The sequence below is a fragment of the Microchirus variegatus genome (genome assembly GCF_963457635.1).
Source record: "Microchirus variegatus genome assembly, chromosome: 1".
Lineage (NCBI taxonomy): Eukaryota > Metazoa > Chordata > Actinopteri > Pleuronectiformes > Soleidae > Microchirus > Microchirus variegatus.
Genome location: NC_139802.1, coordinates 9977597 through 10049685, shown reverse-complemented (window position 1 = coordinate 10049685; position 72089 = coordinate 9977597). Strand labels below are relative to the sequence as shown.

General features: G+C 43.8%; 2 protein-coding genes across 3 annotated transcripts; one reads left to right on the top strand and one right to left on the bottom strand.

Moving 5' to 3' along the window:
• Positions 1-18276: 18276 nt before the first annotated feature.
• On the bottom strand, positions 18277-22060 carry LOC310930745 (prostaglandin reductase 3-like). Its single transcript, XM_083893786.1, has 2 exons — positions 21504-22060; positions 18277-19378 (listed from the first exon to the last, which is right to left on the bottom strand). Exons 1-2 carry the CDS (start codon positions 21779-21781, stop codon positions 18448-18450), a joined length of 1209 nt encoding a protein of 402 aa, XP_083749912.1. The 5' UTR covers positions 21782-22060; the 3' UTR covers positions 18277-18447.
• A 2037-nt stretch (positions 22061-24097) lies between these two features.
• LOC310935927 (teashirt homolog 1-like) lies at positions 24098-57240 on the top strand (the record flags this gene model as incomplete). 2 transcript variants are annotated; one of them, XM_083899933.1, is made up of 3 exons in its annotated part: positions 24098-24137; positions 52372-52794; positions 52969-57240. In XM_083899933.1, the coding sequence occupies 3 exons, from the start codon at positions 24098-24100 to the stop codon at positions 55905-55907; spliced, it is 3402 nt and encodes a 1133-aa protein (XP_083756059.1). In that variant the 3' UTR covers positions 55908-57240. The 2 variants fall into 2 exon arrangements, with proteins under 2 accessions (XP_083756059.1, XP_083756058.1); XM_083899932.1 differs by having other exon boundaries at positions 52372-57240.
• Between the last annotated feature and the right edge of the window lie 14849 nt (positions 57241-72089).

Here is a 72089-nt window from a genome sequence, read left to right as displayed (position 1 = left end):
TATTGAAAACAAGCGTTTTACCCCATGGTAAAATGTCAGCAAAATCTCTCTCATATTAATTAGTTGTTCATTCTCAGGTCAAGTTTGGACAGAAGAATTCAACATGAACCAGGTTCCTGTTGGAAACACACTTTTCTTTCTGAGACAAAATAAGTTGCCCTGTGCTCATCATTTCCGGAGTTGCACCTTTCCCTGTGTGTGTGTGTGTGTGTGTGTGTGTGTATTTTTATTACAGCTCCGTGCTACGTTAACTTTATCTCAGTGTGTACACTGTGTACGTTCACTTCATCTCAGCGGGGAAACGCACATAATTAAAATCTTGGTTTTCGGTGACATTTCAATATGAGTTTAAAATGTTCCCTGACAGTTGGATGGAAACTGGTTCCGTCTCTGTCTGTGTGCGTGTCGCCTCTGTCCCTCTGAGGTGTTCGACTCACTGTCTTGTGTTAATTTAAAGCGTTGGATTTCTTTAAAGATGTATTATCTTTAATTAACTGGCTTAGATAGATACGCACTCTATTTGCCTCTTATCTCCGCCTTGTACTCTTTCAGGTTATTTTCTCAGCTTATCACTAACTGCAGTGGAATAACATGAACACTCTGATGAACATTAAGGGACAAGTTGAATTGTAATATTGTTTTCCAATATATATATATATATATATACAGTAACTCATACACATCTCATTGTTGGTCATTTGGAGATATTTGGCAGACTGTGGGCATAATGTGGACACTATAGAGCAGGGGTTCTCAAAGTTTTGATACCTGAGAGCCAATTTAGGCCGCCAAAAAAAAGGAAAAAAAACAGAAATAAATCCCATTTGTAATCATTTTAATGATCAGATTGCAGTTCTACAGTTTACACTTATTGGTCTGTATCCAGTCATTTCCAATAAACATTTAACAAGCTTAGTACCTCCTGTATTAAAACTATCAACTGTAATTCATCCAGAAATGTTTCTGTGGGCCGCCATTGGCCCCTGGGCCACACTTTGAGAACCAATGCTATAGAGCAAAGGTGTCAAACTGGCGGCCAGCAGACCACACACGGTCCCCCAATCTATTAAATGCGGCCCACAACTAAATATCAAACATAGCATATGTGGCCAAAGCTTATATGGATTTTTAATTACATTTGTCCATATTAGAATTGAATTAATTTAAGTTTTACTTGTGTTCATATAAAAGTACTACGTTTATTTTGCGTCATTAATGTATTTATTGTGACGTATATATCATTCCGCATGAACACAAATACTTTAACATATACTTTCGCTGTGATATCGTGGTGAATATCTTAATTGTGGAATATTGTCTATGTTCTTCTCTAGAAAGGCCCCCTCTTGACCAGGCTTCAAGGTCATTTGAGTTTGAGTGGTTAGCACTAAGTGACTCACATCAAGAGGGTTTTGTCCATGTGGGTCTCCTCCAGGTTTTCCAGCTTTCCTACCAGAGTTCAAAGACACTGAGACGAGGGTTAATTGGAGACTCTTATTTGACTGAAGCTGTTATATATTTATATATTTATTTATCCAGTGCTTGCCCTTCCTCTCATACCATTTCAACTGAGCTTGGCCAACATGCTTTATGGCATTAGGTCTGGGTCCAGATCCAGACCTGGAGTCTGCCATTTAGTGACCTTTAGTGCCTCCCAGAGCAGTGGCTTCCAGCCAAGCAGTCAGGTTTCATGGGATAAGAAGAAAGACACCCTTCAAACATCATTCTACTCTACATAAACATACACAGTAAAAGTACTGTGACATGTGTAGTCATGAAGTAAAAATTTTTTTACCCAAGAAAATACAGTAACCCAGTATAATAACTTGTTGTATAATCTATTTAAAGACATACAACCCTGTCATGATCAACAGATGTTGTTACTGTAATTCCTGTGAATTACATCATGGATGAAGTGGTGAACGCGTGCCGTTTCTGATGTTCACACACACGGACGCACTTTTGCAACAACAAGATTAATTTCAAGGGCTTCACTGTTGCATCAGCAGCCAATTATCACCTGAAGAGAGCTGGTTGTCCTCAGTCACTTGGCAGCTACCAGTCTTTCTTCTATGCATTCATCCTGAAACCAGCTACCCATCAAGCCGCCGGAAAATTGGACGAGGAGCTCGAAAATATATTACACCGCGAATAAACAGTGACAACAATGTTTTTAGGATTGCGGTAATGAACTCTTATCTATCAAGAAGACAGAGGAATGGAAGTTGAAGCCCAGTCATAGAGCTGCATCACACTGAGAAGAGAGTGGAGAGGGAACATGAGGGAAATGAGCGATGTGTTTAAACTTCAGTCATGCGGTAGAAATTCAACATCGTTTCATCGTGGTGGCTGCTGGCTAATGCCACAGGAGCGGGATCAAAGTTCTTCCTTTGCCCAAATGTGATCATTTGAACTGGATCACAACAGAAAACAGTTGTGAATGTACAAGAAAAGAAATGATGCCTGTGGAAGAAAGAATAAAGTAAAAGAGAGAGAGAGATGGCAGAGGTGATGGACAGACACACGGGGAGCGACAGACAAAAAGACAGAACAGAGGGTGAAGTGCATTTCATGTAATGTTGATTTCAGTGAATGCAGCCTTGCCTCTCAACAGCGGTCTGACCTCCTCTGACTTGGATGATCCTTGTTGCCATGGAGACTGGCAAAACAAGTGTGACACTCGTCTGCCCCCCCCCCATATCTGAGTGATGAAAATGAATGTGGCCCCAGGATCAACACGCAGCCATATTGGCAAAAAATCAATAGTTTTTCCCTCTGTCTTGCATTGGTCCAGCAAGCTGTAACATATCAATCCATATGAGCGCACACTGTACACTAATCCTTTTGTGTGTGTGTGTTTGTGTGTGTGTGTGTGCGTGTTTGTGCGTGCAGGCAAGGGAAAAGAAACGCGTTGCATTGAACAAAAGCTGCCCAGTGTGTTTGAACTGCTCCATTAAAACAATCTTTGTTTTTGATACAGAGAAGGAGAAAAAGAGCGAGCTGACTGACCACGGACTGGATGGTCATGTGATGGAGGGGTTTTGTTGTTTTGTTGTGCTTTTTCTTTAAATTCTGATTCTCATTACTGTGCCAAGCCTCAAGCAGTGAGGGGAGAAAAAAAATCGCAACCAGAGCAACTGTGCCTGAGCCCAGGGGCCTCCAGGAGCCACGGGGGGTCCCTACTTTGATGGAGGCCTGAGCATCATTAGAACAGATAGCGAGATGGGGTCAGAAACGTGCTGTTACCACTGCACCACTTCTGCAAACTCCTGGCAACACTCTCACTGACAGACACCAAAATATGTTTGCATCTAGCTTTAAAAAAAAAAAAAAAAAAAATGTGACTCGTGAAAAAAAAAAAACGCAAAATTAATTTTGAAGTTGTTTAAGGTGGAAATAAAGAATAGACGTGTAGCTACAAACACCACGCCAGGTAGACAGAGAGAGGGGCAGGCTTTTAAACAAAGACCAAAAAGAGCAAGATTTTTTTGGAATATACTGTATGATGATAGGTTAACAGAAAGCTGAAATTAATTATGTAACCCACTGCGGTTCACTCGGAAAGTTCACTGTTCATGAAAGAATTAATGTGAGCTGGCGCTTCCTTTATGGGCATAATAAAAATTATACTGTTGTACTTAAATTTTTTAATAAAGTGACTGAGAACATTTAGAGAGACTGGCATATGTTAATAAGACTTTAAGGAGCTGGCTGTCCAAACAGCATAGTCGAGGAAGACTCCTGCTCTAAACCATCGCTGGTCCTCAAAGGTCAACCATATTTTTATAATAGCAGCCCTATGGCGGACTCTAAATCTGTCTTCGGAATATGGAGGCCGACCGATGAGAAGGTGTGGGAGATAAAGTCTGGTACCTGCGTGAGGCATCGTTATGACACGCTCTTAATACGCAGCCGGAGAAGAAAGATGACACCCGTGACTGACTATGTTTCATTGGCCAGCGGTGAGTCGGTTTCCAACAAGTGGGAAAGTTTCGTCGCATTTGTCAGCTTCAGTCTTTGCACAAGCGCGAATGTGTGTGCAGCCGAAGTCCAAATTTACAATCAAATAACACCCTGCATCAAAAAGAGGCTACAGAACTTTTAGTTTGAACTAAAATAAGTCATCAGATGGATATAATAATTCTAAAATGCAGAGGATAAATGACTCGCTGATACGTGTGTTTCAGTATCTGTATTCTCCCACTGTATCTGTGATTGTACGTTGGGTTTGAATGTCCAAGCAGTAAGAATCACTGAAGGGTTGTCCGTGTTTGTGTGGGTGCGTGCGTGTGTGTGTGTGTGTGTTCCCTGGCGGTGATGAGACCCTGTCTCTGACACGATGCTGCTCAGTTAAGGTCAAGCCCTACAGAATGTCAGGGATGATGACACGCATTGAAAGGTTTCATCTAATCCCTCCATTTCCCCCTCTTCCCCTCTCCATCCCTCCGATCTCTCCAGCACCACCACCACCACCATCTCTGGTCCGCTCACTCACGAGACAAGACAAGACAGAGATATACTGGCCTTCACCTGCAGTCTGCATCAAGACTCAAACTGTGCCATCCCACTAGTAATGCCAAATCAGAACTGCCTGAGGCCACTGTCTCTGAGTCTGCGTGCTTGGCCTGGTCTTTGCAACTCACTGTCAAACATCTTTGTTTGGGTCTCAAGTGCCGGCACATTTACTCTGACTTTATATACCAAGAGACTGCAGATTATAATAAACAGGACAAGGACACTTTTTGCTCACCAAAGTCTTCCTTTTCCCAGGCCGTTGCTTTTCCCCCCTCCATCATTATGTAAAACATATTTGGTGAGGAGGAGAATTTCATCTGTGGAGTTCTGGCTTCTGATTGGATGAAGTGCTGCAGAATATGGAAAAAGTTTGTAGTCCTGTGAGACACCAAAACACTCTAGATCAGTGATATCCGTTATAATACAGAGAAGTAATTTCGCTGAAAGCAGCTGTATGTCTCGATTTTACATGGTTCAAAACTTTGACTTCTAGTATTTCCATCTAAGGAGAAGGTAAGCAACATAACACTGAGAACCATATACGAGGAATCCTTTGTGTTATATATCTGATCCATTAACATCTGTTTGAAATCCGAAAGTTTAATTCCTCTCCCGTTCACCTTCACAAAATAAAAAAAAAACAACCTCTTGACTGTGGAAGCAAATCCAATTCTGTAATTTCTAAATGGCGTCAAATGAATCCAATTAAGCTGCCATGCAAAATAATGTTATTTACACCTTATGAGATTACCTGGACTTAATTTCCCAGGGTTTTGAATAACTGACAAACAGCATGTACGCACTTAACTAAGCCTCACATTATGTGCACAGTTGAACATGTCATCAGTTAATCTTAATGCTTTTTTACTCCTACATTTTCCTCTCATTCCCCCCCCCCCCAGTTCCCTCGCTTTGCCGCGCCCGTAGTTAACACGTATTAAATCAAAACTCATCCAATGATCAAACAAAAGCCCTTTTCCGTAGAGCTGACGGAGTGACGGCAGAGGTCTCCTCAACATCTGCTCAGACTGGCGCAGATAATCACGGAAGCCTGGCTAATTGTGATATTATACAATTCCGGGGCAAATGTTCCCCGCGAACGCCGCTCGCTTAGGTTTGATATGACGATGCCTGGTGAGCGAAGAAACAATGCTATATATTCAAGATGCCTGACTTCCACTGCACCTTCTCAAACTGTCACTTATCCTCTCACCTCTGTGGATTGGGTCTGGAACAGTGGAGGAATGGTGGAGATGGAGAGAGATGAGGGAAGGGGGGGGGGGGGGGTAGGAATGAAGGATTATATAAAGAAGAAGCAGCACTTGACGGTAACTGGTTGAGATTAGCGCCTTAGGGGTACAGCAGTGGCTGTGATTTTGATACTGCGCCCCCAGCTAAACGCTGAAGGCCGCCTTGCCTAGAGGAATCTGCCTTCACCCACAGGCAGTAAAAGATTGTTTTCTTACCAGCAACTCCTCCTCCTCCTCCTCCCCCTCCTCCTCCAACCCACAGACACCTGTCATCTCCAATGTCAAAACTCTGCACAGAGAGGAAAAGACAATGCAAAGAATAAACAACAGAAACATGCTTTTTTAAAGGCACACTCTGCATACAGATCTGAGGGTGAGGCCCGGGCTTCACCTGCAGCAGCATGAGCCAAACCTCTTCAAAGTCAAACACAAACAGGCTTCGTCTGGCTCCTTTGCATGTCGTATAATAATTACACTGTTCCGTTACTGTTGCTGTGGTTATGAGTTAGTTTTAATTTCACCATAATTAATAAAAAAAACAAAAATGATGCCAGTCTTTTATAAAACATTTTTGTGTCTGAATCAGAATTTGTAATAACAGAAAGTAAGTGATTTCAATATAGAAATACCAAACTAAATTCAAAATTTGTCACCAATGTGTAGTCCCTCCAAAATGCATCCAAAAAAAAAAAATTATTCCCCTTTTTTCCTCTACATGAAGATTCTTAAACGATATGAGATGCATTTCACGCCATAAAAGTAGAAATTATACGGATGACCTTTGCTGCTCCGAGCCAAACACAGCAGCAAGATGCCGGGGATCCTGGTGTGAGGCGGGATCCTCTCGTCGCCCGCGCGTAGTAAAGCAGAAGTATGAGATGACGAGACACTGGCAGACCTGCCAGGCGGTGTTGTTGCAGCCGATGGGGGGCAGAGGACACAACAGAGTGGAATGGCTGCTCCTTGTCATCAACCTCACAGCGACAGAAGCACACCGCCGACATATTTATCCGCTCTGTTTTTTTTTTTCTCCTCTATTTTAATTCCTTCTGTTTGTTTGTTTGTTTGTTTGTTTGTGTGTTTGTCGACCTTGCCGTGTCAGCTGACCTTCCTCCATCCTGGACCCTGAAGAGCAAGGGGAAGAGGACGAGGGTGGGGGGTTGGGCGGGGGGAAAGGAAAAAAAAAATTGACATTTCTGTACAGAGAAGGAACAAACAGCACATACAAAATGCCCCCACTGCTCCCCCTCAGACAAATTTACTCAAATAAAAAAAAAAAAAAATGTGTGTCTTGAACGTCCGTGGCTGTCCGGCGCTCCGGCCGCCATTGCCAAGGAAGTGTCAGGGTGTCGTGACAACTTCAGCGACTGTGGTGCGACGGGTGACCCTCGGCTGGCAGAGGGAGGGTGTGTGTGTGTGTGTGTGGGGGGGGGGTGCTGAATCCCCCACCCACCCTGGATTCTGACAGATGTCATATACCTCCTCCATGGGCACCTTCTGTTTCCTGTTCACCTTTCTCCATCCTGCAGCGTTCGGGCTCCTGTCTCCACGTCGTCAAAGCACACACACACACACATACAAACACACACACACACACACACACATACAAACATACACACACACAGTGGAGACAGACAGAGAAAGAGAAACATGGTTTGCGACTGACTGAGACACTCGCGTTTAAACCATTCTTAGTCAAAGCTTTATATGAGTTTGATACATTCCCTTCACTCATCATCTTCCCTTTGTTGTTTTTATTTAAATACCGCGAGCTCACCCTCAAAAAGGCAAACCTGCATCCTGTGCTCCCTGGCACTGGCGTCGCCTTCACACAGGATGTTTCCTGTTATTTACCAAAGGCTTTTTTTTTTCTCTGAGAACAGTTGGTATTTTAGTCTTAGCACACCCCACTCAAAACCTATTTGCACAGATTGTATCCATCATCCTTCAGACCACAGTTTGACAGAAACACTTCAACAAAATGAGATTCTGCCTCGTTACATAGTCTTATACTGTTACATCAAAAGTGTCACCAGCCCACTCTATGAATAACAAGTCTAACAAACCAAAAAGCCTTGCAATATTAGATTTCCATAAACCTTCTGCCGGGCTGCCTTCTCTTAGGGATTGTGTATCATCCACTCAAAATGCTCTCCTAGATGGAAATGTGCAGACTAAATCTGATCATGGCGCTAGATAATGTTCACTTCTCACTCCTGAAACACAGACTTGGGTAGGAAACGCAGGGGATCCTGTGACTAACCCATCAATCATGCTGACGTTGTGCTCAAGTGATGGATATTCTAATTTCCCTTTTATATACAGGTGCACAGGATGAATGGATGACGATTAATGGATGGGCAAGGTTGTTTCCACAAAACAGAGACAGCCCGAGCTGTGCCTGTGGCGTCGCTGCGTATAGGGCAGGGAGCTACGTTACTGTGTTTTTTAAAATGATACCTCACATTTGGGACTTGTTTTCCTGTAAACACGCAGAGACAAAATATATATGCGTCCTGAGGTGACAAAGGCGTTGCTAACACAACTATTGTCTTCTGCCTCTACTGGGACCGACAACAGGTTCTGTGCAGTCACTTCTGTGACAGCCGTCGACACCCTCACCTCACCTCATTTTCACGCAACCTGTTTCTCACTTTCCGTCATTGATATCACCTCCGTAATTATTCCTTAACTTTCACCCCCACCTTCAGACTGCTTAGACTGTAATTCATTTGAAAAAGATAAAAATAAAAAAAATCCTCAGGCCAGTGCCTCTGACACGCCTTTTTCTTATCTGTCAAACTCTTCAAAGTTGAAATTGTGCCTTTGATGAAATCTTCTGACATATCGGTGCTGCGGGCTTGTATTTCTGATGTTCCACAACAATCTCTTTTCATAAGTCCTATTCTCTCGCTTTATATATATACACTATATATATACACCTTTCTCATGTTGGACCGTTTTCTTAAGCCCAATTTATACTCCTGCGTAAAATGCTCTGCATAGGTTACGCAGAGCCCTCTGCGTCGATGCAGAGCCTGTTAGAGAGCCTATGCGGCTTCTTCGACTGCACAAAATATTTTTTAAGTGTCCGTCACTCCGTCAAGGGACAACGGAGACGGCAAGAGCTGCGATTGGTCCTCAGGACAGGCCGAGCTAACGCTGTTCTGTGCCGGCTCACAGTGCCCACAGAGACAGAGCTGATCACCGCCGACAACGTCGCTGCCAAACTATAAATACGTCATATCTTGATACACACAGCACATGTTTAGACTCTAAATGGCCAATTTCTCGCCTCAAATTATCTTAAAACTGCGTTCCGTGACACAGAAAAGTGACAAACGGCCACTGTTTCAACAACAACAGTCTTTCTCTCTCAGACGCCATTGCTCACTGTAGCCAAAAGCACAACAACCTTGAGCAGCGACCCCTACTGATCGGGCGGGAAATTGCAGCACGTATCCGTCACCACGACGCAGAAGTATGAAGGCTCGAGGGGTCTCCGTGGTTACGCAGTCGGAGAAGTATAATGTGGCCTTTACACTGAACACACCATGATACGATACGATACAACTTTTGCAGTTCATAGGACGCTCCATTACAAAACAAGGCAATCAGAGATGGCAGAGACTTCCCCCCATTCACGCAAACGAGCCTCTGGCGGCCTCTGTTGGTCATATTGGCAAGTGCAAGTACGGAAGCACAGACAAACACACACACACAGAGCCACTAAAGACAATACTTCACTCCCACTCCGTGAGGTGAAGTGATAAAAATGCAACACATACAGATACAGGTTAGACATAAAGTACACAAACAAATCACAGTCAGGACAGACAGACATACGGTGTATAATAATGCTCCTTTGGTTTGATGTTATTTAACCATTCACTGATTCTGTTGATTGATTGGTGGATGAATTAATTGTTCAATTTGTTGTGTTTAAATACGGGGGATTCTGAATGGTCTGTTTGAGGGGGAGAAGTTGAGGACGTGAGAGGAGATGTAGTTCTCTGGCCTGATTATAGTCTTTCTGTGCGCTTCATCAAAATCACTTATGATTGGTTGACCGATGATCTTTGCACAGATTTCTATTTGATTTTGCAGTTTGGTTTTTGGCGAGAGGAAAACAAACAGGAGGAGGTAAACGTGACGTATCTAAGGACATTATTTCAAACAATGGCCTTTTCTCCCATTTTTAACAAAAAAAACGCTATTGAGAATACATCTTAAGCAGAGAGGTCGAAGCCACTACGTTTTTTTATTGCTTTCATTTCCTGAACATGATCTGATTTACTGTGGGCTATTTTGTCAACTCTTTACCCGGTGATTTCCAGGTTTTCGCGTCACCGCTGACATTGAACGTGGACGCCGATAAACCATCCGGGTGCTTGAGACTTTTTCCCCGAGACTGAACAATCCGGCCTGAGATCTCTGTTCCCACCTCTGTCCTTCTCCCTCTCTCCATCTCACTTTATCTCTCACTCTCCATCCCTCCCTCCCTGTCTGAAGCTGTCCTCCCCGCCATCTGTCATGTGATGTTTATGGGCCCTTTTGCTTTTGTGTCCTGATGACCACTGTCATAGAGAGCTACCCATTACCGATGCGACCTGATGAACGATGTTATCCAGACGCGTTGCTGACACCCTGGTGTCCTTGGCCGCAGAGACGCTCGCCTCACTATAGCGAGCTCAGGCCAGTAAAGAATGAGGACGGCGGGGACCTGAGGGAGCTGGACTGAGGACTTGTCTGTCATCCCTCCAACAAGATGCTCATATTTCTCCCCTCTCCCACCACCGTCTTCCCTCTCCTTTCTATCCAGCCAATGGAAACATAGGGGCCGGTAAGCATGCCGATGATGTTGTCATTAATCCTGAGGTGGTGAATAGTGCCCTTGCCTTTCACCTGAATATATATCTACATCTGAACAGACACTGTGAGGGACCCTCGCTCCCCTCCAGAGGCCACAGAAGGTGCCCTAAAGGGTTAATGTAGGTAGAAGGAGATGATGAATGCTGCTCACTCTGATTTTATCTGTCAAATAGAAATGTTAGTGCTTGTTTTGATCTTTTATTCAACGCGTCAGCAGCTCACGCAGAGAGCAGGACTAAAGTTGTGATATAGGTAGAGTTTACAGAGGTGAATAAAGGCTGATAATATACCGTATACAATTAAATCATGTTTACATGTGTTCTGTTACCGTAAAGGTGCCATATGTAAGAATGTGGCCAAAAACAGTTACTACATTCTAATTCAAAATACAGAGGTCTTTTAGGTTTAGTTTTCTGACGTAACTGGCAACCCGTGGTTGCTCGGCAGCTGAGACTCTACTGACTGCAATGATTGGTAGACGGCGGTAGGTGGCACCACATGCCAAAACATGATTTCAAAACATAAACATGATTTGCAGTCTGCAAAATATTTTTTTTTATGAAAATATTTTGGCTGTACTGTTGTTGTTGGTGAGTTCAGTTTGTTATATGAACATTATTCCTGAATCTCTGACATACTAGGAGGATTTTATGGCCAGTTGATTTAGATTTATTACATAATGCACCTTTAACCAATGAGGAAGTAAAGGATAGATTTGATACAGGTTATGACTGAAGGACACAATGGTAAGATTTTGATGGTGTTTTGGTTAAGAATCAAGATTCAAGATGTGTTTTGTACGAGACAGAGGAATGTATTGACACTGTGGGAAGCTGTGTGGCCTTGGCAGAGGTTTTTTTTGTTTTTTTTGCTTTAGCTGTTGAATTTGCAAATTGCCGTACGTGTAATAATTGTTACCACCGTTTCCTTGTCTGAATAATGATTAGTTTGTGTTACTGATAAGTGGATTTAAAGGCGGTCTGGATCTCGAGTTTGAAAATCCAACTTTATTTGTGAAGCACTTTGAAACAACGACAGGTTACAGAATGAAAAAAAAAACAAGAGATAGAATATATTAAAGGTATGAAAGCTCCCAGAATATTTTTCTAACATTAAGACGTAAAGATGAAAAAGCAGTCTTTTTCAGTTTCTATATTTATGACACATTTACAAAGACAATGCACAGAGACAGCCTGCTCAACTTTGACAGCTTGTGCTGTGTCCAGTGTCTGCTGCAGCTTCTCCTCAGACGAGAGGTTTTTAGGATGGTTTTATTTTTTTTATTTTATTTTTTTTAAATGAAATAATTGACAATGCAAACTTCTTGTGTTCGTTCACAGTTGGCGCTCCACAGGTCCGCTCGGCTTGACTGAGCGTGTGCTCAGTTCGAGTTGACTAATGTCACCTTTGAAACGAGACAGAAAACAGCGGACACGGACAGGCGCGCGTGCGCCGACGCTCTGCAGGATTAATGATGATATGGAACAAAGCAGGTGAACGGAACAAAAGAAAACAACAACAAAGATAATCCTCTCACAATAGCGTGACATAATGTGAACAATCTGCTGGACAAAATAAAAATCTCATTTACTCAGCGAGGCCTTCTCTGCCTTCTGTGTCACCCCCCTCCTTCACTCCCTCCCTCCTTCCCTCTTTCCTTCCTCCATCTCTCTGTGAACATCTTTACTGGCCGCTGAAGCCACTGATGAATTCTTAAGCAGATCAACTGATAATTGTATTTCATAACTGTCAGTTGTGCGAAGGCTGCCAGTGTGCCCAGGAGCTATTTATGTCTCAGTATGTCCTCCGCACACCTTCCCTCCCACAGACCCCCCCCCCCCCCTCCCCCCATTCGCTCTGTCCAACCCCCCCAATCACCAGGGATGTGCTTACTGTCTCTGGCCCCCGAATTACTCAATCAGGAGGACACATTTACAGATGACACCTTTATTACAATTAATCAGGGGAACTTGATTAAGAAAGTTATTCCACCCCTTTATTGAGACTTACACAAGTGGTGCTGCTGCATATTGTAATTTATGTCCCACTGAGCTCTTGCGCCGCTGATAGACAGATAAACCGACAGATTGCCAGCCGCACCGAGACACATGTCGATGCTCGAGTTTGTGAGTGTGCACGTGTGTGTGCGCGTCTACATCTACATATTGAGAAACGCGTGCACAGCCACAAACAAACCCTATCATTCTGTCACGCACAACTCGCAAGGTTTTTGCAAATAGTTTAATAAATGGCTTTAATTGGCTGTAAAGATGTGTTCACGAAAGGAGGCTTATTCCATTTCCCTTTCTTCCTGTCTCTTTCTCTCACTCTCACTCTCCTTAACACACACACACACACACACACACACACACACTCCTAAATGAAGCCATCTCTTTACCTTTACTCACAGTTCCTGGGTCTGCTGTGGCTAATTAGTTGAGTGGGGTTTTAGGTTTGGTAATTAGACGGAGGTGGGAATGACGGGGGCTCGGGGAGTTGGGGAGTTGAGGGGGTCTGACTGACTTGCCGAGAAAGAAACTGGACTGTCTGGATTCTGGCAGCACCGAGAAGCCAGCCAGTGTCCCTTAGGCACCTGGAGGTAGACTAGCATCCCACTCTATGAGGGTGATGTCTTTGTTATGTGCCACATGTTCCAGCACAGGGTAAGTGTGGAGAAAAGGTTTAGTGGAGAGAGAGAGAGCGAGAGAGCGAGAGAGCGAGAGAGGAGGTAAAAAAAAGCGAGATACCAAGACACCTTTGAGAATTTCTCTGCACTGAATGTCACTGTGCAGCACTGAAGACCAGGCACAGGTGCTGTTGTCTTGGATTTACATTTGAAGTGGGTTGGAGAACTACAAAGAAGTGCAAATGTTTGTTTAGCAGCGGACACAGTTGCCATAAGTGACAATTACGGGGGTAATGGTAGAATGCTTATAACAAAAAAACAGGTCAGACTTACAACTGATTGACTAACCTAGGTTGTGAAGCAGGCTGGGTCACACGGCAGGGTAGTGGCTGCCATTGTTGCCTTGCAGAAAAAAAGAGCTTGGTTCGCGACCTGAGGGCCTTTCTGTTTGGAGTTTGTTTCCCCCTGTGTGCATGTTTTTTTTCTTTCTCCCGCAGTCCAAAAACATGCAGAGGTTAAGTGGCCTCTCTAAACTGACCTTAGGTGTGAATGTGAGAGCGAATGGTTGTTTTGTCTCTGTGTGTTTACCTCGCTTTTCATCCTGTGTGAGCTATAGCTTCAGCTTCCCGCGACCATCACGTGGAGGTTATAAAATGAATGATTGAAAGCAAGCTGCCTAAGACCTGAGTCTTACTTTCCACATCATGTTTGCAGAGATCCACCAGATTCTGCTTCGTGGAATTCTGCTCCACGAGCACCCCTCCAGTTTGAGTTCATGTGGACTGACTGGTCCCTGTAACACAACACTTACCAGTCCAGTTGGTGTCGCGCTCTTGTTTTGGTCAAACGAGACAAAGAAAAAAAAAAAAATAACCATGGAAACTTGCTTGAGGTTATGTGAGGGAGTCTGCTGTTACCCACCCATGCAAAACTCTCGCCTTCAAAGAACACGATGACACACAAACGTAGGGTGAACTCCTGGTGAGCTCGCATTTCCAAAACCGAAACGATGTTACTAATTACAAACGTGAATACTTTTGTGACAGTGTTTTCACCGCGTGTAGTGTTATTTTGGCAGAAGCGAGGGTGATGATAACAATTTCTTGGTTTCGAATGTGGTTCGGGTTTATGCACAAATTCACTTAGAGTTTGGAAAAAAGATTATGGATTTTCACAATGCACTGTAAACACAACAGGATCATGTGCTCATAACACTGTTAAAATCAATTTGGAAAACCCACAGTGTTGCAATGTGTATACGCACCAGAATAACACCGCAATGTTTGCTTTCCAACTGTGGTCCGCTGCATGGTTAACATCTCCATCATTCCCTCCACCTCTGTTTGGGAATGTTTGCCTTCAATATTTGAGAACTACAGTACATCAGTATAAAGGTCCACTATGCATTTGTGTATCTGCTCCGTTGCCTTCCTGTCTTCCGCTCATCTAGGTCCGGGTCGTGGGGGCAGCAGCCTCGGCAAGGACGCCCAGATCGCCCTCTCCCCAGGGAGCCACCTCCACCAGCTCCTTGGGTCGGATCCCAAAGTGTTCCCAGGCCAGCCGAGAGATATAATCCCTCCAGCGTGTCCTGGGTCGGCCCAGGTCTCCTCCCAGAAGGACATCCCTGAATCACCTCACACCAGGGAGACGTCCAGGACGCATCCTAACCAGATGCCCGAGGAGCAGCGGCATCACAAGATATCAGTAACTATAAAAATCAGAGGTGGAAAAAGTACTAAAATCTTGTACTCCAAAAGTAAAAGTACCAATACTTTGATGAAATATTACTCAAGTAGAAGTGAAAGTAGTCATCTGAAAATGTACTCAAGTAGAAGTAAAAAGTAGTTCATTTGAAATGTACTTTAAGTAAAAGTTACTTAGTTACTTTGCGTGGGGTGTGAGGGTAGTAGAAATATGACAAGGGGTCAGAAATCCAAAACTATTATGGAGCTCACGCGCTCGGCACGACACAGGATATTACGTCACTTTTGGCGCGCGCCCTCTATGTTCACGCGCCGATGCTGGTGTTAATCACATCATCATTCGTCTGGTTCTGCTGTATATTTTCCCCCTGTAGATCTTCATTGTGCTGAATTTAGTAACGGATAGGATTTATAAAGTAACTAAGCACAATACTAGAGTCAATACGTACTCAGAAAAAATCCTGATTTTAAATTGTACTTAAAAAATACAAAATACACAAAAAAAAGTATTCAATATAGTAACTTGAGTAAATGTATTTCGTTACTTTCCACCTCTGATAAAAAATATACTAATTTCTTGTAAAGATAGACGTCTGTGTGTGGTTTTGAAGGCCTCTGTTTCAGTCGTATTTGAGAACCATGGGAAACACCAGATCCTTCATGTAAATTTGCTGCGTTCACATGGGGTTGTTCATGACATGTGCTCATTTGATGCCTCTTCCATCGCAGTCATGACCTGTTATCGCTTATGATTCGTGAAAGGTCAGAGTTCATGATGCTGTTTATACATACAGTATGTCGCAAATATGAGGTCAAGGGTTCCACTTGAACGCGAGTAAAATGCGTAGTGGAGGACTCTTATAATGCTCTTTATGTTCAGAGAAATTTTGTTCTTTTGCAAAAAAAACCACTTCAAAGATAAAGATAGTGTGGCATTAATGAGGTGAAGAGCTTCCCTCTCTCTCTCTCGACTTGTTAGTATGTTAGTATCTTGATGCATATGTTATGTTACGCGTCTGTTTTTAATAGCGACTGGCTAGAATAGGCACAATAGCTTAGTAGCGGTTACAGTTTTGATTTGATCCGACACTGATACTCAACTGTGACAACTAGTGGCAGTTGACTCGTATTACATATTGGACCTTTAAAAATGTCCACATGACAAAACATGAGATCCAAACTTTTATTGTTTTCCTGCACAAAATGCAACATCATGCAACAAGAGAAACAAAGGCTGTATTTTCTTCTTTGTTCTTCTTTTGTTGTCCCTGGTGATGAAAAACACTCAAATTCAAAGTTTTTTTTTAACCTGTTGTAATCTTTACTCAGTTACAAAACATCCTCATTTAAATCAGGTTTAACAGAGGAACCTCAAATTGCTTACACAAACATATACTGAAGTTTAACCGATGTGTAATTAAGCTTTTCTGAAGGTGCACTACATGATGACGTGTCACTTGTTTCCTCCGGTGTAGAATCATTCCTGGTGTTTCACCATCACGCAAGTCTGGATGATTCTCTGGGCCTCGTCTGCCTTTAATGTCTTGTTTACGCTCCGCAGTTCCAGGTTTGCTTTGCAATACATCGCCAGTTAGCTGCAACTGACTGCTACACAATCCAATTAAATAAAGAGTGTTGTCTCTCCAGGTTCCTGTGTTCACTTAATTGGGACTGTGACTGCTCAATAATCAGCGGAGGCACAGGTAGGTCCTGGAGGACACAAGATGAGGCCTCTCCTGTTAATTGAAGAGATGCTGTGAAGCCGGCCTCTCCTTCACTGTGCAACACGGCATAGACGCGCGCGGCACTCAAGCGTGATAAATGAATCTAAACATCCGCGTGCACCTCCACCTCTCACCTTTTGCGTGGCTGGCATGTGAGAGCTTGTTTTTTTTTGGAGGAAAAACAGTGGTGTTACTGAGGTTAACGCAGTTGTTTAAAAAGAAAACACCTCTTTTGGTCACATCTGTGTTTTAATCAATCAACTCATCATCATCTATTATATGATCATGAACTTCTAATACTGTAATTAAAAAAAAAAAATGATTGCATAAACTGGCCTATTAATTTAGTAAACATACGCATGTTTGGAGGCGGAGTAATGTGTGGACAGCTGGAAGCAAATTGAACAGATTTTTCTTTCAATATTAAATGGAAAAAACACGTTTTTTGTTTTTTTTAAATCCATAATCACAACTTCTATTTTGACGATTAAAAACAGAAAAAAAACAACTGCTGAATGCTGCTCTGACTTCCTCCGCTGTGGATTGAAATGGTCCTGGACCAGTGTGTTTCTGATTTCCTGCACCGTCTGGTGAGGGGAGCAGCTTTGCATGCTGGGGTCACACCTGTAATGTATTTCACACAGAGTTATATTTTCAGTGGCCACCTGGATGAGGAAATAACATGTTCACAGTGCATGAGGACTACATTCCTCCCTGCCAGGTAGGAACAGGTGTTCCTTTTGGACAACGCACATTACTAAAACATGGGACTGTTACAATATATCTCATATCTATTAATACAGGGGAGTAATGTGCCGCTTAGCTTTAAAAGTTCCATCCTGCGAGATGCAATTTAGAAAACTTTTAAAAGCTGCAATAAACAGTTATTTTCCAGGTCTCGTGCCAATAATAATCTTTAGGTTGTGGAGTATATTAAATAAACTTCCTAATGTATGCTTCACTTTGTCTCTCGTTTTTCCAAACTAAATCAAACGCACAAAAAATGGAAATGGCAACACAAATATGTCACAGGACATTTTACAACGCATTCACCAAGAGTGATTTTTTTTCCCCATGGTGGCGAGAAATAATGACATTTTATAGTCCGACTCCTGGTTAGCTGGACTAATTTTTTTTTTTTATCATTATGTGCGGCTTCGGGGCATGTGAATGGAAAGATTGATTGTGTGAATGCCGATTCTGTCAGCCACAAACAGGCAATGAAATACCAAGCACACCTGGAGCAGCGTTTACTTTTGACGGGCACACACCAATGTAAGCCCGCCATTAGAAAAACAGTGTAGTCCATCATAAAACATTTATGGTAGATAAAGTGCCCAACAGTGCTAAAAGCAAGCACACTATGGCAGCAGGTCTGGAATGATTTCAGAAGGTGGTAAACACTCAATAGAATATCACCAGCTTTTATTTTATTTTATTTTTTCTGTGCGATATTATTATTATCAACAAAAGCAGAGACATTTGCAAATCTTCAGATTACTTTTAATTTCATAACTAATCAAAAATTCAAATTAGTGATAACTGAGCCAACATAGTAATTAAAATATTTTATTTTTATTGCACAGGTTGCAAAATAAGATATAGAATCAATATTAAATTACTCATTTATTTATTCATGAAAGCACCATCAAGGTTTATCTTTAATCCCACATCAGTCATCTTACAAAAATATTAACATTCAGATTCACAGTTTCCCATTTTCACACATAATCATTTGAGGTCATTTATCTATGAAATCACAGCTTACTGTTTCTAACAGAGGGCGGAGCCACTTCCACCACCACTTTGCCGAGGTTTTTCCCAGCATACATGTAGTCCACGGCCCGATAGATGGACTCTAGACCTACAAATTTCCCCCCTGGTGCCTGTTCCCCATAATCCACCTCACACACTAGCTTCCCTTTGGCAAACATCTGTATCATACTACTCAGAGCCTCTTTGTAGTCACTTAAGAAGTGGGGCAAGAAGAAACCTCGCATGCTGGCTGACTTCTGGAGCAGCTTGACCGGTAGTGTTCCTCCTTTGAAAGGCGGAATCCCCGATGGTGTCTGGTACCCAGAGATGAAGCCGATTACGATCAGCCGGCCTTTTTTGGCCAAACTGTTCACCGCTGCTTCTAAAACGCTTCCTCCGACTGACTCGTACACCACATTGATGCCTTTTGGGTACTCTTTCCTAAGCGTCTTTGCCAGATCCTCCGCGGTGTAGTTGATTGGCCTGTTGCAGCCGAGGGACTTGAGGAAGCCGGCTTTCTCGATGGACGAGCACGTCCCGATCACATGGCAACCGGCCTGCTTTGCAAACTGCACGGCAAACTGTCCGGTCCCTCCTGCTGCCGCTGTGACCAGGACCGTCTCACCTTCGGCCAGGTCGCCCAGACGTTTCAGGGCGATGTAGGCGGTGGCACCGCTGAGCAGCAGGGTGAGGAACTCTGGCTTCACCGCAGGCACAGGAACACTCTCCTTGGCAGGCACCACGGTGTACTCGGCGAAGGCACCGCTGCCAAAATAGGCCACAGTGTCCCCAATGGTGTAACGGGAGCTGGCACTGAGGCCGAGGCCGACAACCTCGCCGATACCTTCGAAACCGGCGTCGAAAGGAGGCTTCAGCGAAGGGTCATAGCGGCCTGCTGCGTAGTTAATATCACTGGCGTTGATTCCCACAAAACTGAGGACAAACGGAGGGAAAAGAAAAGGCAACACTTACAATTAAAAGTGAGAAAATCAAAGCATTATTTACAAGTCGTGAAGTACGTCCGTAACTACAGGATTCATTCACGGCAGCAAACAAAAGCTTTTTGTGCGGTCATTAGCGTAAGCGCATTATTTCCTGAATTCCAGTCTGAAGGTCAAGACTTCAGCTTCCTTCTCGAGACACGTCTCCACAAGGCAAAAACACTCCGGTTTGTTTTGGCAATGATTCCCGTTTTCTCATGAAGAGAAGAGAACGGCCCTTTCTCTGACAGAGAAAGGCTTGTATCACAAAACACATTGCATGATGTCATGATTCATTGTCTTCAGAGACACCCACAACAAACTGCACTTTCAAATAAAAAAAAACCTTAGATAGTCACATCTTGCCTCAGCACGACGACGGCTGTTTTCATCTTACTTTGGTAACATGTTGGAAACAAATATGTGGGAAAGGAATGTATAAATAAATCATTTACCGCTGTTTAGAGCAGCACGCATGCTGCGCCTCATTACTGTGCATGTCACACGTGTACTTTGAGCTTGTACATAATGCCTCTGTGGTTTATACATGGGCGACTTAATGAAATGCCCTGATTTAACTGCATGTATGGAATCAAGTTTCTTCCAAGGTGACGAAACGTGTTTCCATCAAAAAAAAAGAAAAAAAAAAGGTGAACTACTACTGAACCGGGTCAGTTTTATTGAATTAAAATTAACAAATATATATCTGACAATAGAGTCTCAGTCGGTTCAAAAACAAATGCTACAATGAAAAAAAAAAATATTTGTTAAGGTCATTTTTATTTTTACGGCAAAAGTGAATTAAAATATCTGAAATGTGTTTTTCAAAAATGAATATTCTTGCTTAAACAGTGCTGCTACTCCACCTCCAGAGCAGAGCCATGTATTAGTCAACCATTATGATTGTCAAAAGACTGTTAAGAGCGTACACAGTTGTAAAAATGAAGAGCATTCAGAGATTTGATGTCAGATCTTTTTGATTCTGACGTGATGAGAAACAAAAAAATATATTATAATAATAGAACAATAAAGAGTCATCCCATTGCATCCTTGTGGATTTAATCCCTTTCTCTCACTGCAGCCATGATCTTTTCAATTACAATAATCTCACTCTGGAATTGTCACTTAACACTCTCACATTTTCTTATGTGTGTAAAACAGAATGAGTGTCTCTCTCACGTGATAGGATTCTACAAAACAGAAATGTTTATTTCCCCCTGTTGGTTAAAACCAACTCCTAATCCTAACGATCAAAGGTCATAGTGCACAAAGCACATGATCAGGGTCTTAAAAAGGTAATAAATGACTGTTGTAACCTCGTGTAATTTGCGGAAAGTTCTGTGTTTATTGGGAGTAAATAACACAATTCTCCCTGAGGTGGATTTGTTTTCAGTGTAATTTAAGTTTCATAAAGCAGATCAGGTGTGTATACAATAAAAAAATAATATAAAAATCTATTTCTTTTTCACCATTTGAAATGTCATAACACGTTTATCTGTTTATTTCACAGTCATTCAGACTCTGACTCCTGTGAACGCTGCTGCTGCTGCTGCTCTGACTGAAATGATGCTGCGCCATGTAACAACACCGCGTCTCCTTCTCCATCTCCCGGTGCCAGTCTGACTCTGAGCCCCCGGTGACTTTCTGTCCGCAGGTTGGTGACGTAGAGAGACAGGAGGGAGGACAGAGAGAGAGGGAGAAGAGAGAGAGAGAGAGAGAGAGAGCGGGAGGAAGGGAGGGTGAGATAGAGAGAGATGGATTGATAGACAAATGCAGAGAGGGCGGAACTTGGATTTACAGTAGAGCGCTTTATTCCTCACGTATTTTTGCCATCTTGTGATGATGATGATGATGATGATGATCGCAGGTGCTGGACATGGGTGACTCGAGGTAAGCGTGGCGCTTTCTTTTATTTACAACTTCTCAACAAAAACAGTGACACGGATGATAGAATAATGATCCACACGGACAGACTCGTGACACGCGTGGACTGAGGGCGCAGCAGGAAACGCGAGTCTGTGTCTGTCCAGCTTTCAAAAAAAAAAACACACACAAAACAAAACACACCAACAACTCACCGATTCCTGACGAGCAGCTCCGAGTCTCCGGGAGTCGGGGTCGCGACGGTTTGCACGGAAACGGCGCCTCTGAAATCGGCGCTGAGCTTAGTGACGACCAGCTTTTTCATGCTGCTCGGTATCGAGGATCCGTTAAAATCCATGAAGTGCGTGGAGTAGGACAGATCTATGATGGTGCGCCGCGCGACCGCGTGAACTCCCGAAAGTGCGCTGCGACTGAGCCACGAGCCCGCGCCCCTGCTGTTCCTGAGCAGCAGCAGCCGCTGGAGGCTGGACATGACGGCACCGAAATGTTACAAAGTTCACGGACAACTTGACGGGCAGTAAGCCGCGCTAACCATTAGCCTGCGCTATTGGCTTCCCTTCTGCACACGAGCAGTGCGCAGGCCAGGCCGGGCCGTGCCGGCACAACAACAAAAAAAACACACCTTAAGATAAATAAATAACAAAAACACGAGATTCTTTTGTTGCGCGAGCCTCGGTTACTTAACCGCACATGACGCGCAATGGGAATCGAGTATTTAGGAAGGAAAAAGGGCTGCGCTGGTGCAGCCTTGTAAGCAGCACAGCAGCAGCAGCGGAGTGAGTCCCTCCCCTTCCCGGACACTACACTCACTTCCTAGTAAGGTGAAACAAATCAATCCTCATCTTCTCCCGCAACGTTTCCTCTCTCTGCTGCTGCTTCTGCTGCTGCTTCCTCACAACCACAAAAACAACACCACCACAGAGGATCCTCGCACCGGCTTCTACAGAATATTCAAAACACGATTACGCAGCAAACGTGATGCGCAAACGCGCTGCCGTTTTTAAACCGCATGTTTTTTTGTTTTTTTTTAATGTGAGAGCGGGCAGGAGCAGCAGCTGCACCTGTAACCAAAGCGTGCGTTTGTGCTTTTTGTGGAAACAACCAAAAAAAATCGATCACGTTCCATATGATCGTCACCGACGTCTCCATCGTCATCTGACTGTCATCTGCTGGTTCAAAGTGTCTTTCGCTGTAACTACAACACATGTTGGAGGCTCCTCTCCCTCTCTTCTCTTCTCTTCTCTTCCACACACAGTGGGAGTCAGACCTCGTGTCAGTGTCACGCTCTTATAAACAGTTGTAAAAACACTGCAATAATAGTTGTTGCGGTTTTTGGCGCGCGCGCGCGCGCGTGTGTGTGTGTGCATGTGCCAACGTGTTTATATAAGTTGCCGGTTTTTTACTTTAATCTCCTGATTAAAGTTGTGAAAGAATCGCTTCTTTTTGACGGAGGTTTGGTTTTTCTAAGTAAGCAAAAGGCAGAGAGAGAGAGAAAGAGAGAGAGAGAGAGAGAGAGAGAGGGAGGGAGGAAAAACAAGACAATTAAAAAGATTGACAGGTAGGCTCCTCTGTCAGGGGTGACGCTTGTGGAGAGGGGAGGAGTAAAAATGTAGCAGGAAAAGCCACTCGATGCGTCTGTCTATCAGTTGAGACTGTCTGAAACAGCTTCTGGATCCAACGCCGTTTCCATTTTTCCTTTTTTTTTCCTCCCGGAGACCTCGGATCAGTCCCTGGAGTTCTTGCCCCCCCCTCGCGCCGCCTGCTCTGCTTTTTCTCCCCTAAAAGAGACAAACATTTTAAGTCCTTGTCGATCTGATTTTGTTGTTGGCGAAGCGTGGATGCGCCTGCGTCTTGTTTGTTTCCCCCCTCTCGCTCTCTCTCAAGTGATATCCTCTCTCCACCGCATCAACCAACCCCTCCAAAAAAAAAAAAACACACACTCTTGTCCAAGATGCGATGAGATGAGCGGCGGAAATCGTCCCTTAAACGTAAGTAAGCGAGAAAACGTGTGTGCTCGTCCCGTTTATTTATTTCTTTTTTCCACGGGGAGAGAAGGAGGGAAGGAGGGGAGGGAGGAAAAAGTCTCCGCCGGACTGGTGAGGCTGGATCTGGGCTGAGGTGGCGTGGTGGTGACGGGACTGACATTAACCCATCTAATGCCTGTCTGTTTATTTTCTCCTCTCCCTTTTCTCTCTCTTTCAGGTTTCTGGCTAAAGAGGAAGAAACTCAAGGATACATTACTCACCAAAGCTGTGCAGTGCGATCACACTGGACTTATTTGTTTATTGGTTTATTTATTTTCTAGTTTTTGGTGTGCGTAAAAGACGCAGCAAACTATCGTTCTCTCCCCCCCACCTCCTCCGAACAGCACTGGAAATCAGGGGCTTCTTTTTTTTCTCTCCAGTGGGGATGAACTGAAAACTTTTAGGTGCTGCTTCAGCTTATTTTTATTTTTTTTGTATTTTAATTCCCTAAAACATTGCCTCCAGAGAGATGAAGGAAGATGATCTTTGATGGACACGGAGGTGTCAGGAGCTGGCCGAAAGCCTTGGTAATTTCCGAGCTCACTCTCGTCAAAGCCGATCCAGCTTTTCAGCCCCAAAAAGAGCAGCCAGTTTGAAAAGAAGACTGACATTTTTCAGCTGCGAGACCCACAGCTCCTGTCCCCCCCTCCTCCTCCTCCTCCTCCTCTTCCTCCCCGAGACACGGGATGATTTTCCACAACTGAGAGACTTTGATTTGTTTGTCAATTCCTGCATGAGAAGCACCGTGGAACCTGACGGTCACTATGCCGAGGAGAAAGCAGCAAGATCCGCGGCGATCAGCAGGTATAACCCGCCCCTCCACTACGATCATTTCACATCATAGTTTTTTTTATCCACACATGTCAAATCAAACTAATTCTCCCACTTCACGTCGTGTAGTTGTGCTGCATGCTGTGATTTATTTACTCTCTTTTTCCTTAAATTCAAAATTGTTGTGTCATTAACTCACCTCCTCCTGTCCCACACTTTGTGCGTAAAATGTGTCTCATTGCACAAATGACGCACATATCTGCGCAATGCCACTTAAAAGTCTTTATTTGTTATTTATTTTTTTTGTTAAATATCCTCTTTTTTGCCAGGAAAGTCCTCTTAAGAACGGTGAGATAAACTAAATGGCATGTTATGGGGATAAAGGGAAGCTTTTGAGGTTCAAGAGTGAGTAATGATGAATAATTGACTGGGAAAGAAGGGGGAGAAAACTGGTGAGAGCCGGTTTTTTTCCCTTCTTCCTTTCTTTTTTATTAGAGGATTGCCATCCTTGATTTGATGCGTGATTGATCGCCTGTCATGTGACAGTCTTTGATCTATTCATCCCTGATAAACATCAATAAATCCCTCCATGAAGACAGGCATGTCTCTGGCTGCTTGAACCCCTCACAGCACACAGCCCTGCTGTTGTCTCCACCAGGGAGAACAGAACGCAAATAAAGTTGTGAATCATGGTGGAAAATCACCTCATTTTATTTTAATGTGAAGATGCGAAAAAAAAAAAAAAAAAAGCAGATGAAAGGACTCTCGCTCTGTGTGTGTGGTGATCACATTTTAGAAAAATCAATCAAAAACACTTCTTTCTTCTTCTTTTTTTTAATCAGTTCCTTCTTTTTCGCCTTTTTTTCCGTCACAGTGGTGTGTGTTGAGGTTCCCATCCAAATTCACTCCACATTCACTGCAAGAATCAGTCCAGTAATGAAATCAATATCCACTGCTGGAGGGGAGTATAATATTTGCAATGTGACCAACTGATAAAACCAGGTGTTGGCAGAGGACCGACAAGGTTGACTTCAAGTGGTTTGGATCTGGACCCCCCCCCCAGCCCCCCAATTCCTCCTCCTCGTCTCCCTGCAGCCTTTAAACAAATGTAAATGAGTGACAGGGGTTTCTACCTCTGTGCTAATGAGGCCGAGCCTTTGAAGTTAGGCATTAACAACTGGAGTGAACAAAAGACAGTTACAGAATTTTAAAGAGATTTTGAAATATGAGGTGCAAAGCGGGTCGAAACAGGAGGGCCAGCCGACGGAAGACTTTGAACTTAGCAGGTTTTTTATCGTTTTAAGCAGGCAGAGCTTGGTGATGATAGCTGCGGAGGTGATGAGGATGAGGTGGAGGAGGAGGATGAGACAGGAGTGTAGGATGGGGGAACATTCAACCAGTGCTCACTGCTGACTTTTGTCTTTCTCCTTATTTTTTTTTCTTTCTCGCCTTTTTCCAGAGAAGCAGTGTGCACGTGACGTGTGGCCCACACTGAGAAACAGCGGTTCAGATTTAGATTTTGAGCCTTATTAATGGTCTTCTCTCTCTGTGTGTGTGACTGTGTGTGTGTGTGTGGGAGAGAGAGAGAGAAACGGTTAATGTTTTAGTGAAATGTCCCTCAGCCAGGGTCAGAGGAGAATGATTTCTTTTAGGTTTCTCCATCTCTGTGATCACTCCCTACACACTACTGCACTGTCCACTGAGTGCCATATACATCATGGGCAGTAATAGTCAATCGCAGCTTGGCCAGTGAGATGTTTCCTATTATTCTATGTACAAGATGGTCAGAGATAACACACACACACACACACACACACACACACAGAATAGTAGTAGTGTGATGCGGCTCTGACCTGTAGCTTCCTTCGTGCCAGTTGCTGCTGCTGCTCCTGCACAGGAAGAAAAAAGGGCTCTTAGTGACGCCGATCACTGAAGTTAAAGAGTCAGACGATTAAAAACAACAGCAGATTTGCTCTTTTTACGTCTCGCTGTTGCGTTTCACTCGAGACTCTCAAGGCCAAAACTATTCGTCACAAACGGCCACAGGATCGAACTCCTGCATTTCGTTAGTCGAGCTCAACTTTGTTGTTTTTAAATGTTCTGATCCGTCTTGTTTTACTTAGAGCAGGGACAGAATTTAGTTTTTTTTGGCAAAAAAGTATTAAAAAAAAGGGTTAATTTTGGAATGTTAAATCTGTGTTTTTTGTCTCAAAACAAACATATTTTTTAAAGCAAATTATGAAACTTTATTTAATGAGTTTTCACGCAAAGTATCACGTGATTTTCTCATTATTGATTTGAAGATTGTGTGTGTGTGAGTTTTTGCCAAAGATGTGAGATATCATTTTTAAGCCATCAAAAAAATGACCAAAATCACTCACAGGATATTCCCGTTATGAAATTCAAACATGCCTGGAGACAAACATAGAACTGCAACGTTAAACGTGTATGAATATATACAATATTAATTCCCTCTTGCACACACACTCTGCCCCGTGTGTTATTCCACTTGTAGCCTCACCTCATACAGTGAAATGACTCTATCTGAAGGTGATGAAGGCAGCAGGGAAGACGGGCTATATACACTTCAGAGGCAGAACGGAGTGACGCCGTCTTTCATCCGAGGCTTAGGGAGTCTTAGAGAAGGAAGACGAGAAGGAAGGGCAGATAAGATACTTGCTCTTATTTTTTTATTTTTTCGTGAAGCATGATGGTTAATTATGAGAAAGAGTGCTTGTGCATATAGAGGGGCGGGGAGGGTGAGGTTGCTTCCCGTTGGCTTCATTAGAGAGAGCCCTAATTATCTGAGGAGCTGATGGATTTGTGACAGACCCTAACGATTAATGCTGACAAATTCAGTAAGGTGTCAAGTCCGCAGCTGCCTTGATGTAATCAAGTTGATATTATACAGTCCCTATAGCCCCTAGTGCAGCACCAACTCAATTTGCCTGTGCAGGTGACAAATGGACTTTGCTACCTGACTAATCACGTCAGGAGACAATGCCAGTTAATGACCTCGCTAAGCCCCGACTATACCCTTCCAACCCCCACCACCACTGCCACTCTTCTAACCTTGCAATAAGCGAGCCAAGACCAGCGACAGCACATCACGACCTTTCTCTCTCTCTCTGTGTGCTCTCTTTCATTTTTTTTTTTTTTTTTACAAAAAGAAAGAAGAAAAAAATCTGTTTTTAACTGTGGCGTTTCTTTTCTGAATGAGAGAAGGAGCATTTTTTACTTAAAGTTTCCCCTTGTTCTCAGCAGGAATGTGTGTGTGTGTGTGTGTATGGGGGGGGGTTTCACAAGATTTATTTATTTTTATATTAATGACACAGCTCAGGCCCCCGCTTCAAGCCGCTTGATATACTGGCACTCCAGAGTAATCCCAGGGACCGTTTAAAAAAAAACCAAAAAAAAAAACCGTCGACATTCTGCTGGTTTTTACACTTTTTGTGCTGTATAGGGCCTGCTAGTAAATTACCACCATTATCAAAACACGTTCTCCACGCACTTTGGATGAATGTCCTCTCCCAACTCAGCGCTGTAGTCCGCCTCGCTGAAGGCCTCCAGTTTATTCCGAGCTGGAGAATCACAGTGCCCGGGGATTAATGATTTTGCATGCCCGGGGTAGCTAAGATTACACAGCGACCTTTGTGCTCTTACTTGACGATGCTGTTATGTGATATTCCCCCCTTCGCTTGAGATTGCTGAGATTTATGTGCCCCCCCCCCCTCTCGGTCTACACCAACATGCTTGATCACTACAGTGGTGTATGGCCCTCTATGTGTGTGTTTGTTTGTTTTGTTTTTTTAACTTTAAATGTTTCCGGGTTTTGAATAACCCTTCACACACGAGTCCATAAAAAAAAGTTGATTTTCTTGCAAAGTGTCCCTGGCCTTTGAGAGTGGACGTGGCTTGTGTTATCTTCCTACGGGCTTAAACGCTCCATAGCTTCTGAGGAATGAGAAGTTTGTGTTAGTGTTTGATGCAGAAGTGTGTGTGTGTGTGTGTGTGTTTTTTTTGTGAAAGACAGAGAGAGAGAGTGAGCGGGGGGAATAGACGCAGAGGTGAAAAGTGTGTGTGTGTGTTTTTAGCTTAGCACTGACCGGTGTTAGTTTTCCTGGAATGAATAACTTGAACCAGTGTAATGGTAACCGTGCCATGCTAGTCATCCTCTTTAGCAGGGGCCTGCCTTGAGATCCCCCCCCCCCCCTCACAGGAGTAAAACAACCTCTTACTTACAGCTCCACACATTTCTCACTTCTGACTTCTGTCATATCTGCTCACTATTCCCGATCAAACGGAGGGATATCGGAGAGAGCAGGAGCAACATAATGATCCACCACAGCCTGTTTAATTTCTCCCCCCTTCACTTCACCGCTTCCACTGCGTTTCCATTTGTGTGCTTGCGTGTGTGTGTGTGTTTGTGTACGAGTGTGTTTGGACTCGGCTAGAGGTTGCGCTAATTGGAGTGGCGGTGTCGTTAGCAGGTGGCATCGATCGACCTCGTCGATGGCCACTTTTGCTCCTGCGCCACCCTCTGAAACTAATAGTTAAATTTACATCTGGGATTTGAGCCAGTCAAAGGTCAGACATGCTCAGCTTGCTCTGCTAATGCTTCAAGTCACCACAAGTGCTCCTGTGTTTTGTGTGTGTGTGTGTGTGTGTGTGGTGTTAGCTTCCCGAGGCACGCTACGTGCATTAGTTAGATTTGCAACAAAAAAAATATTTTTCAAAACGCACACACACACAAAACACATTTTTATTCAAATTGATTATCAGTGAATACATTATTTTTGTATCAAATGTAAGGTATTAGGAAGGTTTAAGGTTGCTTTTGTGAAGCTGCTCCCATTCTCGGAAACAAGAATATATTTCACACCGTGGTATTAATGCCTGTCCTTGTCTATTTCTTTTTCTGTCTCCCTGATTCTTTCCGGGGCATTCTTAAAAAGCTGCCCTTAGGGCACGCCGCTACCACACACACACACACACACACACACACACACACTCGCATGCACACACTCACACGTTGTCAACCATAAACACAGACAGTTAGACCGTCAGACAAACACGCACACCTAAACCTAATGCTTAAGTGCAGCCAGCATGTCTCTGTGGGAGGTCATAATGGAGGTGGCTTAGTATGATGGGAAATCATATCATTAAAGCAGCCAGATGTGCTTTGTTGCCTGCCTTGCAGCACATAAAAACAGCAGCAAGTCATGGGATCCAAAAAAGAAAAAAAAAAAAAAAGTCTGAGAAAATCAAGTCTGAAACAGATAGAAAGCAGCCCTCTGGGACTGGGCTGACAAGCAGTCTTACTCCTGACTGCCATAGAAAAACATTTTTGCCCCCCAAATAAAGAATTTTTGTTCTCATTTTTTTGAATGTTGCAGCAGCATAACAAACTTGTTTTTTTTTTTTTAATCTTTTGTGAAATTCAGATTGGACTCAAAGCTTTGATAAACGGCGTGCTGTCACTGTTATCAGCTTTGTGTTAAAATGTGCCTAATTACTATGTAATATTTGTGTTGTGCTGAGTAATTACATTTTGTTCAGGCTCCACAGTGGGGATGTAAGGCTAAAGAGATCATTAATGAAAATGTGTTGATATGGTGCATTTTCTGTGCTATTTTTTTCCTCGTTTCCTCCCCCCCCCCCTTCACGTAATTTCAGACGTGAGTAAGATAAGAGGGGAAGTGTTCAAGAGGAGTCGTCGTGCAACATTTAAGGCAAAAAATTGACATCTCAAATTTTCTTAAGTATTACATTTGCAGAGGGTAAATTTGCTCTCTTGATCAGCGCCGCGCCTCCTCGAGAGGGTGAGGGAAAGTCAGCTCGAGCCAAATTTAACATGTTACTTCTATCAATAAAAGATGAGCAATTATGGAATATTTTGTCTAATAAGTATTTAAATTCCATAGCGCGGGGAAAGAAAACATGTAGCTTACCCGTTCATTACATCAGTTAGCAGGGGGAGTGAGAGGCAGCTCTTTGATGCCAACAAACAAACAAGACAAACGAGATGGGCCCACTACACAAGAGCAAAAACCCTATCCAGGGACACCCAACCCCTGCACACTCCTCCCTCTCCTCCATCTCTTCTTCCTCTATGCCTCTCTACCTCCTCCCTCACTCCCCGTCTCTTTCACATACCTCTCATCTCTTCTCTCACTTCTCGGCACTCCCTCTCCCTGTATTTCTCACTCTATTCTCCTCTCCAGCTTGTTTCTCCTCACACCCCCCCCCCCTCTTTCCTCTGAATAAATACACATTTTTTTTGCCACTCAAAAGCAAAGAAAGAAGAGGAAATGGTGCCGGTGATAGGGGAGGACGGGATGAATGGAAAAACAAGGATGACAAAAAAATTTAAACTGTGCTCCCCCCCCTTTTTTTCCTGTTGGTTGTAACTCAGACAAAGTTAGGTGGAGATCGGCGGGGTTTGATGAGAAGCTGAAAGGGAAACGCATAAAGATGGGAATGAAAGATTTTACCTGTGCATTCTTGCATTTTTTGCAAAGGTCTCTGCAAAAAATTACAAACACAGAATTACCGTATGTCAGTGTGTCGTCGTTGCGGTAATCGAATAACATCGACAGAAAATGGAAAGGAAGGGATTTTTTTTGTTGTTGACAGCGGGCACAAATGTGTGTGTAGTCCAACAGCAACATCAAAGACGGTGGTGGAAAAGTGTGTGTGTAGGTGGATGAACAGTGTAAAGTGTGTGATGATGGGGATGAAATCTGTGTGTGTGTGTTTGTTGGGGGGCAGCTTTTAGGACGGGTATTAGAGTTGACAGATGAACGGGACGATGGACAAATTCTCCCGCAACAGCTGTGACTGCCGCCATTATCCTGACAGGTGTCAATTAAGAATTACTGCCCAGCCGGCCGAATGCCCCTCCTGACTCTCTCTCACACACACACACACACACACACACACACACACACACACACACACACACACACACACACACACACACACACACACACACACACACACACACACACACACACGTCTGTACATCCCTACAACGCACCAAAAAATCCCACCCACCTCCCCACCACTCCGCCCCCTTGTCCAGCTGTCGGAGTGCGAGAGAAATAACACTTTACCCTTGTCAGTGTTGTCAGAGGCCCCGCTGTCCCGCTTCTCTTCCCCCCCCCCATTTTTTTAATATTTTGAAACGGTAGCTAGCGGCTCGATCAACGCTCGTTGATCAATAGCTTTGGCGTATAAGTAATCATATAGATGTACAAACTGTGATGATCTAACCTTCTCACTCCGGTGACCAAACATCGCTCGAAAGATGCGATGAAAGACGGAATCAGACCGGCGTCCTCATTATGGGCGTTTGTTTCATTCCGCACGACGAGATTATCGAGATGACCGCGTGTGTGTGTGTGTTGGAGTGCATGTATGGACAGTGTGTGTGTGTGTGTGTTTTGCAAAGCGGTGGCTGCAGACTATGATTATAGACACTGGTTCCGTGGATCCTCTCTTACTCACAGTGTTGGCTGATAGAAGGCCGTTCTTATTCCACCCTGTAAAGTGGAAAGCTGAGGTCAATGAGTGAGAAAATGAACAGTTGCCATGTTGAATGCTCTCCCACAAGTGGACCCACAGGCTGATAAATACAGTCTGGGGTCAGCAAACAATTTTCTGTTTCCTGTTTCTCAATTTGCCCCCTTTTTTTTAAATGCCCTTTAAATTCGTATATATGTGCATTGACTATAATTCCCCTTTGTGTTTGGGCCGCTGAGAGAGCTATACTCGTCGTTTTATACACACCTTTATTTCTAATTATAACACCATATAATTAAGCCTCGTGTGCAATTGAATTTTGAAGCCATGTGTTGTCACACTGTTGACACTGTTATTACTTGACTTCTGTAATAAATGCACTCTTCAGTACCGGGGCGCAGAATAAACATGAGAAGCTTGAGATGAGTGAAGGAGGAAGCGAAACACGGCAACGTGGAAAAAAAGCAACGTGAGCACACGAAAGCTCCCCAGGAATATACAGATGGATTTGCATGTTCACCTGGGAGTTACAGTTTTGGATTTCCTCCCTCGAAATAATTTCCCATAGAAGATAACCATGGAAGATAATATCAGTGTTATTTTGCTACTCCCGCTTTATTTGCATATCTCTTGTTTTAAATAAGGCAACCCCCTCAGAGTGAAATTCAGTCTGTTTTTCACTCTGCATCAGGGTTTTTTTTTTTTTTTTTTTTCACTCTCTCATCACAAACCAAACCTTTCCATCTCTCTCTCTTTTTTCCTTTTTATTGTCTTCTTTCTTCTGTTGTCCTCCTCCCCCCCCCTTTCTTTACTTCCTCACACTGGAACTATACTGCTCTGAGCGATTATCAAAACCTGAGAATATTTTCCATCCCCATGCAAATCACCCACCATGCTCTCTTATCGTTCCTGTTTTGCCCCCCCTCCATCCCAAATGGTTGTGTGTAATCAAAGTAAACAGCAGCTAAAGCAAAAGGGAAACACTCTTTGTGGAGATGGATGGAGGGATTAAATATTAACCGGATGCGGCTGACTTAAGGCAAGTGTTTTACATAGCTGCTCCTGCCGCGGGTGCCATGCATTGATCCCCCTTGCTCTGGTGCCTTCACTTGTTTGGCTGTCTGCTGTTAATTTTTCACCATCATCTCACTGGTCAGGCCTTAGAACACAGAGAGCGAGAGAGAGAGAGAGAGAGGGAGTTAGAGAGAAGGAGGCCAGTGAATGGTTCACTCACACCCCACCCTCCTCCGTGCTTTTAACCACGGGCAGGTGAGATGGATGATAGCAATTTGAAATTTTGTTTGTGCGTGTGATCATGGAGATTGTTTTTGGTATTACCATGGTGTAACCATTCCAGTGATTAATTGAAGCCGGCGCTGGAATCAGAGAAATCAGGCGTGTGGGGGGGAAAACGGTCGCAGGTTACTCCACCTACCTCTCGTCTTTTCCCCGTGAATGTGGTGTTTATCGGCTGACCTTGGAGTCCGACACTGCACACACACACACACACACACACACACGCGAGCGAGCGCAACACACTCCCAGGATCCTGGCTCCACACACTGCCCCCCTTGTCATGTCACTTCCTTCATTTCCTCATGCCTCCTTCTTCCTCTCCTCCAGCTGTGATTAAAAAGAGAAAAATCAGACCACACGAACCAAATCCCTGGTCAAGAAGGAGACTAAACAAAAACAAAATGGCCACAGTGGCTGCACTATCCGTGTCGATGGACGTAGTGGCAGGAATGTTGTTTTTTTTCAGGTTTCAATGGCGTTTTTTTTTTTTTTTTTTTTTTTTTTGTCAACGCATGTAAAGCCTTATCATGTAGGTCACAGAGACAGCTTGTTAACACGGGGGCTCATAGCCGTGGCTGGTCGTGAACACCACCAGCACCACCACAACAACACCAAACACACAGTTGTTGCTCTGCTGCTGCTGCTGCTGCTGTCGACAGCGTTGTGAAGTCCTCCTGGCATTTATAAATGCAGCGGAGCTCTCTACCCTGCCGTCGTCAGACATGACCACAACTCATCACTCAGCACTAATGATGACCCCCCCCCCCCGCCTCCCATTCCAACCCCCCCTGCACACACACACACACACACACCCTCCCCAGCCAGAGTGCACATCTGACAGGGTCGTACGCAGTTCATGACCCCCAGGTGGCCGCAGTCTGGCCGATTTTTCTGCACTCCTCTACGTGTTTTTCGTTCCTTCTCTTCTTGTCTACCCTCTCTGGCTGACTTTACATTCCATTTAGCTTCAAACAGATATGAGCCTCTTACAGTGACTATCGGTGTTTCACTGCTGGAAGGTGCAAAATAGCGGATATTTATAATGCTGCACAGTAATAATTTGACGATTTCCACGGCACCCAAAAATGCCACCTATTTTGTGCTTCAGCCAGTGTGTTTGATTCTGAAAGCGCGTGAAGCCAATAATAATTGCGGCGATAATTATAATAACTCTAAAAATATGGTCGCCTTGTTTTTTTAGTCCAATCAGAGTGTGGCATTGCCGCTAATTGTGGCTTCATTTAAAAATATGTAGGTGGACATTTGACAGAAATATATCCATCGTATTAAACCGAGAGTGAGGATCATGTTTTAATAAATGGCAAATATTGGTCAACAAATTTAAATACGAATATGTCTGACCCTCCTGTCTCTTGGCTCCTCACCAACCTATCTTCCCTTTTCATGCTGTTTCTTTTATTCTCTTCTCTCTGTGTCTTTCTCTGTCTCTTGCTCTTTTGCTCTCCTTTAGTCAAAGTAGCCCTGGTCCCCATAGCAACGCATAGTGAACTCTTACTCATTAGTGTTTATGCAGTCCTGTTGAACGGCCTGAATCCTGTTTCTCACTTCTGCACTCACACTCACACACACACCCATCACCGCTCCGTGACTGTAAGCGTGACAGTGATGGCGTTTAGATTGTCGCTTGATTTCAAATCAGGCCATTTGTGTTGTAGTGGCAGGTGAATTTTATGTGTGTGTGTGTGTGAGATCTCATGAAGATTGAGAGGCGACATTGGGAAATGTCCCTTCGTCACGCCTGACTCACTGTATTTTTTTTTTTAAGGAAAATTTATTTTGCCCGTTAACTCTCAGAAGCTCTGATAACAGGTCATTGAGAGACAGAGGGGGGGTGTAAAGAGGGAGAGGGGTAGAAAGAGAAGGAGGGAGGGGCTTAGAGTGAGGAAGAGAAAGAAATATACAGAGTAAGAAAGTGAATATGCAAGCGATAAGAAAGAGATAGATTGGCGTTCTTTATGCTGGCTCACCCATTGCGTGGGCGGTGCGTGGAATGGAGGGGTCAATGTGATGCGGTGATAGGCTAATCTGCCAGGAAGGGAGGGTTAGGGCAGGCCCCATGGGTGCAGCTCATTGGCTAGACTCATTTGCCCTGTGAAATAAAATCTCATTGCATCGTTGTTTTCATTTTTTTTTTTTCCTTCCCGTCGTTTGAAGATGGATAGTGTGGGTATTTGCTCCGAAATCTCTTTTTCGAGTGTGAATATTTATCTACCTGCATCTACACTGTGCATGTGCCTGCATATCTGTGTGTGTGTGTGTGTGTGGCATACTTTTCTTAGTTTATCCCTGTTCCTGTGGGAGCATGTGTGTGTGTGTGTGTGTGTGTGTGTGTGTGTGTGTGTGTGTGTGTATATATGCACAATGTTTCCAGAGCTCTGTGTGCTCGTCCTCCAGTCAGACACATGGATGACAGATGACCCAGTGGGAGACACCAGCCATCCTGCCCAACCGGAATCTTGTCCCGCCCCCTCCCAACTCTCTACCTGCCCCCCCCCCCCCCCCCCGCCCGCCTACTAAAAAGCGCATACTTTGTTTACTTCCTCGGCTTTTAGCCATAAATCCCCGGATCCACCTCAGATGCGGCAGCGTTGCCCCCTTTTTTCCTCGGGTTACGGCTTGTGTACGCGATCATTATAGCTACGTCACCGTGAATGTGTGTGTGTGTGTGTGTGTGTGTGTGTTATTGTGTGTGTGTGCAGGAGAACATGCCTGTCTAATGCTGCAGGGTGGGTGGGAAAGTGGGTGGGGGGAGCTTACTGGACCAGAGGAAACCTAAATCCTCAAATAAAAAGGCCATGCACTCAGCCCCGGCCAAGGGAAAGAGGGAGGGAGAAAGAAGGGATGAGAGAGGGAGACAGAAACAGGAGGAGTGAGAGAGAGGGAGAGAGAGAAAGAGAGAGAGAGAGAAGGGGAAAAAAGTTGATTTCCTTTTTCAGCAGAGCCATACATCACAGGGCCTCCCAGCTGCAGTGTCACAAGCTGACAGAATGACATGTGTCATTTATCAAAGGGGCCAGGCGGGGGCCTTGGGAAACGTGCACCACAAAGCCTGAGAGAGTTCATTCCAACGCTCAACCCTCCCTCCCTCCCTCCCTCACTCATCCCTACTCCTTCAGCCCGCCCCCGCCGTTCACTCTCCTCCTCATTCCCCCAACCCCCCCCCCACCCGTCCTCCTGCCTCAACTACCTCCACCCTCCCCGCTCACTTTGCCTGGTGCCAAAAAAACCTCGGCGAGCTCAGTGAGTACAGGCAGTTGCTTTACCTTAAAGCGAAAGTCACTCTCAACTTTGAGGAAATAAATCACATTAAAAGAACATTTAAAACCAGTGTTCCCTGCAAGCTAACACTTCCAACAGCCCACACAGGGTTGTTTTTTTTCTCCCGCTGTACAGTCATTGATAACATTCCTCATCATCCAGTGCTAATAATAATTTCACTTCACACCCTTAGTTTTGGTATGGAAACATATTTTATGCAGCAACGTGCCACTTGGACAAGTGAAGTGACATTTTTCTGCGTATGCGAGTGTGAAGCTCCTCCAGAGCTGCTGATTATTATCATCATTGTTATTATTATTATTATAAGTAGTAGTGCAGCCTTCATTTTATCTCTTTGAAACCTTTATATACACACACACACACACACACACACACACACACACACATACTCCATAAATGCGTCGGAAGAGTTGTTCGACAGAGAGATTACAGCTTTCCTCGCTGGTCGGGCCCCAGTCAGAGGTCTGCGGGGTCACTCCATTGAAAGCTGGGGGCCCGTTTAAGAACACATTACGTTGTAGAACAGCCTGTACATAGGAGCGCCTGTTGTAACCAATCTGTCAGTTACAATAGCAAGCTGTGTCAGTCCCGTCGTGGCCGTGCCTATCTGCAAGTTTTTTGTGTGTTAACGCCTTACCTCACCGCATGCACTCCATTCCCAGCTTCCTCTCATCCATCATCAGCTCACCTTTCATCTCAAACCCTCATCTACCCCCATAATCAGCCCCTTGCTAGGGTTAACGCCATCGCAGCCACTTCTAGAATCAATAAACTACCTCACCTGGGTGCCCCTCCCTTTCTCCACCAGAGACTTTTAACTCAAAATCTGACTCTTTATTTTTTTTAAATTTGTTCGCATTAGTTTATAGATGTTGTCAAGTTCTCTGGTGTCTAATTTATGAGCAAAGTTCACGTTAAATCAACACAAAAATCATTGGGAGGTTTACGCATGAAGAAATCACGTAATTCTTGCGAGAGCGTTTTGGGTTTGTATAATTTATTGTATCGAATAATTACCGTTCACACGTCTTGCGAGATTAAGTAAACACAACCTGTTTTTGGTGGATGTCAATACTAGACGCAGAAAAAACATTTTATTGGTTATTTACAGAAGATTCCTGTTGAAGGATGCTTCTCTCGAGGCATGCTCGTGATTGCATGATTACACACGGTTTTCTCGCACCTTGCAACCCAGGGAAAACTATGCCCATTTTTCTCACTAGTGCTTTCCAGCACCAGACTAAAGAGAGTCGATTTTTTTTTTTAACTTCCAGCCAGGTCCTCGCCGATCAGACGGCCCCGAAGAGCAGCTGAAAAACTTTGGTTGAAATTCTCCTCAGTTAAATAATTAAAAATCCAACACGGCGCTGTAAGAAGCAGACGGAGAGTGAGAGTGTGAGCGAGTGGGGGCGGATGGGCGGATGGGGGGGTGGGGGGTGGAGAAGATAGAGGGTGAAGAAGTTGGGGAGCCGTCCTGACAGTATTATGTTTCCTTGCTTTGTCTGTGGGGGTTAAAAGATGTGGTACATCATTAAGAAGAATATTCAGTGGTGGTGTCACTGAGGGGTGACCTTTCCAACAGGTCACGGATAGTTCATTCTTTAAACCCCCGACACACTAAATACTCCCTCCTCCTCCTCCTCCTCCTCCTCCTCCTCCTCAGTACACAAAGACATAGGTATGAGTTCAGGGCTGAAATTAGACTCAGTTCTATGGCCATTTTGATATCTTTATTTTCCTGCTGAGAACGGGGTCATCGGCAGTGCAAGCTTTTAATTGATTGCAATGAGCAGCCAAGGTTATCTGCGGCATGACGAAAAAAAACGATCCGAGGCATAAAGATGTGTCCGCGCAAGTGTCGACCGCCCTGATGTGTGCATTCGACATTAGTGTATATATTAAGAATGAGAGATGGCGCTTTGACGCGGAGAGAAAACCTCAACTTTATCACTGTAACGTGATTACAGCATTGGTTGCCGCCTATTTTCCACAGTCTGGTCCTTTGTCTTATCACCCGCTCACTCGCCCTCTCTGTGCATGTTGGCTGCCTGTCTGCGTGCGAGTGTCGGGGAGGTGGAGGACCGAGGAAGACGGGTCCTGTTTCATTCGTCTTCATAAGCCTCATTTATTTTTGCAGGCAGATGTGAGCTGACAGACATCACTCAATGCCCCTCCCCGCCTTCTATCAGTACACTAGAACCACCCTCCACACACACATACACACACACACAAATACACAAATACCCATCCACCAAGAGGTCAGGCAAGCACCCCACCACTGCCTCCTGCCCTGCTCCCACCATCAGCATTACAGAAGATGGATGTGTCTTTAAAGCAGAGATTGATTGTGGATATCAGAGTTATGGTGCCATTCATCACGGCTAATATTATTCAGACGAGCGGGATTGAACAAGGAGGTGGGACTCCTGAGCCCATGGGTGGGAGTGTGCACCACTTTATGTGTGTGTGTGTGTGTGTGTGTGTGTGTGTGTGTGTGTGAGAGAGAGTGTGAATTAACGTGTGTGTTTATGCTCGCGTACTGTATGCGCTTGTACCTCCTTAAGTCGGCTTCTCTTGGGAGTGCTGGCATTTGTTAGTGTCTGGCTGTTTCCTGTCTTTATTCTCATGTGTGTGTGTGTGTGTGTGTGTGTGTGTGTGTGTGTGTGTGTGTGTGTGGCTGTCTACATTGATCTCCAGTGATGTGATCCTCCTTCAGAGTCTGTTCTCATCGGACTCTGATTTACGGCTTCATTAGGATCTTTGTGCCACCTCCCCTTCTTTTTGTCTCCCCTCCTTGCACCAGGTCACTCTTGGAGACACACACTCACGCACTGACAAGACACACTTTTGTTGAAGGCAAAGCTACAACCAAAGGACTTTTTCATTCCCAACACTTTGTATAGTTTGTCTCTGTTCTGTTTGTCATCTTTATGAATAATCTCTCATTATTCATCAAGGCTTAGCACCTCATTGTGCCCCGAGAGTTGAAGTGTTGTGGCGGTTTTGGAGGTGCTTCCCTACCCCCAGGCAGCCCCACTCGGCTGAAAAGAGCCCTCATTGTGTGTGTCGTCTTTTATGGCGCTGTCTGAAAGAGAGGGATGCTCTCCAGTCGGCATTCAAATGCACGTGGTAAAGCAGCCAGCAGAGCAGGACAAACACCACAGGTTGTAAATGCTTTGAAAAGAAGTGTGTGTATGTGAGCGTGTAAGGTGTGCATGAGGATATGTAAATGTAAATGTTTGCAGACTCTTGACTGAAAGGTTTTCACTCTCCTTACCTCCACTTTTCTCTTTCCTGATGCAGTTTGCCACTTACTTTAAGTTTTGTCACCCCCCTGTCCATCTGCCTTCAGTAGTTTCTTTCTTCTTCCTCTGCCGAGAAAAAAGCCCCTCAAAGTTTTCTGCTCCTCGTGTTTTTAAACACACACCTCCTTCACCGCCACCCCACCGCCATTATCAGGTCTCAAGTCATGCAGAAATGTAAAAAAATATATATATATATATATATAAATAAAAAAAGAAGGTAATCACACTTTGTGCTGGTGCTTTTGTCGTCAGCCCGTGATGGAAATGGGTCTAAATATGAGATTAGAACCTGCCGGTGACTGATGCTATTAGGCAGATATGCCATAGACTTTACTATCTCCCATGAAGGATTAGTGCAAATTATACTGGGAGACAGGCTTGATTTCTCCTCTGCCTGGCTGGATGTGGGCATTTGAGGCACTCTAAGTTAACAGCGTCTGTCTCTGCTTAGTTCTCCGAGACAGGTTGTGTGACAGCTGATGCCAGGCAAGGGCTTAAAAAGTGTGAGTGTGTGTGTGTGTGTGTATGCGAGTAGGTGTCTATTTTGTGTGTCGGACTACGTTTGGTCTGTATGTGTGTGTGGCATTGTGAGCGTGTGTGTGTGTGTGGAAGAGACAGTGGGAGAGTTATAAACTGACAGGCGAGTGTGTTTGAATACGATTGTGCGTTAGTGGCGTGTGTTTTTTTTCTTCTTCTTCCTGAAAACAGGTTCTCATTTTAAATAATTAAACTGTCTGTTAGACTGTCCAGGTGATGCTGTTTTTTTTATAGCTATGAATAATTAAGAAAGCTGGCCAGACACCTGACCAAGTGCTGGGTTTCATTGTTCAAATTATTAGTTTGAATGCTGATTTTAAAAAAGAACAAAACAAAAACACAGATAACAGGATTCACAAGTTTGTATCCTGGCTCTGATTCTGGTATGGCACATCACGGCAGCAACCTGAAGGTACCATTGCACACATTGCATAATCTTAATCTGTTTGAACTATAATGTTGATATAACTGGGGGAAGGTGGTTGAACGTTTTGTTCACCACTCAGGAATGTTTGAGAGAACATGCAAATGCTCCCTGTTTTAGCCCTGCTGTCTCCCCTCGACCCGTTGATTTAGGAGGGTGACATGTCCTTTAATGTTGGGTACTAAACTGGAGGGTTTGGATTTATTGGCTCAAGCCTTCCTCTCCCCTCCACTGTCTTCTGTCTTCTGGCTCCTATGACAACATTACAAGCTGCAAAAGTAGCTTTAGCACTGGTGTTAATTCCTGCTCAAACTTTGGCCTCCCGTGTTACACGGACGTTTGGATTTAAAGGTGCCATAAGGATGTGGCCAAAAACGGTTACTACATTCAAATTCAAAATACAGAGGTCTTTCAGGTTTCGTTTTTTGACTTAACTGGCAACCCGTGGTTGCTCGGCAGCTGAGACTCTACTGACTACAATGATTGGTAGACGGCGGTAGGTGGCGCCACATGCCAAAACATGATTTCAAAACATAACTATGATTTGCAGTCTGCAAAATATATTTTATAATGCAATAATATGGAATAAATTAGATTTATTCCATAATGCACCTTTAAACTCACATCATCCAACCGAAATAAAGCAAGCTTTAAATATCCTGGATTAAACCTGCCATGAATTACAGGTTTGCAACCCAAACAATGCCAACATATGGCAAAATAACAATATAGCAGTTGGAAACGAAGCCAATAAACTTTACTGCACATCAGAAATACTAGGTATTATCTTGCAGCCTTTATTTTGCTTCAGTTTTGGTCCGTAGCTCCATCTTCCCACTCATCTCTTTACTCAGTGCGGCGTGATGCAGAGCAATGCTTCACTGTGTCAGCAGGTTTGCAACAGGTCAGACTATAGAGTGACTCAGATAGGTGTAGTGCCGCTGTATGCTGTGCGTCTCTTGATATTGGCATTCTGGCTGGTATTTCAGGTCGTCCACCTCTGGTTCAGTGTTGCCACATTTTTCTGTGAATATGAGCAAATTAGTCATGTGTTTTTTTTTTTGGTTTTTGTTTTGTTTTGTTTTGATTCTGCTGCGGAGCTTGTATTCTCTCCACTGTATAGCGAGCGGCGAAATCTAAAATAACCTCTGCTTTCAGGAGACTTTTAGAATGATATGATGTTTTGAAATGCTTTTCTAATGTCAAAATAATACGCTCAGAGGGGAAATGTGCTGGTTACATCTTTTGAGCACAATACAAATCATATCAGCACTAGTATCAGCAGCCCATATCGGTCTCCTCTGTACACGATGCTCCAAATCAGTCTCATCCTCTCCTCAACACAGTTTGACTGATCAGTCCGAGGCCTAGTTTACTACTGCCAGCATGGGACTTGATGCTTCGCTTCTCTATTTATTTCCACGGCCCATGCGTTTTTCCCCATATAAAGACAGTCTATGTCCAACCGTGTCACTACGTGATGGATTGCATAGTCCTCTTCTCTCAGGAAGAGAAGGGGGGATGGTGTGAAGAAGGGAGGAAAGAAGGAGGGAAGGAACGAGCGAGGGAGCGAGGAAGCGGAGTGGCGCGGTGCAGCAGTGAAGGACATGGCAGCTTAGCGCTGGCCAAAAAGACTGTGCTGAACACCTGCTCCTGTCTCCAACGCCCCTTCAACCTCCTCATTACCTGTCAATCTATCACAAGGCAGTCAGATCAAATGTCTGCAGCAGCCAGGACTTGCACAGTGAGGGAGTGAGTGAAGAGGGAGGGGGAGCAAGGAGAGAAAGAAAGGAAAGAGAGGGACAGATTGCATGTCTGGGAGAGCAGAAAATGAAGGGGAAGCAAATCAAGCATTTGCATTTTCTCTTTCAAAAAATATGGTGATAATTTTGAGGAAACTTTGTTCAAAGTGCTTAAAGAAACTTCTGGAGGTAGTTTGTCATCGTTCTAAATTTAGAACACGTTGGACATACAGTAGGCTGCGTGCCAGTCGGGTATGGCTATCGTAAAGATTAGTTTCATCATATCCAGTGGAAAGTTAAAAGGAAAAGACATCCGATATCCATTTTAAAGGAAAACAGAAAATAATGTTGCGTGGATACACGCTCAAGATTTATTACACTGAGCAAAAATGTAATCGCAAATGAATCAGGCATCAAAAACAGCAGTTTTGTCTGTGTTGTGCACTTTATGCTTTATGTGCTTTACAAAGCGCCGCTTTGACCCACGCTCAACCACCGTCTGGCCTTTGATTGGCGCCGTTGTGTAAAAGAGGTAAATCTTTGACAGACAAGTGCCTCGGAGTCGGGGCCCTGAGGTTTCAGATTTCAGTCACAATGCTGCCAGTGGTGAGTGTGCTGTATCCATGACATCGTGTACACACACACACACACACACATTTGTGATTATGCAGATATAATCCATCCATCTAGGTTTATGTTGACAGCAGCAGTGTGTGTATGTGTGTGTGTGTGACTCGGTGCATATATACCTGTGCGTGTTGATACGTAAAGCGTTCGCCAACATGGAATTGGTGCGTATGCTTGAAAAGTCAGCTCATCAAGCTGCGTCAGTGCACGTATGACCAGTCCCACTCCTTTTTTTTTTTGATCCTTTTCAATCACTAGTCACTCTTACACTCTCTCTCTCACACACACACACGCATTGTTTTTCTTAGTGTTTCTGAAGCTCTCTTGCCCTTCTCTCTCCTTTAGTGTGTGAGCTGTGGTGATTTAGGGTAATTATCTATAGTTGGGTCATCTATCAGGCCGGCCGTTGCTAGGAGATGGAAGCAGCTGGTGCTGGTTGTTGTCATGTCAGAGACAGTGCATGTGAATGTGTGTGTGTGTGTGTGTGTGTGTGTGTGTGTGTGTGTGTGTGTGTGTGTGTGTGTGTGTGTGTGTGTGTGTGCGTGTGCGTGTGCGTGTGTGTGTGTTTCCTGGGATTTAGGTGAGGGCTGCTGCACATATTTATTTCCAGCCTGTGTGTGTGTGTGTGTGTGTGTGTGTGTGTGTGTGTGTGTGTGTGTGTGTGTGTGTGTGTGTGTGTGTGTGTATTCGGGTGAAGTGGTCCATCCTGATGTGGGGATTTAAAAGCGCAGGTGGTGTAGAAGAAAGAAGGAAGCGAAGGAGCCAATGGACGGACAAAAGGATTAAGGGGGTGCTCAGGTGAGGGTGGGGTCAGAGGTTGAAAGAGGCCAGGTGGCTGGAGTTGTGTGTGTGTGTGTGTGTGTGTGTGTGTGTGAAGGATAGATAGACAGGAGAGATATGAAAAACTGATCCTGGCAGATGGAAGTTGGGGAAAAGTCAGACCTTAGGGAGTAGTTTTAGTACCTGTGAAAATTGCACGAGTGCGTGTGTATGTTGGGGGTGGGGGTAGAGGGAGTCTACAGGCAGGTTATGGTTACACAGATGGGTGCCGGTTCAAATCTCTGCTGAGGGCCTTATTTCCCCGTTGTAATCCATTGTATCCCATTGTGTTGAGGCCGTTTCAGGTTTCACCAATCTGGGTACGCCATTCATGTTGCAGCAGACATGAATGCACCCTCATGTCCCCTTCCTTCCGCAGAGACGCGCACGTACACACCCACATTAAAAGGTCACCTGCAGACGTAATAGCGTTAACACTGCGAACATATGGGAAACTGAGGCAAAATTTTAACCGAGCCAAAATTGAGAGGAAATTGTAATTGTAGTTCTGGTATACAAGCAATTATATGAATCATGTTAACATGAGAATTAGTGTCAATTTAGACACAATAAAATATGCCAACTTTGATGTGATGATTTAATAATTAATATCACAACAATAAATCATTAGTTATTCAACACTGTAGTTATACATATATAAATAAAAATATATATATAATACCAAATTTGCAATTCAGAAACTAATTAAAAAACATAAACACTGAGACTGCAACAGCCCGAGGAAGCTGCTGATGAAGCCGTCTGTTTCACATGTTTGCATCCGAGTAGTTTCACTGAAGTTTTATGTGCTTTACCCTGTTGGCAGACCTGTAAAAGGCAGCTGGATGTAAGCCACGCATCCATAAGAGCTGTGCTCACTGTAAACACAACCTCCACTCTCAGCTTTCCATACCGGCCTAATTAGCGCCACTTAGCATTTGTCATTGCATTTTAGGGGGTGAAGATTAGGAACACCTCTCAATTAATCTGCAATCAGCCTGTTTGTTAATTAGCTAACCTGTTCTAAGTGGCCTTCAGGGCTCTTGTGTAATTAGCTAAGCTGCTGGGAAGCAGGCCTGCGTATTGACGTTGACCTGAAGTGTACACACACGCGGACGCACGCACACACACACACACAAGCATGTATATACTGTAAGACACAGTATTGTAGTCCTCTCTAGTCATGGTCAAGAGGTACAAGAACCCCTGGCTGCCAATAAATTATAGACAAGCACACCCTCTGCACGGCGTTCTGCAAAAAAAAAAAATGCTTAAGCACACACGCAAACACACACAGTACCATACACATCCAAATATCTATTTACCTGCATCCCTCAAAAGTATATCATCGTAGAAAAGTCAGTTGGGGGTAAAAAATAGAAACTGTACTCCCCGTGAACATACACTCTTTTGAACATTTCATCCTTTTCAAGTGCAACAACATCCTCGCCAAAATGAACAGCGTCTCCATTGCCGTGTTGAAGCACTTTTTTTTTTTTTTTTTTCCTTGCTCACTTCAAAGCTATTTGTTTACTCGGCTGCCTCCTGACATTGTCTGTGGTAATTAAAGGAGCGCACTGAAATTTATGGTTTAATTATACAGGCCTTGTTATGCAGAGAGAACCAGGATGAGCTGATATGCTCAATAAAAATAAATAAATTCCATTCGGGGTTTATTGAATCCACGCTTGCGTGGCAGCTGCAATCGTTCCAGCCACTCAGGTGTGTGTGTGTGTGTGTGTGTGTGTGTGTGTGTGTGTGTGTGTGTGTGTGTGTGTGTGTGTGTGTGTGTGTGTGTGTGTGTGTGTGTGTGTGTGTGTGTGTGTGTGTGTGTGTGTTATTGTGTTCATGCGTACATGTGTATGCATATCTGTTTATTTATGTATTGTCTTACAGGACAGTTGCAGCAGCTCTCAGTGCACTGTGTTGAGTGAGTAAGAATGAAATGTTAAAAAAAAAAGAAGGGAAGGGGGGAAAAAAAGCCAGATGAATTGCAATCGATTGGCGCTGGTTCAGTGTATTGATCCCCCAGCATGTTAAAGCCTGCTGTACTCCATGAAACACACTCAGTGTGTTCCACCCCTGCCCCCTTCGCCAACTAACACGCGGCTGGATGTACTGTAAATGTCTCTCTGTGCTGCTGCTACTGCATGCATGTGTAAACAGCAGCGACGACGGCGGCGCTTACAGCACGAGCGCTATAAGCGATTGGGGGGGGGGGGGGGGGGCGAGAGTGAGAGGGAGTTTTTGGTCACGAGCAGGCACAGTAATGGAGAGTGATCCTGGCTGTGGCCCACGAGCTGCTTCTCTGAACTGATCTTTGAGTTGGGTATAAAAAGCGCTTGCTCTATAAATAAAACAGCAGAACCTTTCACACGTACTCTCTCTTATTTACACACACACACACACACACAGTCTTGGTCTGTGATCCCCGTGGGAACACTCATTGACATAATTCACCCTAAACACCTAACCGTAACCTAATTGAAACCCTAACCCTAAAACTCTTAACAGGATTTGTGGATGTTACACCTGCTCACACACAACCATATACACTCACCTCATCCCCCCCCACACACACACACACACACACATCAATCCATATATCATTCTCTAGAGGTCAGGTAGAAGGATGTTTGTGGGACATATTGACATACGTACATGAGAGCATGACCTCTACAAGCTTAGCACTGAATACCTGTCTGATCTTTGACACCACCTTGCTTTACACAACAATGATCCAGTCCAGAAAAAAACGCCTACATATTTAAGTAATGCGCTGATGCTGGTAACATGTGGCATGAGCAACTAACTGATCGATAAATTCCCCCCAACACTCTTTCAAGAAGTTTTTCTCCAGTCTTTATCCAAAGCCATTAGTCAAGATATGCGCGGCGAAATATTGGAGGAGAGGATGACAGATAATCCAGCGGTGCCATTCTTATGCCCCTCTCTGTTTGCAAGGAAAATAAACGGCTCGCTCCCGAGATCGGCGCTCTGACTTCACCTACTGTAACTTCACCTTCTGAAACTCGACATAAGTGTACGTGTTTGTGTGGAGCCGCCGGTGCCAGCGATCAGCACGAAGGCTGCTGGTTGACTCACTGAAAATCTGCCAATAATACAGAATTTCCACACTAATCCTGTTTGCGCAGCACTTATTCACATCCACACCACTTTTTACGTCAGTCCATTATGTAGCTATGTGTGTCTGAAGAACAACATGTCCCATCCGCCACCGTCTGCTCAGCTCATCTCAGGCTAGAAGTGTTTTGAAATGGGGTGGAGGGGGGGGGGGTGAGAGATAAATTGGTACAGCGAGCTGGAATGCTGCAGCAGTTATTTAAGGCCCTGTAGGTGCTGCCTAGGCCATATGCTCCCATTATTCCGCTTGGGAGGGGCCCATGTGGGCATGTGAGCAAGGCTGAAGAGAGGAGGAGGAGGGAGAAAAGGAGACACAGAGAGGAAGTGATGGAGGGTAGGGAAAGAAGAAAGGTAGATGAGGAATTATTTTAAGGAGAGCCCCCCCTATCAAGCACAGGAGGACTTTTAAGGGCAGAATACTGAGAGAAACCTGAGATGAGAACAAATTAGTTTCTAAAGTAAATGATCGCCTTCACTCTCAATATCCGGCTCTTTCACCGCCCTCTTTGCATAATTCATCTCGTCAGATTTTGAGGTGTGACACAGTATAATTCATGAACTCCTGAACTTTTTTTTCAGTCTGATAGCCTCTTTCCCTACGTCGGTGCTTCTCAATCATCTGTTTCTACAGCTTCTACACCTCATTAGATTCTGCGGGACACGCCTCCTTATGGATTACTGTTGTGTGTTGCTTGTTGATTTTTTTCCCCCAACTTAGACATCTTTATTATAAGAGTGGAGCAGTGACAATGGACCGGGATCAGGATAATACTCAGTAATGGGTGACCGTAACTCCTCATCCATTCAGACCCTGGATCCCTAAAACCTGTTTTTCCAGCTGTAATGGGTTAGAGTTTTTGAAAAATCTTAACTCCAGCAGAGTGCTTAATATTTATCCTTTAGGAAAACAAGGCCCACGTACAGCTTTGTTGTTATTTTCATCTCCCTTGCTCTCTTGTTTCTCCCCCCCCTTCTCTCTCTCTCTTCTCCCTATCTGTACAGTCTCTTGTCAAATTGAGGCCTGTGTTCCTGATCAGGGCATTGCTCTCATGTTAGCCGCTTCACGGGAAGCACATCCCAGCATTCCCTCTGACACGCCGGCAGCAGCATTACCATAATTGGCTTTTCTACATGACGGGACAGAGGAAATAATAATGTCATTTTATTTACAGCCCTCTTGTCCCAGTCCGAGAGCTATCACCCCCTCCTCCATCCTCCCTCTTCACCGCCACACTCTTTCTCCTCTCTGCACATTCGCTGACATGCACACCTCCTCCTCCTCCTCCTCCCCTTCTATCTCATCTCCCTCTCTCTCCTTTCTCCGTGTGCAGGGCGCGAGTCTCGTTCTGCCACAGCGTGTAGGTCAAGCGATGGCTTTTTGATCAGCTCCTGTCCAAAGCCATCAAGGTTGAGAGGCACGTAATGGAGAGCAGGGTGACAAACAGAATCTGGGGAAGGAATAAGACTGCCAGTTTCCTATTAGGGGCCGGGCCTAAACGGCCTCTGCCCCCCCCCACCCGCCACACACCCCCACCATTCTCTGCTGCAAACCCACTCCTGCACTGCCTAAATCACATGAGTGAAGGGGCCTGTGATTGGACATTAGTGCCGCAAATGACTGCAGTGATTGCCCCCTCTTCCCAAACTCACATCAAATAAATAAAGAAATGTGTGTAAATAAATAGAAGGAGGGCTGTAGGAGAAATGAGGCTGGTGGTGGAGGTATTTGTGAGGAGAGCCTGACTGGTTTCATCCCCGTCTTTTCCCTCTTTCTCTCTCATTTCATCGCCTTTCTGCCTTTCTTATCTGGTTTGTTTGGCTTTGACAGCGGCCAAATGGTGAAGCTCCGTGAGCCTGACAGAGAGTTTTATTGATTTAACAACCAACAGACTCTCAGCAAAGGAAAGGGAGAAGGGAAAAATGGGGTTGGGCAAAGATAGATAGCAAAGTTTTGAAAAGGAGTGATATGTTTCTGCTTTACTCCCTGCCAAAATGCTGACGTGTCCACTGGTTGTATTTCATTTGGTATCATTTACAAAAATCAAGTCAAACACAAAGTCAAGCAGTGTGTGCGAGGAAGAATGTTTTTGAGATGAACTCTACTTGCAGGTTGATCATGTTGTCACATTGTGAGGCCCAGTGTTGTGCTTGAAGCAGGACACGGGGCATTCACCACAGTCTCCTCATCAGAAAGCTGTCCGTCTTCTTGTCTGCACGACAGAATTGCACACTCTCAGCTCTAATCTGGCCCCTGAGAACCGGTGTTATGAGAATAACTCCAGTCAAATGGAAAATCTGTAACGATGCATAATAGTTTTGATCTTGTACACATCGGAATTGAGGGTGTTACGTCGGTCCTTTAGTCGTACAGGAACTCTCACTGAAATGCGAAGAATAATAGATGAAATAGTTGAGGACACTTGAGATCCTTAAACGCTCTCAAATTTAATCAAATAAATAAAAAGTATATTATGACAACACAAAAATCTTTGATGGCACCTGCTCTGCAGCATGATAAGTGTGTATGTCAAGTCAATTTGCATTGTGAATTTGAAAAGAGCTCTTGAAAACACAGGGCCGCTACAAACCCTTCACATGTGTTCTGTTCCCTTTTATTGGTAATGTATTAACCATATGTGTGAAATTTGGGAGATCAGTGAGACACTTGGATGCTAGTTTTTTTTGCCTCTGTGCTGTGTGTTGGTGATCTGGCGTGGCTGGTGCGGGCTTGATTGCTGCTGTTTCCGACAGTGAGTCTGCAGTGCTATCCTGGCCACACTGCCGCCTGTCTCCTTGATGGCAGCACATCCCCGAGCAAAAGTGACAGGAGCGTTGGCGCCCGTGCAGATGGCCCTGCTCACAGCCATCACCCACTCGGCAAACCAAACCGCCAGGGACGGCACGCCAGCCCTACCCCTTCCAGAGCCTGCCCCTTGCTGCTGGTGCTGCTCTGCATATGTGTATCCAGGACATGAGAAGGAGATTATTTGATTGCCAGTCAGATTCACACATCCTCAAGTTGCAATATGATTCGATGCGCTATACTTTAATGTGAGGACGTTTTTCTCAGGCTCACTGTTGCTGCATCCATTAAGAAGCTATTTAACTAAGAAGCAGTTGATGGATCAGATGGTGTCGATAGCTCTCAATATTCTTCCATAGCAAAGCCTCCAGATGTTGACATCCTGTCAGAATAAATGCAGCATCTTAAAACAGATGAAGACATCGTTTGTTCCTCACTAATGTTGGCCACATTCATGACAAAATATTGCGCTGTATGTTTTTTTTGGTTTTTTTTTGCGAAACCGTCCACTTGCTGCCTGTGATTTTTACAGATGTCTGTGTCTGCCAGTCTTTTGTCTGTGTGCGTTTGATATCTCCCTCTTTGTTGTTTCCATGACAACATGGCAGGACAGGCATTGATTGACAGGGATCGTCAAAGGGTTCCCTGGCGACCTGTTCATCGTTCGAAGCTCCTCCCTGCTGCAGTCTGTGTTTTGTCACTCACCCAGGAATATTTCTGATCTGCTGCTTCTCATTCCTGCTGTCTTTGTGTGTGTGTGTGTGTATGTGTGTGTGTTTGTTTATGTATTAAGCGCTGCCAACTATTGGGGTTTAGCTATTTATTGGCTGCAGCAGGCACGGGTGACTCTCATAGGTAATTCCTACTGAATGTTTGCACTATTCGTGTGGGCTCGTGAAGAATGGATAGCCATTCTGCTGGATGCTTTGTATATTAAATGGCTGATGTGTATTGATAGTCTCCTGTTCTGGAAGCGGGTTAGCGAGGAAGAAGGCACCGTAACAGAAGACACTCTGCAGATATGTTGTAGAGAGTACAGCACATAATGCTAATCTGCTGTGTTAGGGATTTTCACGAGTTTTAGAAACTGTCTCGGTCTCAGTCTGTCAGTGGGATTGAAGCGCAGCCAGGTTCTCCTGTAGTGCTCTCATTTCACTGAAATCCTGTCAGGCGTTAGGGGAGTATGTTGCTCATTTGGAGAGGGGTGTATCATTCGCGCACAGCACACTCAGACTTATAGGCAATATTATGGTCGGTGGGTTCAGCTTTGCAGTGTAAGAGCAAACATGTATGCGCTGAGCAGAGTGCATAAAGTGCACACATAGGCATGGGGAGGTGAGCATGCGGGCAAACATGCATTCGCAAACAGGCACTTACTGAAGCACACACACGCACTTGCACATCATCACACAGTCACAGTTGATGGTGCAGCTGCTCACCTACCCCCCACCCATCTCCTCTCAGGCAGCAGTAAATGGTGCCAGTGTATATATATCAGGTATTATGTCCACTTAGATTATGATATGACAGGTTAGCGTGCCGTTTGAAGCTGACAGCACATCTGTTTCATCAGGAGAGACTGATACTGGCATCTAGGACACACATCTCACCATGCAGGAAGGAGATAAAGGAAGAAGCTAGGGGGCTGTCTTTCCTGTCTCCCTGCCCCCTCACCCCCCCCCTCTCTTTTCTCTTACTGCTGCCACTACCCACCCACCAAAACCCAGTAGCTCCTGCTCACTTTTTCTTTCTCTCTCCCCTTTTCTTGTCTCCCTTTCATTCACTTGTTCTCCTTCTAACCACCTCCTGTCTCTCCCACTTACTGATGCTTGTGGTGTCTTCCTAGCATGTGTGTGTGCACACATGCACTGTCGAGCAATTTATGTTATACTTTATGTCTTTTTTTTTTTTTTATGTTTAACTGGCAAACCTGTTACTTCTCCGCTCTCTTTAGTTCCCTTTCCGCACGCCTTGATATTTGATCGTGTTTCTTTTCTTCTTGTATAAGTGATGTGCATGTCATTTTGAATAATAGTAATCACAGAATAGTTGCAGGTTGCGCAAACGCAGAAACTGTCCAGGAGTCTTTTAACGGTCACTGCGGTATTCTCAATCCACGAACCACTGTTCTACCTGCCTCTAATCTCAAATGAAAATTGCATTCTCTTATCAGAACGGGTTAAGAGAAGCTGTGATATCGCCAGATTAGTGTTTTGTTTCTTTCCCTGCTCGATCAGTTACATAATCTGACCATGTGAGGAGCTGAGACTCATGGACCGAATGAGTGAGAGACATTTAAGGTTGGGGAAGAGAAACAAAGAGAAAGGGGGAGTTGAACATGCAAGCATGCAGCTGGCTAACAAGGCCAAACAGCCAGTCATTTCCTGGGGAACATGAGGCATGTGTGGAGGAATAGAGGAGTTGGGAAGGAAAAGGACAACTGTCAGGAGCTCAGTGATTTATTTTTCCCTTGGAGGCTTTTTTCACCACTGACTTTCAGAGCCACATGTGTGTAAAATACACACTAACTCATGCATGCGTGCGCACAGACACATATACACACTCACTGGATGAGAATAAAAGCTCACATTTCCTATCACTGAGAATTCCCTCCATGTTCATATTTTGACGGTGGTCCTGTTAGTGTGCTGTAAATCTTTAACTTGACTGAGCTGACCTCTTTTTTTCTCTCTCTTCTTTTCTCCCCTTTTCTGTTTTCTTCCCTTTTCTCTCTGTGCTCCAGCGTACATGCCCGAGGATGAACTTAAGGCAGCCCCCCACGATGAGGAAGAGCACCTGCAGGATGACGGCCTCTCATTAGACGGCCAGGACAACGAGTTCCTGTGCAACGAGGAAGAGGACGATGTGGATGGAGGCCAGCCACCCAGCTACAGAGACTCTCCACTCAGCAACGGTACCAACCCTGATGCTGGATATGGATCTCCACTCAGCGATGCCAGCGACCGACTTACAGATTTCAAGAGCACCTCTTCCACGGATGGTCAGGAGAGGGAAGGTACAACTTTGCCCTTTGGACCCAACAACGGCCTCTCTTTCCAGGACAGCCTGGCACAGATGAAAGCCGTCTATGCAAACCTAATCTCAGATGCCTCTTGGTCCAGCATCACAATGGACATCATGAAATCTAAGCCAGCTGCAGCCGGCAGTGTCAACAGTGCCCTCACCCCTCCAGAGCCAGCCTCCACTGCCTCTGTCTCCACTACTACAACCATTAACAAGAATAGTGTAGTCAGTGTTGCTAGTAGTCACCACAATGGCAGGAGCTCCACTACCTCTGTCAACCACAAAGGCAGTGCAGGAGGCAATACTAATGGCACAGCGGCAAGCTCCGTTGGCAACCACAGTGCAACAAGCAGCAGTGGAAGCAGCAGTGGTGTAGCTAGTAATGGTAGTGGTGTAGCTTATGATTGGCACCAGGCGGCTCTTGCCAAAACTCTTCAGCAGACGCCCTACCACCTTTTGCCAGAGCCCAGCCTCTTCAGCACAGTGCAGCTCTACCGGCAGAACAACAAGCTGTATGGCTCTGTTTTTACTGGTGCAAGCAAGTTTCGCTGCAAAGACTGCAGTGCTGCCTATGATACACTGGTGGGGTTAACGGTCCACATGAATGAGACAGGCCATTATCGAGATGACAACAAGGACAATGATGAGGAACAGGGAAAACGCTGGTCCAAACCACGCAAGCGCTCTCTGATGGAGATGGAGGGGAAAGAGGACGCTCAGAAGGTGCTGAAGTGCATGTACTGTGGTCACTCATTCGAGTCTCTTCAAGACCTCAGCGTTCATATGATCAAGACCAAGCATTACCAGAAAGTGCCTCTCAAAGAACCAGTGCCAGCCTTGGCCACGAAACTGTTGTCCTCTGCTAAAAAACGAGCTCTCCAAGATGTTATAGTCTCCCCATGCTCCCCAGACTCTGTCCATGCTGGTAGTGGTGGTGGCAGCATATCCCTTGGAGACATTGGCAAAGATGCGAAAGCCGTAACAAACCCCTACGTTACGCCAAACAACCGCTATGGATACCAGAACGGTGCCAGCTACACATGGCAGTTTGAAGCTCGTAAAGCTCAGATCCTCAAGTGCATGGAGTGTGGGAGCTCTCACGATACATTGCAACAGCTGACTGCCCACATGATGGTCACAGGTCACTTTTTGAAGGTCACAAATTCTGCATCTAAAAAAGGTAAACAGTTAGTCTTTGATCCAGTGGTGGAAGAGAAGATTCAGTCAATCCCACTGCCGCCGACCACCACCAGACTCCCAGTTCCCACTAGTGTTAAATCCCAGCCCGTGTCCCCAGCTCTCTCTTCAGGCTCAGAGGAAAAGAGGGAAGTGAGTGAAGATGAAAAGATCGACGGTTGTGAGACAGTAGAGAAAAAAATTAAGGAGGAGAAAGATGATTCAGGTGAAAAATCTGAGACCAAAACCACCTCATATAAATATCTGAGAGAAGAAGACCTTGGGGACACACCCAAAGGGGGTTTGGATATTCTTAAATCCCTTGAGAACACAGTATCTAGTGCCATTAGCAAGGCACAGACAGGAACACCCACATGGGGTGGCTACCCTAGCATTCATGCAGCCTACCAGTTGCAGGGTGCAATGAAAAGTTCCTCTACTATTTTGCCTCCAACTGTCCAGAGTGTTCAGATGCAGCCAATGTTTAACAGTGGGCTACGTAGCCTGGTGAGTGACCCCAACTCAGTCATCCACTCGCCTCGCAGCCCTTCCTCCCCTACCCCCCTCAGGAGCAATGTCACTGCCATGGAGGAGCTCGTGGAGAAAGTGACAGGAAAAGCTGCCACTGTGAAGAAAGAAAAGGAGGAGAAGATGGTGAGCTTGGAACGATGCCGGCCCCCATCATTAGTTAAATCCCCCTCTCCCGCACTGAGAGAGCATAGAGAGCAATTAGTATCTCCAAATGACCTTTCTGGTTGTAAACGGTCTGGTATGAGAAGTAGCAGCCCAGGCAGTGTAGATTCAGAACTAATCTGCAAAAAGGAGCCCAAAGAGAGCCTAGTAGATGGCCACAACAACCATTCAAAGAATGGCTCTGAGACATGTCAGTCCCCACTAACTAACGGCAACAGTCTGGGCATTATTACTGATCACTCACCAGAAACCCCTTCTGTCAACCCCCTCAGTGCACTTCAGTCAATCATGAACACACACCTGGGTAAGGCCTCTAAAACAGTAAGCCCATCTTCAGACCCACTATCTATGCTTTACAAGTTCAGCAACAGCATGATTGATAAGCCAGCTTTCAACCCCACTCCTCAGGGCAAGCCAGCTGACCCCATCAACCACTATCAGTGGTATGACAGCAGTGATCAGCCCATAGACCTGAGTAAAAGTAAATCCTCCACAAACAGCAACAACAACAATAACAACAGCAACAGTGGGCTCTTGACCAACAATAGTGTAAATGGTAACAAACCCCTAATTTCCTCCCTCCCCGACTCTGTCTCTTCGCCCCTCAGAGAGAATGCTCTGATGGACATTTCTGATATGGTTAAGAACCTCACTGGCAGACTGACGCCGAAATCCTCAACTCCCTCCTCCATTTCAGAGAAGTCGGATGCCGACGGCAGTGCATTCGAGGACGCACTTGAGGACCTCTCTCCAGTTCAGAAGAGGAAAGGGAGGCAATCCAACTGGAATCCCCAGCACCTTCTCATCCTCCAGGCTCAGTTTGCCTCCAGCCTGAGGGAGACATCAGAAGGTCGCTTTGCCATGACTGACCTGGGCCCTCAGGAGAGGGTCCACATCTGTAAGTTCACTGGTCTTTCCATGACCACCATATCCCACTGGCTGGCTAATGTCAAGTACCAGCTGAGACGGACTGGGGGCACCAAGTTTCTCAAGAACATGGACTCTTGCCAGCCTGTGTTCCTCTGTGGTGATTGTGCCTCCCAATTCAGGACTCCCTCCGCCTACATCGGCCACCTGGAGTCTCACCTGGGCTTCAGCTTGAAGGACCTGTCCAAACTGTCAGCTGAGCACCTACGGGAGCAGCAGGCTGCCTCAAAGGTGATCACAGACAAAATGACATTCAGCAACCCTCTGTCAGCCTTGACCACACCTGAGGATGACACAGGCTCTGTGTACCAGTGCAGACTTTGCAATCGGACATTCGTCAGCAAACACGCAGTCAAACTGCACCTCAGCAAGACCCACGGCAAGTCTCCAGAGGACCACCTGGTGTTTGTCACTGCTTTGGAGAAGCTGGATAAGATGGACAAGATAGAGAAAGTTTAAGCAGGGTCTCATGCTGATGGTTAAGACTGACAGCTGTGTTACTGACTAGAATTTCATTGCACTAATATGACATTGTTCACAGTAACTGCACTGGGCCGAAATGAGCCGCCAGAAAAAAAAAAAAAAAATCAGTCTTATTGTTTTTCGTTGTGATAACTGCCTGACTGGACCATGTCTTTTCATGTTGAGTTTTGTTTTGTTTTGTTTTGCCAAGCTTTTTTTTTTACACTTATTTTGTAATATATTTATATGCTATTTGTCTGATCTGTGCATGTATTTTAGTGAATCAAGGTTAAACGTGAGATTTTAACCTTTTCATGGCAAAAATACAACTACTGCTTCAATGGTAAAAGTGGTGAGTGGAGAGAACTGTTGGAAGAGAAAACTGTACAATACTTGATATGAAGAAATGAAAATTAAATGTATACACCAAAAGAATGAAAGAATACCCTGAAAGACTGAAGTAGCACCTTAGACAGTTGGAATTTTGAATTTGTAAAGAGAACATGTTTGAAATATCTTGCATTTTTTCAAAATCAGATTGATTTTAAAAGATCACGGATGATCATTTCCCCCACTTTTGTTTCTGTTCTGTTTGGTTCCTGTCACTGCAGTGTTTTTGATGACGAATGGCCTGCTCATAAATCTGTCTGTGTATTAGGAGAAAAAAAAAAAAAAAAAGATCATGTGAACATTTGGAAAAACTGAAATGCTGCTTTTGGTTACGAGTCAATCAGTGAAAATGAATGGCCGTCAGTATGCAAGTTTGCTCAAAAATCTTTTCCTTGTTGTGAAATATCACCTTATAGCAATTTTACAGTTGTATGGTTTGTTACAACTTTCTCTTTCTAAATTGTGTCGCTTTATTCAACTGTAAAGAGAAAAGTCTGTTACATGTAAATGATTAGCAGTGAAATGTCAGTACTCCATAAGACATATCTTACCATTTGAAACAGCTCAACATTCTTTGTATCTTAAGGTGTGTGCATTCTCTAACTTTTATATTGTCAATTTATATACAAAAATGATTAAAAAAAAAATAAATAAAAACAGATGGTGTACATAGATATATGCTGTAGAGCTACAAATGTCCTTTTTTAAAGAAAATACAAATTTAGCTTCTTTGGCTTGGTTTACAGAAATGATTTTAATTATACTTGCATCCAATTTGATGCATGAAATGGTGTGAAAAATAAATAAGCGATGCACAATGACTATACATTTCAATGTTTTATCGACAATATTGTAAAAAAAAACAACTTTTTAGCATCAATTAGTTTGTTTCGTTTCTTTCTCACTTGTAAAATAAACCCCAAAGCAGTTGTTAACAGTCGTACGTTTGTGGTTGTGTGTTCATTTTGGTGGTTCACCAGTGTGTTAAACTTAAAGCAGTCGCATTAATATCAGATTCTAACTCGGTATCATACTCATTCTCTTTTTTTCCTTTAGCTGCAGTGAACCTCACAGAGGTGAGATTGGACACTTTTTCACTATTTTTTTTACATATTTCGTAACAGGCCTGCTTTTTTTTTTTAAAGCTAAATTTTAAGAGCAAAAAAAAAGGAAAAAAAAAATCACTGGTGTCATACTTGTAACTGATGACTGAGCCACATCATACTGCCGATGATCATAATGATGAAGATGATGGGGGTGATAAGCCAGTAAGGGTGTCTATTGTGCCGTAAGAAACCCATGCTCGGCTTGTGACTGGCCTTCGGAGGGCCAGTTCTGAAAGAATCAGTGTTGTAGTGTATTAATGATGGCACTGTACTTTTGCCTGTCTTCTGGGAACAAAATCAGATGGGTGTCTTTTCTGCTTGATATAGCCTCCTGACTGGCCACACTGAAGCAGCCAATAATTTACACAACTATTCAGATGATACACGAGCAGCAAGCTGTCCTTTCCTCTGATCGACTGCAGCACCGCTTACGAAATACGAAATACGCCACCTATCTCTGCCATGTGTTTAAAAAAAAAATGACTTGATTTTTTTTTGTGATAGTGATGCTATAAATAAATGGGATGACTTTGCAATGTGCAGGCTGTATTTAATAACGATATATAACTTCATTTTTGGGTTTTTTTCAGACGCATCTTTTTGAATGGTGGCCAGAAGTCTGTTTCATGTTCTCGCTGAAGTAAAAAGGTCACGCTTTAAACATGCTTATCTATATTTTCACGAGTTTGTTACGATTAAAAGAACATCACAAAAGGACTGTGTCATTTCAGTATTGTCACTGTTAACTGTTTGAACTCCTTTGATATCCAAAGCCAGTATCGGATTTTAGAGAAAAAAAAAAAAATGATGCAGTCAGAAATATGCAGTTTCCGCTTCATTGACTTTGTTTCCATCTCTGTTTGCCTAGTTGCTTGCAGAGCATGACAGAATATTTCTGAACCTTTTTGACAAATCAAACCCGCTTTCAAATCATCTGTCGAGCTGCTTTTGTTGCACTTAGTTTGAAACTTTTTCTGATGTCTTTTTGAAGTGTTGCATTTTCTGTTGACACAATGTTCCTCACAGCCTTAAAGTTCATCCGATACAAATGCCGAATAAGAATCGTCCAAAATGACCTCTCGGTGACCCCGAGCCACAGGTAAGCACCAAGTTACATCGCGCAGCCCTGCAGGTGACGCGTCTGCATTAGCAATCTGATCTCTCATCTCGCCCTCATGTCTCATGTTTCTGATTGAGCACTTACAGAACGAGCCTTTGTATGGAAGAAGCCATGCTGCAGTGTTATGACTTCCATTCCTCGCGCTCACAACATGTCCTGTATTGGCTGAGTCAGTCACACACGCGCAAACTCTGTCAGCGATATTAGCGCGAGTGTCTTTGTGCAATTACACACCTCCTCGATCTGGCTGCACCTCGCTGTGTTGATACACGGAATCAGTGACAAAGGAAACACAGGCAGAGGGCAGATTAACCCAGCTGAAGATGCCGCTTCCTCAGAAATGGGCTGCCAGAGTTGGGTTATAAAACAAACATGGCAGATAAACAAGCAACATTTGGAGGAGATAGTGTTCCCTGCACAGCAGAAATAAAAAAACACCTTGTAGGTTTAATACCCCACGGCTAAACCTGTAATTTTGCTGTGCCGTCAGATAGCTGCTCGCCCAATGGAGACTCTTCCCCTGCTTTGTTAAAGATCAGTGCACTGTTTCCTGTGCGTATTCTATGTAAATTACATGTGATAATCGCCATGCACGGCACAATGCTGGTTCCCGTGGAGCAAACGGAAACTGAGGATAGATAAACGCAGGCTGGGTAGATTTGCATAGCCTTTGTGTTTTGGGCGCTGCTGAACGTGAGCCCCGAGGATTGGTAGGGATTTCCTCACGGTTTTGTATAAGTAAATGCCAGCTTCCTCTCAGGGCTGGAACCATTATGTACAGCAGACAGGGGTGGGTGGAGACAGAGGGGCATAAATGGAATAACAAAATTACCTGGGCTGGTGGGAAAACAGGGAGGGAGTATTAACCTCCATAAATGGTGTCTGCCTCTGCTTGGATAGAACAGGGACATATTAGTGTTTGCATGGGAACGTGTGCTCTACTTCACGCTGATTCTTTGCATTACATCAAGTATGCTGTATGTATTTGAGTCGCCCGTTGGACAAAGTGATTAGAAGTCACAGCCAGGTGAAGTTAACCAAGGGAGGGGCTATGTTGAGTCATACGAGAGCTTGGTGGTGTTTGATCTTTTCTTACCTCTGTAGAGATTAAAGTGCGTCGTTACCTGAAACCTTCTGTTTGTTTGTTTGCTTCGTGGAAACACAAACCCACACCCGAGGTTTCCTGACGAGCGTTGTTTCCGATTCATATATTCATGGCTGGTTGTTCCTGGTCTGCAAATGATAATGGCACAAAGATCCTTGTCAACCATGAGACAAAGACAAAACTCCCCGCTAAGAAACCCCGGAGTGTATCTGCCTCCTATAAAACCCTCCAAGTTTGCGCGCAATTCTGATGTATGGTTTAATACCCTCTCCAAAATACCTCAAAACAAACAAACAATGTCTGACAGAGATTCTGCAAACAAAGCGATGACAATGACTGAGAGCTTTTGTACTAGATCAGACACTGTAGTCACAGGAATCTGTTTGGATTCTGATAAAACGCTTCATTGTGGAAATTGCACTCAGGAAGTTTGCAGTGTTCGTGTTTTGCAGAAGATACCTGCCTCGGTCTATTTTTATGTTGATTTAAGTCAGTTTGTGGACTTGATTTACTTATGGTGCTCGGCTTATACTGTAAAATGTGCAGGATCTGTGACAGCTTCCACACTTGAAAACAGAAAAGGTTTCTGAATAGTGTCACAAATGGCTCTGTTTGTATGAGTATCCTCTTTAACCCCTTCACGCCCAAGCCATTTTCACATGCCCTTGCTCAAAATGGCTTGCAAGTCAAGACCACTGTGCAATGTCAATATGAATGATCTCGGTATGTGCAAACGTAAACACTTCTGTGATTTCTGCAGAGGTGTGAAAATCAGTGTAGATATGACATCAGATCCAACAAATTTATTATTTGTCCATCATATCAAAAATATCAAAGTATATCAAATATCAAAATATCCATCATATCAAAGAAAAAAAATAAAATCCTCTAGAAATCCACAAAATTTTTTCATTACATGGGACATAATATTATGTGCCAAAACATGCAACTAACAGCAAACCAGCATTTAGCTATCGAAATAACACAGTCGATTTAAAAATAAAGAATTGAACTGATGCCTGAAAAACAATGATTCACATCATTTCTAGACATCCATTTTTATCAGGGAAAAATTGATTAATATTTAATAAATAAGAAAGAAAGAAAGAAAGAAAGAAAGAAAGAAAGAAAGAAAGAACAACAAAACCTCTGCAAATTTTACAGGACCAGCTTCGCACCAGCTCAACATGGCTGCCACAGGGGGCGGTAATGCACCTATAGATGGATGCCAACCAACCGCAGTAAAACAAAAAGAAGAAGAAGAAGAAAAACATGGCTGCCACTGAAACACTTCCAACCACTTTCATGTCCATTGGCACGTCACAGTAGGAGTGTTCCAAAGAAAGAAAACAAACTGACTGCTTCCAAGGACTAAATCACAGCTAATGTTGACACAACAGCAAAGGTAAGACATGAACTGTGTAAATTGCTGTTTGCACTAGTGCAAATTGTTTCTCGTTTTTCTTTGGCTGCTGGTTCAGTAACGTTTGAATCGCTCTGTAAAGCTAGTGTTGTTAGCATGAAGCTAACACGGCCTTGTGGTTGTGTCTGTGTGTAGTTTTTTGATGTTGGAGCTGTGTTTGGTTTTGGTGAAAATGGTTATTATCGCATGTTCAGTTTAGCAGAGCTTTTTTCTCTCTCTTAATAATGAGGCCTAGTAGATATCCTGAGATGTTTTTTTTTTCCCCTCAGATTTTCCTCAGGTAACTCAAGCATTGTAGTCTAACTCAGCAAAGGTTTTTTTTAAAAAAAAAAGAGCGTATATAATGGTGCGCTATTACAGAAAAGCCTTGTTTGGTACTTGGTACTTAGTTTGGTACAGTAATTCATACCGTACAGACAAAATTACAGAAGATTTGCAAAATTACAAGGTTGTCAATGATTTATCTGCCGTCTTATTGCTGTCAGCCTTTTCCCAGAATCATTATAATTTTGGATACAGATTTTGTGTACCATACAGCAGTTATTGACTCTCATTGAAGCAGCTACATTAAAGAAGCTCAAAGGTTGCACAGGTTTTAGAGTCATTGCTGTGTTATTTCAGGCACAGCAGTGTGAAACAGGTGCCATTGTACCAGGGTGTAGGACTCCAGCTAGTGTCACTTGGAGTATATTTGTATTTTTTTATTTATTTTTTGATGGACATGCTGCTGTCTTTCATCAAGGTGGGTTTATTTTGTGGTGGGAGTGTTGATGTGACAGTGTTGTCTTTGGAGAATGACAGTGTTTGACAGCAGCGGGCTAACGGATGTAGGAGATCACCTCAGTCTGCCAAGTCTTTAGTTACGACGTTGTGGTGGATGAGAAGTGCAGGTGTGTGTCGCCAGGCCCTTCATCCATCACAACCCCGGACAAAACACAAAGCATACAGGGGATGAAATGTTTTCTCCATCTTGGTGGATGAGGGATGTCGTTTTACAAAACAAGATACAATACCTATTCATTCTGTTCTCACACTGTATTTTTTTCCCCCTCCTTTGACGGAAACCTGGCCTGTTTTGTTTTGTTGTGTGTCTATTTTGTAGGGTCTTTGTGTTTCATTAAGATATACATTATAACCCGTGCACCTTTCCATAAAATATGTGTTTAAATTATAAATCTCAGGAGCACTGGTACATGTTTTTGTTCCGTGCACTTTCCTCTGTGTAGCAGCTAATCTATCTCTATTTGCCTGATCACCTGAGGACATGTCTATAGCTACAATAATAATTCATATATGAATGATTAATGGAATATTTTTCATTATCTGACGTGGATATGTATGATTTAGTCATTGACCTCTCAGGGATTTCTGTTTTGAGGATGAGATCTACCATGTCCCTGTCATTTCCTCTTTCAAATCAAAGAGGTCAACATAGAAAATATCTCAGATCCAATTTGTGTTTGAAAAAGACCCGTGAGAAATGGTGGCTTGGGTTGTATTTGATATGCACAAAGACACTTATCCCTTATCTATCTTTTCAGAAAAAAGAGAGGGGGATAGAGGGTGAAGTGCTCCAGGAATCAGTTCTGCCTCCATGAGATATGATGCTGCTTGATTTTGATCATTGACATTTGCTTTTTCATGCATCCTGAAAAACAAGGCCTCCCTTCCATTAAGGAATTATTCAAATGACCTTCAACAGTGCATGTTTTCCTACAGTTTTGTTGTTGGAATATGAGAACACATACTGACATCTAAATTACTTATGCAAGGCTCAGAGTAGGCCCAGTGGATGCAATCACCATGTGTGCAGTCTTCAGTCACTCTGAATCACAGAGTCTCCTGGACAGACACACATAATTCAGACAAATCAGACAGGATTTGCATACAAAGACTAAAAACACACAAGAAATGAGGGCCTAAATAAATAATGCACCATCTTGAGCAGGGAGAGAAGGTAGAGAAGGGGAGGAGGAGAGCAGTAAATTGTTTAAAAAGGTCTTACGTATCATATTGTGTATGTAAAAAGTTTAGACTGATACACAGTGCTAATACTGGCCTTTTGGCATTGAGTGTTGTCTGCGATACCTCTGTAATTTGTATTAGGCCCATTTTAATGCTCAGCCTCTATTGTTGTTATTTCCTTGTTTAAAAACCATTTATGAGTGAAATCTGTATCTTTGAACATGTTTTCTGCTCTGAATTTTTTTTTTTACAAAATTCTACACTGGTTAGACTATACTGCATAAACACCCTCAACCATCAGCCACCACAGTCTAATACTGGACCAGAAGCTGTTGTCCGTCTTTATCCCCTAAAAACCTGATGAGTTTTTATCTTCTTTTTCTTGCTTCCACCCTTCTGCAGGTGACACACTGTCTTATCGTTGCATGATGGGTAGGGGGGTGGTGGAGCAGTGGGTGAAGGGGTAGAGGGGTTGGGGGTGGTTGAGGGCAGAGGAGGAGGAGGAGGAGGAGGTGGGATGGGGTGGGGTGCATGGGAGGCTAACCCGGCATCACGTCATTAGCGTTGTGCAGCGGAGATGCAGGGGCACCCTGACACATGTCACGGACAGCCAGCCGAGAGCCCACGTATGAAGCTGACACGCTGCGCATAATTTATCCTGTGACACGATCTGCATGCCGAGTTGTTGATCTGTTGTGTTTGGTTTGGACATGGGTGCTCTGGCAGGAAAGACAGAAACGGGGGGGACAGTTATTATGCAGGTGGGGGTAGGCAGGAAGAGGAGAGCCAGGGCGAAGTGGTGGCAGGGTGTGTGTGTGTGTCTGTGAGTGTCTCTGTGGTTAGTGTGTGTGTGTGTGGAGGCGGTGGTGGGGTGCTTTTGAGGGGTGGTGGAAGGCGACATCTTGGTGTAGCACGCACTGAAGGGGCGACACAATTGTCATGTCCACTGAGAAGCAACATATTCATAAACAAGTGCATTCAAATTTGCTAATACACACACACATGCTTCAGTGATGTGCATGTTTGAGTCACAGTGAAATCACAGCCGTCTGGTCCCTTAAGACATCTGCTCGTGAGTGAAAGTGACTAATACTGTTGAAATGACCCTCTGTCATTCCACTGGATGTGATTGTTTCGCAAAGCTTCTGCTGCACTGTGATGTTAAACCACCGCTGACACCACACTTCATCGCATGCACATGCTTTTTGCTTCAGTGACTCGATAAAGCTTTATAGGTTGAATACATGTATGTTTGTGAGTGAGTGCTTGTCTGTTTTTTGTAAATTACTAATTACTATAAAATGGAAAAAAAAAATAATATTGAATATACTGCAGGCTACATATGTTCAGGTCTAAGTGTGTGTGTGTGTGTGTGTCTTCGAAGTGCACTCATCAACCATCAACTACTCCTGCCCCCCCCCCCTTCCTTCCTTGGCTCGTTTACATGAATTATGCATAATGACCAGTCTTGTTAGAAGAGCCCCTCCCTCATCAAATTCCTAATCCCTGCAGTTTCCGCGGTAACCAGATTAGACATGACTGCGAGGTACAGTATGGGCCCTCGGGGCCTGTTTCTGGACAGGCCTCATCCACGGCAGGCATGAATGTGGATCCAGAGGTCCTATAGGCCTGTAGGTCACCTGTCCACTGATATTACTGTAGTGATGCTGGTATTTGATGGGAAATATTAATTTCAGTTCAGCTCAGTGTGTTGCCAGGAGCCCTAAGGGCTCTCTAAGAATAGTGGCTAGGGTAAAGACTGGAACAAGGAAAATGTTTTGTCCTGTCGCTTTGCAGATATAGAATTTTTCATAGGATTTACCCTCATTTTCATCAAGAGAACAAGTATAAGTTGTGTAATTTAGTTATTGATTTAAGTTATTAAATTAAGTAAAGTTTAGGTCATCCTGATCAACAAATATAAATTGGACCAGGGGTCAGTTTCAAGAGATCAGCAGAGTATTCAAAGTAAAAAGCATATTTTCAGCACTATAGAGGCAGATGGTCCTATTACATCATTGGATGTAGATATTATGTCAAAGATTTTTGTATTTTCTATCTTGTTTTACGTGTCTTCCGCCCTTAAAGGACCTTATCTTGTCACATCTTGCAATACTGAGTGGAGATTTAGAAAATTCCTACATACAACGCTGATGTAAATAAAGGGCAGGGAGGTGAGTGTGCAGGATGGACATGTAGCACATTCATCAAACTACACGTGGATTTCTGCATTTTTTTAAAATATATTTTCATTCATAACCACAACCATAACCATGTGATAGTGACCTAATCTTTACATGTACTATAATCAGAGTTTGTTAGCTATAACGGCAAGATACTTTTTTTCCCCGGAGTCTTTGAAAATCAGATTAAGCCTCTATGCTACAAATCTGACATCTGTTATGCTTATGCGAAACATTATACCTAAAACTCCCCCGAAACTTATTAGAAATGACATGACATTATGTTACACATAGCATACAGATGATCCAGCCTTGAAGAGCCACGATCGCGGTTTCTTTCCTGACCACAACAAGTCGATATGTTTTTGTTAATACTACTTTAAGATGAGACATATGGTCACAAAGGAAATTCCTATATTGTGTGTGGGGGATTTTTTTTTTTCCATCAGCCTTTTTAAAACGTGCAATGAAAGCTCTTTTATGGATTTTAATGGTGAGTTTTTAGTGTCCTGAAAAAGCCTAAATGCTTTTTCCAAAACTTGTGTAAAATCATTTCCCAGAGTATTTGGACCTAAGGGACGTGTATTGTTCATTCATTCCCTTTCTTTCAAGAACTATAATGTGTTTGTTTGGAAGCAGTTTGCCTGCCTCACTCCCGTTCTATCACTGCTCCCTTGTGACCCACCATTAACATTATTGGTTCAAGTTTTTGTTGCCAGAGGTTGCTGACAGTGTTTCTTGGACTGCAGTTAAGACAGGAGAATATCAAGAAAAGCCTTTTTGTTCACTGGGATGAATGCTATGGCTGTTGGGGTGTAATTTATGCTGAAATTTCAAAATTCATGTTGAATATGAGATTTTAAACGTCTTTGTTTACGTCAGTAAACATTTTTTTGTATCCCCATGTGGACTGCGGACATAACCTAGAGAACCCCAGACCAGTGCTGTTTCAGTTTTAAGAAACAAAACTAAAATTGAGGGAAAATAAAGCAGACTGCCATTGTAGGCAGCCTCCATGCAATCGCCCCGTTGTTATTTCAAGCTTGTTAATTTCACAGCGCTAGTTGGAGTTGTCCATCTGTTTATTAAAGGTTAACTGCCTCCACACTTACGAAGCGTACGTTTCTCACGATCCTCAGAGTTTAGCACATGCACTGGCTTGTCTCTAGCACATGTGAGAAGTTTGTCTTCTACTCTGATAAAAGAGTAGATGACAGGCTCTGGCACAGTATGCCTGGCATGAATAACTGAGGAGACAAAGTAAACTTTTACCTGAACTGGAAAACAAGCTAAAGCAGAGGAAGGAGGCGTAGCGATGCAGAAAATCATATGTCATATGGAAGAAATTAACACTTATTACACTTATTACTTGTTATTTTTAGTCAGAGTCTTGATGAAGGCCTGAGTGAATGTAGTAGATGGGCTTGACAGTCTGGTTATCAGCCATGGATCACAGTAGTGGCATAAAGGTTGGAATGTGCAGTTCCTCCTGGGTGTTGATTTAATGGACAACCTGTCACTTCCTTGTCAAATCACCCAAGATAATTTTGCTTTACTTATTGTCTGTGTGTGTGTTTTACAGCCGTTAAATTACGGGCAGTTTCCACTGCTTCAGAAATTTAACAAGAACACCCTCTCCTTGTGTTTTCACAGTAGTCCGTTCATTGAAATTTTGCCTTTTTGGTTTGTTGTTTGTTAACTAAGAGGCTTGCCCTAAGCAACCGCCGATAGCTTTGTTTAGATCATGTGATCAGTCCACATCATACGCACTCTGAATAATGGCATAAGTCAGGTTGTCAAAAAGGTCATATGAAATTCCTGACCAAGGTCTGGATTCTCATTCTTAATGAACCTGACAAACCTGCAGTGAATAAGCTCCGTATGCAAACAGAAGTTTTAAAAAGAAGCTGGTTGCCATGGTGACTTTTTTGCCCCACAGAGTCTGCGAATTCTCCTTCCTGTTCCTGAGCCATAGATGAGGTGACATCATGTGACTGCACTACCGACACATTTTCTCCACGACTAGCCCCACCCAGCCTCCGACATCCGGCACCCAGCACCTCCACCACCGCCACCATCATACACACCCTCCACCTCCCCACCCTGCCTCTCCTTTGTTAAGCCAAGCTCGCAGTGCCATAGACACAGATGAAGGCGTGGAGAAAACACATGCCAAAAAGGCCCCCCTGCCACTCTCACTCTTGCACAGCGACAATGATAGGCTGTCATCACACAGCGATCAGCACTGTCACCCACAACATTGCCGTGCACAAACACACATGCGTGTACAAGTGTGCACATGCACACAGACACACACACACACCACACAAACATGCATATACACAGGCGTATATACACACACACGCACACACACACACAGGACCCACGGCTGTGAAAATCCTCACCAGCCTCGACAACACTGACAACCAAGTCACTGCTGTCACTTCAGTTATTTTTACACTGGGGCCTGACAACACATCAAAAATCCCTCTCGCTATGGGAACAACATGAGACCACTGCATCAAGCCCATTAGACGCCACGTGTCACATCAAATATCTAATTATCTGCTATTCAATATTCCCAATTAAGTTAGAGATGTTCTCTGTGCACATTCACACAATAATTTACCACAGTGTTGTGCATGCAAACTGAGACGATAAGGCTGGCCTAGCTGTAACAAAAAAAAAAAAAAAAGCAAGAAGAAAAATCACAACTGCATTGCTGTCCTGGTGACAGTGTGAAGGCTGAGGTGAATCCTGGAGAGAGCGATAACTCGCTGTGGTTCAGTCCTGTTCTCTGCAGATATAATCTGACCAAAAACAAAGAGGTAAAGAGATGGAGAAAGAGTCAGTTATTCTAGTGTTCTTTGTCCACACCAGTAGAGTAAGCGTTAACTTTTTGGCCCTGGCTGCTGTCAGCAAGCAGAAGGCAGCAATGTGATGAGTCTGATTGGCGGACGATGGCAGTGAGATCAGTGGCATGGCTGTAAGATGGATGCCATCTTGGCCGGCTTGTGATGTGCAGTTTGTCGCCTGGGTTTAGGAAGGAAAGCCTTGAAAATACTGCTGGCTGTCACTCAAAGAGAAATGTGGTGTAGTTCCAAAAAAAGAAAACACTATTCACCAAATACCTTTTTGTTTGCCATCTCTCCGTTTCACTGCCACTAGGACATGACGATTGTTACAGTAGTGAATAAAATGCTGAGTGAAAATAACTGAAAATATCGATTAACTAAACAATGCATTTTTGTTGTTTAACCTATGATATAGTTCAAGATGGAGGGCGTTCAAAAAAGGGTGATAAAAAGTTAGCTAAAAGTACAGTGTGTTAAACAGAAAATGGAATATCTAGATTGATCATATTTATTAGATTGACTCTCCACCATGACCCCTTCCCATGAGGTTTTGTGGCAGTATAATAAAATTAACATATTTTAGCATTTGCTGCTGAAAAGGCACAGTCTTATGAGGGAAAATGTAAACATACGTTGTTCAGGGTTTTTAGAATACAAAACACGTGTGTTAGTGGTGACATTCTCAGAGAATAGCAAAACAAAAGAGTAAATGAATGCATGGATTTATTAATAATAGATTTTTCTGATAAAAAGCCTGCAGGTTGTCACTCTAATAGAATATCCGATTATGAATTAAATGTGCTTCCTTGTAGAAAAAAAAAAAACAGGGAGTGTTTTTGGCTGTGAAGAGGATGCAAATATCCATGTAAACTGCTTCCCACACTTCAGGGAAAACCTCTCATCCACCCCACCCCCCCACTCCTTCACCACATTTTTCCCCCATTAGCCCCTTGTTTGCCATGACAGAGTGGGATTAAACACAGTGTAAAATGTTACACTTCTGAGCAGTTCCCACTTTAAATTTAGTGACAAAACAGGCAAATTAAGCCTTTGCCCCATGCAGGCTTGTTCTCCCGCTCCCTCCCTCACTCCATCCCCTCCTTGCATGTTTGTAGCCTGAAGCGAGGATCGCCGCCTCATTGCAGACAGTCAGAGGAGGACAGTGGGGTCAGCTTTGCCTGCAGGCACAGGGGGGGCCTTCACAACCGCAGCAGCTGCTCATTTCAACCCTTAAACAACATCTACAAGAACAGAGATGCAGATCTGCTGACCAGGAAGTTACACAATAACATCATCAAACCACAGCAGACAAATGAGCGCAGGATCTGTGGCTGGCAAAATGAAAGAGGTTACAGTGTCATTAGGATTGTACATGTTTAAAATATATATATTTTTTTAATATTTGGCAATGCTGCTTAAATTAGATGCTGTATGAGAAGCACATGCACGCTCCTCCTGCTGTCGACAAACAAATTCATAGTTTCCTCACTCCTCAGTCTGCTGGGCTCTGCTTTGATCCACGTGATGTAAATGTTGATATCCACCTACGTCTAATCCAGTATATGTGGACACTATGCAGTCAAAGATTTTGACCGTGCAGACTATGTGTGTGAGAAAATATGGATGCAATATTTCATGTGGTGATACCATAGATGTATTATTAGATCTGGATAGAGCACCTCCTCTCTGGTGCCGTTCATTCCTGTGAAGCTGCTCACCCAGCACATATGCCAAAAATGTCTCGGACTTCCGGGTTTATTTCCGAGTTGCTTTCCCTTGTTGTGCGGCCCATAGAGTCTGCACAGTAGGGCCCATCATGCCTCTCGGCAATGTGAATGATCGTTTTCTCTACTTGCCTGGCCTGTCCATGAATAGCCAAAGGCATTTTGGGAGTAACGCAGTGCAACAGAGCAGCCGTGAAAGAAAACCTATCGGTGTTTACTATGTTATAGAGCATTTGATATAACATTGTTTTGGTTCATGGTTTGGTTGTCTCTGTGTAAACTGCAAAAACCTCAAAGTTCAGTTCATTGGATTTGACATCATCAAACTAGTGGAAAAAAGGTGTTTATCTACCTACAACAGTTTCTGTTGTGACAGAAGTCAGGAATTGTATATATTATTGAAAATAATTACACAAAAGTAACTTTATCATTTGAATAACTATTCCATTGCATATTAATCATGAATAAATGTTTCTTGTTGTCTCATTGCTATGCTTTTCCCTATTCTTTGGATTTTGGTAATCAAGCCTTCACACTCTAACACGAGGCTATTCAACTTAAGGCCCGGATGCCAGATCCGGCCCTTCAAGCAATTTTGACCGGTATTATTCAAAAGCCAATAAAACCAGAGCTTTGCCTATTTCTGGCACTTTGTCTGGCACTAGTAATTGCACTGGCAATTACTAGTACAGCTGTAATTGTAGGCAGCCTATGTCCCAGAATATTTTTCACTATGAGCCAACTGTAGCAATTGTACCGGACTATTATTGGTACTGTTACTTATATTTCTGCAAAAATAGCCTGTTGTGGCCATTGCACCTTAATGTTGTTTATATTGTTACCTCTACTTTTGTAAGTAATTTTGTAATTTGTTATACCCAAATGTTGGTGGTATAGTAACTGTAACCTTTTTGCACTATACGCAAATTGTATTGTACCTGAATGTTGGTGGCTTTGTTACTTACCTTTTTTGCACAAAACTAGCAGCCATTTCAATAAATAAGTGCTAAATAATTTATAATATATAGTGGGCCACTGGCTGGACCTCCTTCCAAAAAGCTGACCCTCTGGAAATTTTAGCTAAATAGCCCTGCTCTAACATGATCAAATTATTAACAACAACAACAAGTTAAAAGTAGTTTTACACCTCCACATTATTTCACTCCACATGTTTTGTGATAAGACACTGAGGATAAGACAACCAGCCGCCCCGGGAATCAATGGTGAAGTGACCACAAATCTCACTGCATCGCACGGTCAGCTTCACAGTACCCGCTGTCATCTGCCCCACTTCACTGCAGTGTGGTGCTTAACATTTCCTGAGCAAGTAGTGCCGTTCACAAGACACAACGTGGCCGTGCTTTAGTGTGCCCGTACACAGCCATGACAATATAGAACAATATAGAACATAAAGATCCATAAATGCCTATGTCCATGCCTCGAGGTGTCCTGTGAACAGTTTTACACGCGTCTCTTTTACTATTGTTGTCTTTGGGAAATTGCTTTTTGGGAGGCATGAGTATTTTTTTGTTGTAGTACCATGAGTGGACACAAGTCAGAAGGGGATGTACTCTATCCAGTTCTTGTAATACAACCATTGGTGGTACTGTATTGATTATTGTATTGAAGTGCTGCATCAATATGGAAGCAATCAGTGGTTTTGTCATGTGTGGCACAAAAACCACAAACCCTTGTTTCAGCAGGCATGAGCCATGGGCTTGTATTCATGAGCATAATGTGTCTGTGGACATGGACCATGGAAAATATGGAGAAGTCTTAGTAAAGCATCACCCTGTTTTCCATACTGTTCTAAATCTAACACATTGATGAAAGAATGATAACTTAGAATTGTCATTTTGTTTTGCAGTTGTCTTTCAGACATAAGACCATGCTGTCAAATTTCAAAGTTGAGCAACATGAATCACTATGTTTTGTTTTGTCCTCATCAGTCAGCAGAGAGTGACATATCTGTCTCACCAGTGTCAATTTTAGTTGACACAGAAAGTGCGGCAGTGGTTGTCAGGAACGGTTAAACAGATGCTTTTGGTTCCAGTCAAAAAGTAGGCCAGTTCAAGAGTTCCTTTTGAGGTATTCATCTTACAGCAACCTCGCTGCATCAAATTCAACCTATCTGCCATTGGTTTTATGGATGGAGTTACGTTGCTAGTTAACAATGTGGCAAGATGATGACCCCATTCGTATCCCTGCCTACAAAGCTGTGATTGGTCAACTCTCACTCTAGCCTGATTTTGGACAGTTCTGGTGATTCAGAGTTGTGGTAGAAGGCTTCTCCAAATCTCTCGTAAAA

Coding starts and splice junctions, on each gene's coding strand:
- LOC310930745 (XM_083893786.1), bottom strand. CDS start 21,781: ATGTCCAGCCTCCAGCGGCTGCTGCTGCTCAGGAACAGCAGGGGCGCG. Junction 19,379..21,503: donor GAGCTGCTCGTCAGGAATCG/GTGAGTTGTTGG, acceptor GTTTGTCCTCAG/TTTTGTGGGAATCAACGCCA.